The following is a 63,431-nucleotide window of genomic DNA, read 5'->3' on the forward strand; positions in this document are numbered from 1 at the left end:
TTTTCAAATAATTCTCATTTTATTCCGAAAATCACAACTCCTTAATAAAATTCCGTATGTACCTCAAAGAAATAAAAGCTTAATAAATTTTGGCACCGTTAGTGCGCGTAATCCACTTAATTTTTTTGTGAATACAAATCAAAGTTTTAGCATATAATTTTAAATTTTTTAACACAGTTAATTTCATTTTATTTAAAAAATTATAGTTTGCTAGCAAATATTTTACTGATATTCAAAAAAATATTGTCTATAAATTTGGCACCGTTAGCGCGCGTAATTTATCCAAATTTTTTTTTCTTTTTGAAACTATAGCCTCGTTTTATTTGCCCTAAAATAGATTCGGCACCGTTAGTGCGCGTAATCGACACCGTTAGTGTGCGAAATTGCAACCACTTTTTTCGTATCAACTTGAATTTGATAATTTATAATTTTAAGTTCATTTTTTTTTAGGTAATTCTTTCCTTGTTTTACAAACAGTAATATATAAATAGAAAGTGCATATTTTAAAAAATACCTGTACAATACTCTATAATTTACCGTTCACATTTAAATTTATAGTACAATTCACTTTTAATACTTTCCCTTATTTTTAAAGTTTATAATTATTAAATTGATATATGCAACAAGTAAGAAAAACACTCTGTCCCTTAATGTAATAAAATTAGACTTTTACATTACCTTGGTTTCCAGTGCTATCCTTGAATTTATTGTAATATTTATTCTGTTATTTTGTTCGCCAATAAATACCAGCTATCCGGCTCGAAGGACCAAAATGTTCCGTGCTAAAGGAACCCGCTAAGAAAAGGAAGAAACATCTGAATATGTTGCAGCTATCGAACTCTTCAATTTCTCCTTTTCACAAATTATTGGATCTGCAGTATTTATTCTTTTTGTCGAACAAATCATACATAAAACCCTTAGTTTTAATTTTATCTTAATGTAAAATTTAAATATCACTCAATAAAGAACACATTGTTCCATTTGTTCATTTCAGTTAATTTATTTACAATTAAGTCAATATTCACTATTACGAATTAATGTCTATTGTCTGTATATATTATTATAAATGTATGAAACAACACTTTTTCATTTAAATAAAATTTATATTTATAAAACAAATCATTGCCTTTTAACAAATTTCGAATTTATATTATTTTATAATTGAATACAATTTAACACAAACTAATGTTTTAGGAAATTAGAATTTAATACTTTTAATAAAATTTAATTTAAGTTAAACTTTAGTAAAATATAATATGATGATACTCGTTGGTTGAATACTTGTTTTCGAATGAATTCTGGAAAAAAAGCGTCCTTGTTTCTTATAATGTTTAAAAATAGTGGTACCTTTTTGGCTCCAAATCTTGCCATCATCGTACCTTTTCTTGTTAACTTGCCTTTTATTAAATACACCGCAATCTGCTATTGCAATACTCTTTTTACCTTAATTCATAATGCTATAATACATACATATGTACTCGTATGTACACAATCAATTGCTACATTAACAATTAGTGCGTTGACGTATTTATATACTTTACATGATCATATGTTCAATATTATTATATACCTTTCTTTTTTTAACAGCATAACTTTTTGTTATGTTATTACGCATGACCTTTTAGTTCTGCCAATCTGTTATTATTATCATAACAGAGAATTAATATATGACTATTTTTATCCAAATTCACAAATTGTGCCATTCACAATAGATTTTGATTTGTAGATGGAATCTACATGTAATAATTTTGCGTTGACATAGTGACCCAATTATTTTGACAATTATTAAACTAAATAAGCTTTCGAAGCAGATGAATAAACTTGGTAAGTATATTTTATTTTTAAATTCTAATGCCATGATTATTAATTATATCTTTCTTTTTGCAGGAAATTAAAGATGACTAATTAATTAATGTTTTAAAGCAGAGATGGTTTGCTAAGCAGCAAGTAGATACCAAATTTCATCGCAGGTAACTTGATTTCCAATTCAATTTTTGCATTGTATGTGTGCTCATGCGTATTATTTATTTTTCAGGTTAATATTGCATTAGAGTATAGGTATGAAAATATCAATACAGATCCGAGGACCAAATAGGCTTTATTGTTGTTCAGATACGTATTTCATAATTTTAATTCTATAAAGGTATATTTCTTTGTGTTTTTTTTTATCTCACTTTAGGTGCAGGTGAAGCCGAAACAATTTCATCGTAATATGTTTTGTTCTTATCTGTCCGGTCATCCTCTCTGAAATTGGTCACATGTTCCTGAAGGAGATGCTTATCCGTTATTTGTTTGTTAACCGCCTTTTCCATATTTATATCCGTTTAAATATTTTTATACTCGCTAGAAAGATTAACCCGAACCCGATTTGCTGTAAGATATTATTGAAACCGGTATAAATCTTTTTTATACTTCTTGAATAAATCTAAAAATAACAATATAATTATTATTTAATATAGCCAATCAGTCTCTCTTCGACTTTGTTATCAAAAACACTTGTTCTGTATTTCTCTTAAATACGTCTTATAAGATAACGTTACTTTCTAATTATCTAGCTTATTACTTTTAATTATCATTAATTGTAATAAGAATAAAGAAAATAAGAACAAAGGGGAAAAGAAAAAAAAATTTTTTTTTATTCTGATGTAAACCGGTTTTGATATTTTACTTAAACTAATAAAATTTAAAATAAGTAAAAATAAAAGAACTCTTTCATCTGATGATGAATTTGTGGGTTTTAAAAAAAACAAAATTAATTCAGACGAAATGACCTTCAAGGATAAATCACCAAACATAATTAATTCAAACGAAATGGCCTCGAAAGATAATTCACCACGTGGTAATACAATTGCATTGGGCATAAACAAGAATAGATTCTTGCCGTTAAGTCAACTTATTGATGATACTGAATCTATGGAAGCTGAACATAACAATATTATTAAACAAAAACGTAATCCACCTCTTAACAGTATCTGACCATTGATGCAGTGGTTATGGCACCGGTCCTTTAACCGAAGGGTCTCGGGTTCAAACCCCGGTCAGGTCACTATAAAAATTATATTCAATATTATTATAACTTAATATACTATGCTCCTTCTAGGAGTGAATAAGGAAAAAAAAAATTAAAAAAAAACCTCTTATTATAGGTGAAAGTGGTATTAAACATTAAAAAATTGCTGAATGCTTTGGAAATTGCAGAATATTCAATCAAAAATACAAGTATTGGCATTAAGGTTTTCTGTACTAAGGTAACAGATTATGAGAAATTATGCAATGAACTTGTACAGGAAAATTTTTATTAAATTTTATTAAATTTTTATTAAATTAATCATACATTAAATTTTTTGGGCACGACACTTCGGAAAAGAAGCCATTAAAGATTGTTCTTTATGGTTTACATTTGATTGATACCAAAGACTTACTGAAAGAATTTGAATTAAATAAAATTAATTGCTGTTCTGATATTAAAACAATGAACATAAGAAATTTAAGATATGATAACCAAGCAACATACTTACTATATTTTAGACGCGGTAGCATCAAACTCAATGATTTAAGGAAAACATGCAAGACACTTTTTAATACAATAGTATACTGGGATTTCTACCGCTCAAATGGAAAAGGTCCCACGAGATGTTTTAGGTGCCAAGCTTATGGACATGGTTCAAAGTGGTGCTATTTAAGTATTAAATGTATCATTTGTGCAGAACCCCATGATTTTAAACAGTGTCCTGAATTTAACATACACAAAAATAAAGATGAAACAACTAATTACAGTGCAAATTTCATGGAATGTCCAGCGAGAAAGCAATACATCGAACTTCAGAACAGCTTGAAAAGGAAATTTCATGGTAGCAACAAACCACCGGTCAAGCTAAGTCGTAATTTTTCAGTCAACTCAGAGAATTTCCCATCATTGCCAAGTAAGCGTTAAAATCTTAAAACAGGTAATACCAATGTCACCAATCATGTCAACAAAACAGATAATAATTATGTCAGATTCACTCATTCTAAATTAAATTCACTTAATTCTAGTATAAGTTATTCAGATATTTCCAAATTTAATAATGTTAATAACTCTAATTTGTTTTCTGCTAACGAACTGATTAATATCTTTAAGGATATATTAACTAGTTTAAAAAATTGTGAGTCAAAAGAAGATCAAATTTCAGTGCTTGCACAAATAACTATTAAATATATTTACAATGATTAATTTTAATAAACTTAAGGTTATTTTTTGGAATGCTCAAAGCATAGTCAATAAAAGCAAAAATATTGAATTTTTTGATTATTTGAAAGTAGAAAAAATTGATGTGGGTATGTTAACTGAAACCTGGTTACAAAAAAAAAAAAAATTTTACAATGCGAATTACGCTTGTTATCGGGTCGATAGGGAAAGTCAATCTCATTGTGGTGTAGCTTTAGTGATCAATAAACAAATTAGGCATAAAATGCTCCCATTACTCAAAACTAAATGTTTCGAATGTGTTTGTGTTAATGTGATGTTCGATGACTGTGAAATTGTCGAACTAATCGCAACATCGGTGTGGCTCCTATTCCTTACCGGCTTAAACAAATTATTCAGGACAGAAACAATGTGAGGCGGCGCTGGCAAATCTCACGCGACCCAGCTTTGAAACGGAACCTAAATTTTCTAAATAAATGTATTTCGAGTGAAATAGTGGCTTTATCTAAAAGGAAATGGTCATCTAAGTTGCAAACATTGGAAAAATCGTCGAGGCCTTTGTGGAACTTACCTAAAATCTTGAAGGGTAAACGCAAAAGTATTCCCGTAATTGGGGTCCAGGATGGATCTTTATTCACAGACCAGGAAAAGGCCAAAGGTTTTGCCGAGTTTTTTTCGACTCAACACCAGGAATCTTGCCGGTCTGGCAACCCAATCGATATTTTGGTTTCTGACTCGGTAAACCGGGTGAACGAGTGGAACGTCACATCTTTCAAGCATATTACTCCCTCTGAAGTGACAAATTTTTTAAAGAATTGCAAAAGCAAAAAATCGCCGGGTCCCAATGGCATAAATAACTGACTCTTGAAAAATTTGACGCAGAAGGCAGTGGTTTATATAACTTATATTTTTAATGCTTGTCTGAAAAACAGTTATTTCCCGAATTCATGGAAGGAAGCCAATGTTATATGTATTGCTAAGCCGGGCAAAAACAGCGCAGAACTGAGTGCATACAGACCCATCAGCCTTTTGGATTCGTTGGGCAAAATTTTTGAAAAATGTGTAAAGGATAGAATACAGGATTTCGTCTCTGACAAAAACATGATTCAACCAGAACAATGTGGCTTCATACCTGGCTATTCCACAAATCATCAACTCAAAAGAGTTACTTCTATGATTGAGACTAATTTCCGGGCGGGGGAGTCTACTGGTATGTTACTACTTGATATTAAAAACGCGTTCAAGTCGGTGTGGCACAACGGATTAATACATAAGCTGTATACACGAGAATTTCCGGTGTACTTGATTAGGTTGGTACACAGCTTAGTTAGCGTGTAGGTTTAATCTTATAGGTTATCAAGGTTTTTTTCAAATTTTCCTTGTACCTAATCCTTATCCCTTTTTGTAAAATCTAGTTTAATGTAATGTACATATTATACATTTATGTTGCAAAGGATACTTTCCTAAATCTCATAAAAAAAAAATCTGCTTTGTAATTGTTACTAAAATTTGTTTTTGGAAATAAAGAAACTTAAACTTAAACTTAAACTTAAGAAAGCCAATCAAAAAAAAACTTTATTATAGCAAAATTTATTGGTAGTCAAACCAATTGATACCGTTAGTGCGCGTTACTGCAACCAGTATAGCGTATAAAGCCGACACCGTTAGTGTGCGAAATTTCTTTAACCTTCTTTTCCTTTTTTTTTATTATAAATCACAATACAATTATTCACAGTTTCGAGTCCACAGTTTTAAATTGTTTTTATATTATTTCCTTATTTTTTTTTTTGAATTCATATTCTTAGGATCACAATTTTCAAATAATTCTCATTTTATTCCGAAAATCACAACTCCTTAATAAAATTCCGTATGTACCTCAAAGAAATAAAAGCTTAATAAATTTTGGCACCGTTAGTGCGCGTAATCCACTTAATTTTTTTGTGAATACAAATCAAAGTTTTAGCATATAATTTTAAATTTTTTAACACAGTTCGTTTTTTTTTCAATAATTTCATTTTATTTAAAAAATTATAGTTTGCTAGCAAATATTTTACTGATATTCAAAAAAAATATTGTCTATAAATTTGGCACCATTAGCACGCGTAATTTACCCAAATTTTTTTTTTGAAACCACAATGTTTGTTTGTACTTTTAAAGTAATTCACAGTTTCCGATAACCTCATTTTATTTGCCCCGAAATAGATTCGGCACCGTTAGTGCGCGTAATTCAACCACTTTTTTCGTATCAATTTGAATTTAATCATTTTTATTTTTAAGTTCATTGTTTTTAGGTAATTCTTTTTTGTTTTACAAACAGCAATTTGTAAGTAGAAAGTGCATATTCTAAAAAATACCTTTACAACGTTCGATAATTTACTGTTCACACTTAAATTTAAAGTAGAATTCACTTTCAATACTTTCCTTTATTTTTAAAGTTAATAATTATTAAATTGATTTTTTTTTTTAAAAACTCATATTGGATATATCAAACAAGTAAGAAAAACACTCTGTCCCTTAAAAACATTAATGAAATTAGACTTTTGCATTACCTTGATTTCCAGTGCTATCCTTGAATTTATTGTAAATAAGTGTTCGCCAATTTTCAAAAAAATACCAGCTTTCCGGCTCGAAGGAGCAAATGTTCCTTGTTAAAGGAACCCGCTAAGAAAAGGAAGAAACACCTGAATATATTGCAGCTATCGAACTCTTCAATTTCTCCTTTTCACAAATTATTGGATCTGCAGTATTTACTCTTTTTGTCGAACAAATCATACATAAAACCCTTAGTTTTCATTTTATCTTAATGCAAAAATTAAATATCACTCAAAAAAGAACACATTTGTTCATTTCGGTTCATTTATTCTCAATTAAGTTAATGTTCACTATTATGAATTAATGTCTATTGTCTGTACATATTTTTAATGTATGAAACAACACTTTTTTATCTTAATAAAATGTATATTTGTAAAACAAATTATTACTTTCTAATAAATTTCGAATTTATAATGTTTTATAATTGGATACAATTTAACAAACAATAATGCTTAAGAAATTAGAATTTAATGCTTAAATAAAATTAACTTTAAATTAAACTTTGGTAAAAATATTATGACAATACTCGCTGGTTGACTACACGTTTTCGAATGAATTCTGGATATTCGTTTTCGAATAATGTTAAAAATAGTGGTACCTTTTTGCCTCCAAATCTTGCCATCATCGTATCTTTTCTTGTTAATTTACCTTTTATTAAATACACCGGAATCTGCTATTACAATACTCTTTTATTATCTGGAAAAATTATCTGGAAAAAATTTGCAATTGTTCATTTGGATTGTATTTGAATTTGGTTTGTTAAAAAATTACTCGTTTATTCAAACTTGTTCCTTTAAAAATGTTTTCTAGTGAATCTCACATTGTTTCTTCCAATTTCACATAAGCATTCATTTTCTATAGTCAGCCAAAATTTGGTTGTATATATAGGTTTCCCTGTATTTTATTCTTCAAGTAATAGCTTCATTCGAAATAACCAATCTACATATTCGCCTCCTTTAAATGGTACAAACATGATATATTATGTTTGTACTGCATTTCAACCAGTTGCATTGCCATTTTGATTAAAATATTTTATTTTTCTTGCATATTTAAATATAAAAAAACATTATAGCACTTAACCTATCGAAGGCTTAACAATAAAAAGACTTTTATTTAATTTTAATTCGGAATAAAATACTTTTTTTTTATCTTATTTTTGCTTTATTTTAGCAAAAATAAAATAAAAAAAAAAAAAGTATTTTATTCCGAATAAAAGGAAGTTTTCTTTTCATACCAATAAAAAAAAAAGAATTATATTTTGGAAAAATTATCAACCATTGAAGAATTTTTTGAATTGCGACAAATTTTACATAGGACAAACGAAAAGGCCCATTACAACAGGACCTAAAGAACATTTACTTGAAGTAAAACGTTCAAGGAGAGTAGGTTTTAACTGGATTTTCGATTCTATGGTTGCAAAACATTTATGAAACGAATCTCACAATTACGGTATTAAGAGAGGTAAAGGAAAAACACAAGAGAGAAGTTCATGAAAGCATGCAGATATAAAAATCAAACAAGGATTGCCTACTGAACACGGACTAAAGTAACGCGGCTACTTGGCTCTTTAAATTAGTTATTTGACCAGTTTTAAGGTTTAAAACAGGTATAATTTTAGTTTGTAATTAATAACAAAAAAAATAAATAAATAAATAATAAAATTTTAGATTAAGTCAGGTATATAATTAGATTAAGTCAGGTATAATATTCCTTATTTTAATAGATTTTAATTTTTATTGTTTGCTGTCTTAATTAGAAGAAAATCGGCTTTGATAAAGTGCGTATGTAGCAAAATATATTAGCAAAAATAAAAAAGGATTTTATTCGGAATAAAAGGAAGTTTTCTATTCATACCAATAAAAAATTATTTATTTTTTTTCAAACCTATTTATTTATTCAAACCTATTTATTTTTCAACAAGTAAATAAAAAAGTATAAGATCTATTTAAAGATGAAATGAGTGGAAAAATTGTAACTGAATTTATAGGTTTAAGGTCGAAAATGTATTTCATTAAAACTCTACAAAATAAAAATATTAAAAAAACAAAAGTAGTTATGCGGTATATAGTTAATAATTTAAAGTTAGAAGATTACAAATCTGCTTTACTAAATAATTTAATAATATATAGAAATATGAAGGTTTTCACATAAAATAATTCTAAACCTACCTTTCAAGCTTTAAGAACTCTTTTAATCTTAAAAAAATTTTAAATTTAACGGCTTTCCTTTACCTCCCAATATAAAAGACTTAATATATTGCTTACTTTTAAATTTAAAAAAATTTAAATTTAACAGCTTTCTTTTTAATCAATACAAAAAACTTAAAATATCACATCAAGTTTTTCAAATTTTGAAAAGATTTTAAATTTAACGTCTTTTCTAAAAAACTTACAATTTTACCTGCTTTTAACCGAGGCAACAACCACTCTACAAATATTGCATACTTCATTTTAAATATTCCATACTTCATTCTAAATATTAAATACTTCAATAATATTTAAAATAAAAAATATTTCTTATCAATATTAAAAACTAATTCTACTCGTAACGTGGTGCTGTGTTATCAATATTATTATTTATGTCAGTTCCTTTTACATTAAATCATACATATAGTATGATTTAATTATAGTAATTTAGTTTTTTTTAATTTGTAATGGCTTGAAAAAATATTATTTAAGTTAATGGACAATGGACATAATAAATAATGATGATAAGATTCATATTATTGTATTAATTATCTTTTAAAATTTTAAAAAAAGGGCTGTGTTATCAATGTTTAAATTGTTATCAATGTTTAAATAATTCTAAACCTACCTTTCAAGCTTTAAGAACTTTCTAATTTTAAAAAGATTTTAAATTTAACGTCTTTTTTTAAAAAACTTACATTAACCAGACAACAACCCCTCTACATATTTTCTTACTTACAATTTTACGTACTTTTAATCGAGACAACAACCCCTCCACAAATATTGCATACCTCTTTCTAAATACTAAATACTTCATTCTAAATATTAAATACTTCAATCAATATTTAAAATAACAAAATATTTCTTACTTACAATTTTACCTACTTTTAACCGGGACAACAACTCCTCTGCAAATATTCCATACTTCATTTTAAATATTGAAAAACTAATTCACACTCGTAACGTGGTGGCGCTGTCTTATAAATAAAACTAATTCTACTCGTAACGTGGCGCTCTACTATCAATCATACTTCAAAACCCTTACTTACATTTTCATCATTGCATACTCTTAGCGTCACATTCCCGCTTACTTTTACATAGAGCAACATAAAGCTAATTCTACTCGCAACGTGGCGCTCTACTATTTTACTTACAATTTTACCCACTTTTAACCGAGACAACAACTCCTCTACAATTATTCCAGTCACACTTCCGCTTACTTTCACATAAAACAACAACCGTGTACCATCCTAAACGTATGCAGTAATCCAACATCTAAAACCACATATACTTTATACTTGCAACCTCCACATTCATTATTGCATACCTTTAAGATAACACTTTACTTAGTATTTTACCCACTTTTAACCGAGACAACAGCTTCTCTACAGATAAACAACAACCACATGCGCTATCCTGCATGCAACAATACCACATTTAAAACCCCATATACTTTATGCCTACAACCCACACATTCATTATTGCATACATTTAGGATGACACTATATCTAGAACCCCATACACATTATTGCACACCTTCAGGATGACACTATATCTAGAATCCCCATAACGTCATTACTCAACTCTTATTACCATCTAAATAAAAATGGAATATTTTAAGAATTTGGAAGCAAAATGCAAACGAAAACTAACAGAATGGAACGAGTCGAAATACTTATAAATAGATATACCTTGATGAGGAGTGCCTGGAGGAATAAAGTACCATTGAATTGACTGCTCTGATATGAAATGGCTCAATTTCTCGTTGGCTTTTAACTGGTTGTATCCTCCTAGAAAGTTGGTACCATTGTCACTGTAAATATGCAGTAAAGTCAGCACACGTGTCAGTAATACGTGGGGAAATGGCTGCAGGTAAATTACCTATAAGTTGTGTGTTTGAGCGTGCGTTATCTGCGACAAACGATACACTCTGCTATTCGTCTTTATAGAGTCTGTGGGTAATCCAAAATTTTCCCAGGATCCATAACATGGTTATGTCATGAAGTATTTTTTGGTGTACTTGGTATTTTATTAATGATGATAAATGACTGACTCTTAAGATACCTTCTTTCAGAAATAGGCTAAGCTTTAGTATCTTGCTATTAGCAGGTAGTTACTTGTTTTTATTAGGCAACCAGTTTCTGTGTTATAGTCAGTTTGTTCTAGTTTGATTATGAAATACCAGTCCAGTATTCTTCCTTTTTGGATTTTTTGCATTAGTACCAAATCTGTAACAAAAGGTTATAAGGTTTGCATTAGTACCAAATCTGTACCAAAAAGTCTGTAAAGGCGATGGTTCTTTGTAGCTCGGTAATTATGAAAATCCTTCAACGGAAAGAGTTTTTATTGGTGTTCTTGTTGACGTATGGGAACTAATTTTTAACTGCAACTGTGCTGGATAAAGTGCGTTGTCAATCACATTTATTGTATCATTATGAAACTATTTTTGACAGCAAACAGTTTGTTTTCAATAGTTTGTTTCGGGCAGATTCTTCTTGATGCCATGTCAGCCGAGTTTTTATCGGTATTAAGAGAATTCCAAATAATCTTCCTCGGTGATCGTTGAATGATTTTAACTTTTCATCGTTGAATGATTTTGACTTTTGGTTGACAACGAAAGTTTTTCACTTCTTTGGATTTTCCTGAAGCCTGGAAAGTACTGTTTGGGAATCGGACCGTGCATATAGGACTATACCTAATATTTTTAAATCATCTGCAATCTTACTAAGATGTTTCATTAGTAATTCTGCCTCTTTTAGTTCTAGTCGCAGAATTTAAAGTTTTTGTGAAGGCGATGCTAACTCTGTTTTGGACGTCGTGAGTATACTACGCCGGTATATGCTCTACATGAAGTGTCACAAATCCATGAAGCTCACTTGGTTTGTTAAAAAACCCATGAAGCTCACTTGTTGAAGTATAAAAAAGCCGCCTTTGAACTTTTACCTGATTTATAAATTTCAATTGGTTTCGAAAATTAATATATTTTTCATGTAGGTAATAGCTTATCCCAATTAACATTATTGTCCATGTGTCTTGTAGAATCATTTTGGCGCTTAGTATAACTGGTGCTACCTACCCAATCATGAAAAATTCGGAGAGCATAACCCTTTATATAAATAAACTTGGGTCAAACCAATGGTTTGTATTGTAGCACTTTTCGCTTCAACAAGTGAAAATTCTGCTTTTAAGTACAGTCTATGTATACCTATCACACTCTTAATTTATGCAGATTTTGAAATAAAGCAAAAATGAATATAAAGTGAGGTTAACACAATGCTCGATTTTAAGGCTTAATTGTGTGAGTTAAGAAAAATAATCATATTTTTTAATGTCATGGAATTTACCGTTAGCTTTTTGTGTTTATGGAAATTTGAAAAAGCTTGCGGTTTCGGAAATATAAGGTGGCAAAAATTTAAATTTCAAGAAGCTATAACTTGAGAGGGGGTGGAGATGGAAAGCAATTTTCTAACGAAATGAACTATTTATTAATGTCTAAAAGCCCCTAAAATTTCAAGCTTCTACAGGCTGGGGTCTAGAAGAAAAACGAAATCAAAAATTTGGAAAAAAAAAAGACTTTAGATAAAGGTAAATTTGAGCAACCATTTTGTTTTTCTAAAGTTTAACTATAGTATACCGCGATAGGGGAAGCAAGCCGCTGCCTTCCTGCGTTTGCAAATTTCAAAAATGCTTATGGTTGCAATGAAACAAATAGTTAAAAAATGCCATTTTTATGGTTTTTGGGGGGTATAACTTCTAGAGGGGGGAGATAGGTAAAAATATTGTTCTACGGAAATAAATTTCTAGTAAAGATCTATGGACGTATAAAATTTCAGCTTTCTATCTTCAAGGGTGTAGAAGTTTTGTAAAGAGACACTCGATCAGACGGACGGACGAACAGAGTGAACTAATAAGCACTTTTTCAAAAATTTTTTGGAAAAGTGCTAAAAATATAAAGAGTTGTGTCCTCCGAATGCCCTTTACGCATAAATGCTTTGTAGTTCTCGGCAAGCTTTTGATTTCTTGCGAACTGTCTTTCCATGTTTAACAGGTGCGCGATTCCTCTTTTTTTGCTGTCGTTATTTGAAAATGCGGCTTTACATTCTTCTTTGAATGGGATTCTAGCAACATATCTTTAATAATGAAATATTTAAAATAATCTCTTTGAGTTGCATGGTAGCCTCCGAAGCATGTTGACCAAATTGGTCTAAAGTTAATACGGCCCGTCCTTGAAACAAAAAATAAAACTTGTGAAAGTTTTATGGTATTTGTTGTATTTGTTTTTGCGTTATTGTGCGAACGGACGGACGGACGAAGGGACATGTCTTAATCAACGCAGAATTTTAAGCTGAGCATGAATATATATACATATCCATACCGCAAATGACTCCTTCAAGTTGTTACATACTCCGTACCAAAGTTAAAATTCTCTAAAATGTCTTCAAACTTTCCGTTTGAAGACATTTTTCGAGAAAAAAGAACAAAGCGAGTACAGTAGCGAAGAACGTCAAATGGGACTACAAATACTCCGATCGAAGTAAAACGACAGCTGTGATAAAAAAATTATTTTAATGTGAATTTGGCAATTCACGTGGAAGTGCGATTAGAAAATAAGATAGAAAAAATAATTTTATAACTTGCTGCTGGTGAGTAATCTTTCTGACCCTATTGTTAATTTCCAAAAACCAGACCCAAATAAATATTACAGTACGAGTACCTATATTTTATACATACTTAGATAATAAATAAATATTCATTTTAACTAATAAAATAAATACTATCATTATACCCTGCACTTCGTAAAGGGTATATTAACTTTGGCATGGAGTTTGTAACTACTTGAAGGAGTCGTCTGCGATATGGACGTATATATATATTCTTACTCAGCGTAAAATTCTGCGTTGATTTAGACATGTTCGCCCGTCCGTCCGATCGCCCGATAACTCAAAAAGGAATAATGCAATCGACACCAAACTTTCACAAGTGGTTTCTTTTGTGCCAAGGACGAACCCTATTGTAATTGGACTAATTCGGACAACGGGTTCGGGGAGCTGCCATACAACTCAAAGAGTTTATTTTAAATATTTCAAAAACTAATAAAGGTATCAATATAAAATTTTGTATACATGTGTCCGCATATGTCCAATCATATTCTACATATGCTCTAAACATTTTAATGAGATAACTGCACCGGTTCGAGTGGCTGCCATAAGACTCCAAAAGGAAATTTTTTATATTCGGCAAAATAATAAAGTCAGATTCATAAAACTTGGTGGTCGTGTGTCCAGTTATAGGTCAGATATATTTCTGAAATTTTGGTGGAATTGCGTGACAGGTTCGAGTATACACTGCTTCAAGCTTATTATTGTCTATATAAACGTTACTTGACCTGAAGCCGGCTTCACTTAGTCGCTTACTTGACTTGCTATGTTAATAATGATTTGAAATTTAATAGCTAAACATCGTTTTTGGGCTTTTAAGCTAACATATAGTAAAAACGCAGCTTGAGTTTTGAGCTGATTTCACGTCAAACCGCAATGTAGACGAGGCATAGAAATTAAGCAATTTAGAAAAAAAAAGGCCGTTACATACGCGTGTATGTATGTGTATCCATAAGAAATATTTGTTTTAAATTTTTAAAATAAAATTTAAATAAAAATAAAAAATTCATAGTTTATATTACAATAAATGTAATGACAATTCCTAGTTACAAATTTTAAGTTTTTTGTTAATATTATCTTTTTCATATTGTCTTTTTCAAATTATATACATATAATATATAAATTATAATTTTTTTTATTTTAATAGTTAAATTTTGTTTAATCGCTTCGCTTTTATAATATGGATATACCATTTCTGCCACCTTATACTGGAATAAGTAACAGAAATAAAACTCCCGCTTTTAAAATTCTTAATATTGTTCCTATACTTTATATACGAAAAAATAAATAACTCCCGCTTTTAAAAATACATTATAAAAAAACAGATACACATCTATTGCGTACTTTTTCCGTCTTCCAAAAATTCTTATGTGTATAAAAATGAAAATAAGAAGGTATACCGCTCTTTTAGTTGAGGGAATTCATAGAAAAATAAGTAATTGAAGAATATTCAAGCCGAACAAATGGAAAAAATCATATACTTTGCTCCTCTTTTTGGTGGAGTAAAATCGGTAAAACGTCTTCTCTCACAAACTATTTGCGGTACTAAACTCACATTTGAAGAATTAGGAACCCTTCTAGCAAAAATCGAAACTAATTTAAACTCTCATCCACCTACGCCATTTATAGGACACATGGTGTGGAAGCGTTAACAAAGGGGTACTTTTTGGTAGGGTCAAAACTATTCAATGTGCTTATGCATTGAATATGCAAGACAATCGGCTTCGGCCATGGAAACTTGTAGAAGAAATGAATCAGCAGTTCTGGGAAATATGATCAAATGAATACCTACTAAGATTCCATGCACGTAAAAGCGGCAACAACTAAAACATAATTTAACAAGGGGCTGACTGGTTCTAATTCTGGGCTTTAGGGAGAATTTTAGAAGAGCACAAAAATCACAATGGTCTTACAAGAGTAGTCACATTTAAAACAAAAAACAGAAATTACATCGCTTATATTTCTATCTGTGAAAACTTCAAACATTGAATCACCTAGAGCAGTATCAAAACAGGATACGGCTGAAGTTAACACAAGGCCGTTATCAAAACGCAGCCTTACTCTGTTACATAATAACAACGCAGAAAGCACAAACGCACCTCTACACCAAAACTTACATTACCTAGAAATGTACCTAACATCTGTCCATAACAGCGATGCTAACAATAATAGAACATCTAGCAAACGCCTGATCTTACATAAGTTATCACAAGTAAGTAAGCGAACAAAGTTTACTATTAACTTAACTTCGATTCCTATAAGGCCACCAATAGAAGAACAAACTAAACGTCAAAAATCTCCAGGCAGAAGAAGACTAATTCACCGATGAAAATAGTTGATTCACTTTTGCTTACATCGATAGTCCTACTTAAGATTTCATTACTACATTCTTTCACTCCGTTTAAAAATAATTCAGGAGTGTATTTTGAAGGCATAAGAGAAGTGCCTTTAATTGACGAAGAGTGGCAGTTCGTCGTCTATTAGGAGTTGATCTCTAATCACCAAAATTTCAGAGATCTCCAAAGAATATCCTTTAACTAATTGCTCATCTTTGTTTAAACCTAGTTAATGCCAGGTACTAAACGAACTTATTTCTAAGCGGGTTTCATCGTTACAACAAAAAAACGAACTTCTTCAATATAAAACTGGTGATGGATCGCTATCAGAACGAGTACGTCGATCGCCATTCGATTTTGTTGCAAAACTGTAAATATTTTTTTGATATCCTAGACCAAGATACAGTTAAGGAATAAGAAAAACAAATTAATGATGCAAAATTAAGTAGCCATACCGCACAGGGCTTGCTAAAAAATTATACTTCAATACTAGAAACCACATTCGATTTAGTGAAACTATCTGAGGAAAGATTTAGAGAATTAGTATTCAGAGTGATACAGAATTTGAACACTCTCTTGTCGCTGCCACTATTTCAGTTATCAGTTATCCCTGCACTATTTCAAGAGTAAAACTTAATCTCAGATGCTATGACCTCAATACAACAATTGCTAAGCCATCACATTATAATCTCTCCAAAAGTTTTAAGAAAACAATTTTCCATCATGAGAAGTCATATTCGGCTTGGTAGCTATATTCCCGAAATCAAAAATACACAGACAAAACGGGGTCGAATAACATCATGTCGCTTCATATTTAAATGCAAAACTGGGCTGTTACAAGCAGAATTACTTCAAATTCGTAATCCCTATACCAACACCTCATGAGAATGATTTTATAGTTATCAACGCATCACCGGAATTCATATTTTGCACGTTATCCCGATACCAACACTTCATGAGAATGATTTTATAGTTGTCAACCCATCATCGGAATACTACAAGTTAATTTAGCTCGTAACTCATATTATCCAATTAAGGAAACTGAGTTTAAAAACTGCCTATCCATTAACGTCAACAAATTTTATTGCCGGAAGTTGCGTCCTATATACAACGAAAAATCGAAGTTGCTCAATGTGAAGTTCAACTATTCCATCACGAGACATAATTAATTGAAAGTTGTACGATATCAAAAATAAATCGAAAATAAATATGCACTCATATCAAAACAAACAATAACCGGATTTACGTTATGGTCAAAAAAAGAACTTTCAATTTAATTTGTAACAAAAATACAATCAGTTTAATATTAGAGCAAGCAGGTATTAGTATTATTAAAGATACAAATAGGAAATTTTACATAAATGTATTTTAGTACTGGTTCGTATAGCTGCCATACAACTCCAAAAGCTAATTTTAAATATTCAGAAAAATAATAAAGTTAGATTCATGAGACTTGACAGTATATGGGTCCTATTATACACCAGACATATCCGCGAAGTTTTCATGGATGAAGGTTCTGTAATTGCCTGACAGGTTCGAGTAATTGCCATACAGCCATCAAAGCTAATTCTAAATATTTCAAAACAAATTTTTATACTCAATTTTAAAGTTGTAATTCAGGTATAATTCAGTCGGTTTAGACATAAAATAGCAACATAAAATCGGAGTTTCTAAGTCATTTGCTAAGATACTATTTATCTCAAAAAAAAAAAAAGATACTCGAATCCGGTCATAAAAATATATTATTGTCTTTTCCAAAACCTTTTAAATATTTTTTTACTCTGGGAATATATTAAGATTTAAAAATTTTTCTCAAATAACAATAAAGGTAAAATTTTGAAGCGTATATAAAATTTTATTGGTAAAACAATATTTAATTGTATTTTAGATATTATTTTCTAATTAACTCTTCAAATTTTTTCTTTGAAATAAAACGTTGAAGGCGAAGGTTCTGCTTGTTGTTTTTCCGCTGTTTCATATGCATTTCATGAATTTTGAAATAATTATGAATGAAAATATTAATATTTATTTATTTATTTAACTCCATAAATTGACAAATTTTCTTATAACTATATACTATATTTACAGAGATACAGAAATTTGATTCTTTACAGCTGTTAATATTATTTATTTTTTCTTTTAATTTTAGAACTTAACTTATTACTTTATTAATTAAGGAAAATGGAGTGTATAAAAACCTTTTCTGAATCTAACTAAACTAAAACTATCTTACATACTATTTTATACATTGTTATTTAAAATAAATTTTTAATCAAAGGATTATTTGACATTTGTGTCTTGGTTATAAATTTGTCGGATATAGTTGTAATTTTATTTATAATGGTATCCATGCCAGCCTCGTGTAACATTTTTGTTGAAAAATAAAAATTAAGATTGAGCATTAATTTCACTATCTTATTTTGTGACACCTGTAGTTTTTGTATGTGAGTTGATGCACAATCATTCCATACCGGTGCTCCGTACAGAATAATAGGCTGAAAAACTGTTTTTAACAAAATTAATTTATTTTTTATAGAGAGCTGTGACGCTATTTTTTATAGAGTCAGATTTCCTGTTGATAAAAGGATATAATATTCGAAATATAATATTCGAATGTATTAGTTGACTTTATTTACAGTAGTAGATATATGGTTGGCAAAAGTTAACTTCTTATCGAAGTTAATACCAAGATACCTAACTGTATCGAGCCACTTTATTTCTTCATTATTTAGTTTTAACATTGTAGCTGGTAAGTAACAGGGTTTTCTTCTTCTTGTGAAAAAGATGGAGTTAGTTTTTGAAACATTAATTTTAATTTTCCTTTAGTAAAGTATTCAGATAGACAATTTAGTGCATTTTGCAAGTTATACAAAATTTGGTTGCAATCAGTGTCTGCACAATAAATCGCAGTATCGTCGGCGAAAATTGATAATATGGTGTTTCGAGTTAATGGCATACCAGAAGTATAGACGTTATATAATATGGGCCCTAGAACTGAGCCCTGGGGCACACCAGCCTCCATTTGATGATAGTCAGAGAATATACAATTTACAGAAACCCTAAACTTCCTTTCAAGAAGAAAACTTTGAATTATTTTAATTAAATACACAGGAAATCTATACATTTTAAGCTTATGCAGTGGCCCCCTATGCCACACCGTGTCAAATGCCAAATTAATGTCAAGAGTCACCCAGCCAACCGATTTTTTGTCCTGGAAATTTGCTTTAACATAATTACGGATAAAGACAAAAATTTACGGATATCAGTACCTACTGCCTGTCATTTTACAATCGGAGTTTTTGAGTTCACTTAAAAATAATGAAATGCTTTCAGTAACATATAAAACGTTGATGGCGAAGGTTGTGCTTGTTGTTTTTCCGCTTTTTTGCATGTATTTCAAGAATTTTAAAATTATTATGAATGAAAATATTAATATATTTAATTAATTTTTTAAATATATTTTTGAAATTTTATCTGCTTTATAATAAGTGTGAACTTATTTTAATATTTCTTCTCAAAAAATAGCCACTTCAATTTAAAAAAGATAATAAAGCGATATACATATACATTTTTAAGTGAGTCTTGTTTTTTTATAAAGGATAAAAAATAATTTTGGTTGAATCTTCCTTAGGAAAAATCAACCCTTTCATTTGATCAGTTGTCTTTCATTATTTATTCCAATGAAGAGAAATATTAACACTTTCCCTATAAAACTCTATTTATTCCTAAATTCAATCAGAACAAGTAAAAACGTTTCAGTCGTTAAAACGGTATAAACCGACCAAATTATATCTTGCACCTTAGTAATCTGAGTTTAAAATTTGTTTTTGAAATATCTAGAATAAGCTCCCATTGTTTATAGAAAGTATTCGAACCTGGCAAACCACTCAATAGAAAGTGCATGGATATGTCTGACCTATAATTGGACGTACAATTGCCAAGTATCATGAATATAATTTTATTATTTTCCCAAGTAATTAAAATTTACTTTTGGATATGTACGGCAGCTACCCGAACCAATGCTATTCCATTAAAATTTTTAGAACATAATGAAGAGTGTAATTAAACAAATCTTTGCAAATTTTTATATTAATATCTTTATTAGTTTTTGAAATATTTAAAAAATCACTTTGAGTTGCATGGCAACCACCCGAACCTGTCAAGCCATTTCACCAAAACTTATGGTGCGATCGGACAGGCGAACATGGCTAAATCAACACAGAATTTTACGCTGAACAAGAATATATATATATATGTCCATACCGGAGACGACTCCTTCAAGTAGTTACAAACTCCATTTGAAAAAACACAACATCAGAAAATTCAGAATGTTCGGGGGCATTCATCTAAGTTTACATATTTACAAAAATTATTTCGACTTCTTCTACAAGTGAAATATAGCTCATGAGTTAAGAAGAAAAAATTGCAAGAATCTGTTTTTACCATATTTTGTTTTTATTATTCAGTTTTGTAAAATTAAAATATTTCTCTTTAATATTTATTGTTTCAAATTTAATTTTTTTGCATATTTTGCAAAGTACATTTAATTTAAATAAAAAGAAAAAAAACTTATTCAATAATTCGCTCCAAGAACATTTAATCAAATTTTTGTTACAAATTTTATTAACAAGAATATTCCTACTTTGAAAATAATTATGTATTTGCAGATTTTTACAAAAAATTTTATTTTAATTGTTGCAATTGATACTGTTTCCGCTGATTCTTTTGTTGTTGCTGAAACTGCATTTGATGCTTTCTATGGTGATGATGATGATGATGACGATGATGGTGATAATGAGGTCGTAAAAACTCATATTGGTGATGTTTTTTATTCTTTTTATGCTAGTTTGTTTGTTTACTTTTCTTTTTACGTTTTTTCTTTTTGTCGGATTCATGTGTTGCTTGCTTTTTAGCGATACAAACGCGACAATACCAGTCTTCATTGTCATCAGGTGGTACTTGAATTCCAACACATACCCTATAAAAGAAACAATATTTAATAAAATTATAAAAATGTTGGAAGTTTAGTTTATGATTAGCACTTAAATGATTTTCGTAAATTAAACAGTAATGTAGATGTAGATAGAAAAAACCTAATAAATTCAAAACAAAAACCGCATTGTAGCGCAAAAAATTGATGAATCAGTGTTATTATTATTGTTCTTCAATCATATAGTGACTTTGCGAGCTTTGTATTCGCCTTGCGAGCCATACATTTTACTGTTTACTCCCTTCTGCATTATGATTAGGCATCATTTAGTTCGTTAGAATATATTTGAACTAAATGATGGCGCTTAAATATTAATAGTCGCTTATTACAAACACATACCATTTTTCTATTAAATTTAATGCTTGAACTGAGCTATTTTTAATTTTACCAAAATGTTAGTATTTCCTGATTGAAAGTGAGCTTTCTTTTTCGTAATAAATTTTTCAAATGAAAATACCTACAAAATTGGTAATATTTCAAAATTTATTCAAGAAGTTATAATATCATGGAATCAATTTTGCACATTTTCAATAATGATCTGATACAAAAATGTGTAATAATCAAATGAAGCAAGTTTGAAATTTCTAATTGTTCTGCTCGACATAGTTAGATTGTAAACAGAATTTTATTGCAATATAGAAAGGTTTAAATAATTTTCTTTGTTGGGGTTACCTATGTACGATAAAAATATAATGCATAATTTTTTTCCGACTTACCAATGATACCATGCATCACATCCATCACAACCAATCATAGGAGTACCATCATCGACTCTTCCACACGCTGGACAAATCCAAACTTGATTACCATCAGCGTCCTAGATTACGTATTTGTTCCATTTTATTTGCATTTTATACAAAAACAAACAAGCAAAATTATACTGATGTTAATTATAAAATAAATATAAAATTTAATATGTTCTGGCTCCATAAAAAATAATTTATAGATTAAAGTAATATAAAAATTATTGACATTGTATAATACATTATTTATTTATCAAAATCAAGAAAATCAAAAAAGACAAAATACATTTTAAAAATAAACATTTCACCTATTCCTCTCGTAAAACGATTTAAAAATTTAAAAAAAAATCATAAAATTTTCGTGTGCATTAAAATTTTCGGTTGTGTTTAGTTTCAAAGTCTTGGGACTTCCTCATTATCTTCCGCAGTTCTTTTCTCCCATAAACTGAACCTAACCGAAATGAATCATGCCTAAAAGATATTGTAAGCACTTTCAAAAATTATTTAATTGCGTTACCAATAATTGTAAATCACTAAAACATGTAAACAAGTAAAAAAATCGAGAGTTGGTAGTTTTGATGCAAGCACGAGTTGAATGATATTTAATATAACCGTGACTTCAATAATGCCTTATAAAAATTTTAAGTACGGTATTAATACGGTTGTAGTACCGTCTCAGAGCTTTCAAATAAGAAAAGCGTGCTCGATTTTTTCGATACCCGATTTACGTTTATTTTACGTATCCACCACGCGTAGAAAGCATTTTGGAAAAGTGTACAATGTCAAGAGCTTTTACTAAACTTTTTGAAATGTGATACTTTGTAAAGTTTATGTCGTAAGCGCATTATTGAAATCACGGTAACTTTTAATTTTTTCATATAATCGCCCATTTTCCAGCATGTAAGAGAATGTGAATAGAATTAAAATTTCACATTCTTCAGAATTCAAAACTGGTGTTCCAAAATTCTCCCGTATAGGAATGATTCAGTTCCATTTTCGAAATTCAAAATTACATGTCAAAACATATAATTTTACACACTTGAAAAGTTTTACATGGTTTTTGTATTATTAATTTATAATAATAAAAATATATAATAAAAATATATAAAATGGATCCTGTGCTGTTATTATTTAACGAAGAAAATAGACAAGCGAAAAATAAAAAGGAATTTAGATCTTCCTGATTCTATGTTAATTAAATATTTTGAATAAACTAACTTCATTGCAAAAACATTTTAAAATGAAAAACAAAATTTAAACTTATTAAATGTTTAAATTTTGAATGACATTCAACATAAAAAAAATTAATACTATTCCGTTTCAATTCTCCAAAAAGAGAATAACAGAAAACTATTACTTTATTCATTTTTATGAAGAATGTGTTTCGTATTTTAGACACCAATATACTTAATTCCCGTTCTCCTGTCACATTCCCATTTTGATAAAGCTGGGCGTATGACATGGTTATTCATATATTTCATGTGTCGCAAAAAAAATTTTCGCAAAAATTATTAATGAAGTTCGCAATAATCAATAATTCTAGGGTAAAAAGATAAAGGGTTTTTGAAAAATCATGACTTTTGAATGATCACAAATTCCTTTCGTAGAGATTATGAATCACCAATGGCAGTATCATTTTTCGGAGTATCAAAATCAGTATTTTATTTAAACTGTCAACTGTTTATTTATATTTGTTGGTTGCTATTTCAGTAAACAACTTTCATACGAAAGAAATATTTTTCGTAATTTGAAATTGGGAAAAAAAAAAACAATTCATAAAGGAATATTTTTAAAATTTCTTTTGTATGAAAGTTTTGCAGTTTTTTTAGTTTTTGAATATTTTTGAAAAATGAAAATAGAAATTTTTGGATAATATGAATTCATTTCCTTTCATATTAGCGTGTTAGAGTAACTCAAACAAAAAAAATTTAATACATTTCTTTAAATTGCTGTTATATGTGATCATTTCCCTCGTGGACTTTTGAGGATAATTTATTTCAACGAGCGTAATTTACGATTACTCGATTTAGTAATTCGTAATTGATAACTTGATATTCGTAATTTTCCGAATTTCAGAGCTACGAACGAAATTCATGATAGGGCTGTTTAATATATTTTTCTATAAATTTTCAAAATTCTATAAAGATGTAAGGATAAAAAAGATTCGACGCGTTCCTTATACTATTCACAAAAGAAGATTCTCCGATGTATAACTATTGGTTTCCTATCAAACCTAGTTTTGCACGCAAACTTAACAATATTTTCTAAGCAATGTAAGTAATAGTTCAATAAAATTGTAATATATACTAATTTCAAAATACAGTCATATTTTAATTTATATAAAAATTAGATATGAACCTCGTTTATAGATACGTATATGTTTCATAATACGTTAACCAAGTTAGTCTAATACGTATATCACGCGTAAAAGTTTTAAGTTTTCAGTTGAGAAAAAACCAACTAAAAAAAGGCGAATATTCAATTTTGACAAAGAACAAAAGTAACTTTTTTAAACACAATCAAAAGGGTTTGTGAAAAAAAAAAAATGAATTCCCTTTACATAACTTTTTTATTTTAATTATTTTATTTAAAACAGTAAAATTTAATTTTTATTCAAAAATAGTAAAATATTACTGTTGTATTTATATAATTAGTTTTTATTCAAAAATTAAATTTTATAGTTTTTTTTGCAAAATTTAAATTTTTCAATAATATTTGTGGCCATTTGCCAAAATTGCCTAGATCAAAATTTCAGGTTTCGAGTAAAATTAGTGAAAATTTTAAATCATACTCATGATTTCACAGTAATCATAAATTACGTTCGCAGTAAAAATTACCCTCAAAAGTCTACGAAAGGAATAATCACTAACAAGTAATTTAGAATAATCACTAACAAGTAATTTTTAAATTTTGAATTTTTTTGTTTGAGCTACTCTAACACAGCTACCATGAAAGGAAATGAACTCATATTGCCAAATTTTTTTTCTACTTTTCAAAAATAATAAAAAACTAACAAAGCTGTAAAACTTTCATACAAAAGGATACTTTTTAAAAATATTTTTCTGTATGAAAGTTGTTTACTGAAATATCAATAATCATTTGATAATTGAAATAAAATACTAATTTTGACACTCCGAAAAATGATACTGCCCTTGTTGATTCATAATCTCTATGAAAGAAATTTGTCAATATTCAAAAGTCTACATCGTAGTTATGTTCGTAATTCGTTAGATTCTACGAGTGGAATTCATGATAGAGCTAGAGATGTTTTTCCAAAGAATTATTTAAGTCAATTATTTTTAGAGATGTGATTCTTTGACTTTAAGTTCTTTAAAAATTTTCCGAATTAAACATGTACTGTTTTATGTTGAGTTAATCTAGGCAGTTTTTACCTTGGAACGGATAGAATTTAATTTTTTGATATTGTGTACAGTAACATAATGATATTATCTATTTATCGAACTTAAATATAATAGTTAAAAGAGGAAATAAGATAAAAACAAATAACGTACGGTAGAATTGATACTGGGAAGTCTTGAAGGATTTCCTCCACTTATTGATTGTGTTGTTAGCGAGCTTAAGGTTGTTGTTGATATATAACCACCATTATTACTTCCAACTATTGATGATGTTGCTGAACCGGACCCACCCAATCCTACTACGGCGGACGACGATGGTGTTATAGACGATGCTAAAGCTGAACCAAATGATAAAACTTGCTGTTGATTACTATGCTGATTATGACTATTTGAAGTTGATAAGGTTGTCGATGAACTAGTTGTTGTTATTTCTGTCATTTGATTATTATTATTATTTTGCGTTTTGTGTCCGTGTTGTTGTAGTTGCTGCTGTTGTTGATTTTGTTGATGATGGTGGTGGTGATGATGATGACTATTACTACCAGTTCCACTTGAATTATTTTGTTTGTTACCGCTGCCCTTTGGACGACCAGGACCTCTTGGAGTTGCCATTACTTGTGCTGTATGTTGAACTTGTGATAATATTGAAGATGATGATGGTATTGCAACTGATGTTGAACCTTGCAAAGATGATGATGATACAATTGACGTTTGATGCTGTTGCTGCTGTGTTGATGCTTGTATTGATGGTATGTTTATACTATTTGGATTGCCAATAAAAGATGTTATATTTTTTTGTTGATTACTATTAATGATGGCAGCACCTGCTGCAGTTATTGACGAATTGATTAATGTTGAATTTACTGGTGATGTAGCTGTTGAAGTCAATGAAGACGCTATTGCGGATGGTGTTGATGATGATGAAGTTATATCAATATCACAAACTTTATCTTTTTCTTCTACAACAAAAATTAATTTTTCTTTACTTAATTGTCGTGTTTTTAGATCACAACAATATAATATGTATTAAAAAAGTAAAAATAAAGAAATTAAAATATTCAAAATTTTCTTATACAATATAATAAGCAAAAATCGCATTTGCGGTAATTTTAATGTTTTTCAAATTTTACTGTCACCATGCTACTCAAAATATTGGAATATTTTATACTACTCTGAACAAACTAATTTCTACTATTTTTTTGTTTCAAAAATACAATTAATATTTTAATATCAAAAATATATTTAATATTATAATACATATAAAGTAAAAAATAAAATAGTTGCATAAGAAATTTTGAATCTCCGCGGAATGAAACAAACTCTAAGTGTGTATTCTTGCCAGATTTATAACAAATATAAACGAATTTTCGTCACAACAAAAAAAAACAACAAAACGTGCAGTACAATTAAAATCAAAACAGTTTTATTTATGCTGAATAAAGGATAATTAATTCAATTTCGCTCTTTTTGTATCCTTCTTATAATGATTGAAAATTAGTTTCAATTGAAATAAAATCATATTTGAATACTGTTAAAATAATTTAATTTCCTTCAAAAATCCCCGTTTCCATTAGATAAAAGTCACCATTAATATACTTTTTAGGAAATGAAAAGCTTTTGTTCTATGTGCTCGGAACATTATTGAGAATTAAATTAACGAAATTAGGTACATAAAAAGAATTTGACTACATAATGATATGTAAAGAAATTTCAAAAAAGGATTTCCAACTTTTAATAATTTAAGATAAAATTAAGTTCTATAAGTTGAGTAAATTAGTTAAAACTTGCAGAGTAAATTATTTTGACTTTTGTTGTGACAAGTTGTAGATTTTTGGTTGCTCATATTTTTATATTTTTGAGTTGTTTTATTTAGTTTTATTAATGTAAACAAAATATTTTTTTTACTCTAGTGTCGTGTTTTTGATCGTTTTTATTTTGTTAATTTTTTAATGTTACTTAATTATATGTGATCTTTTTTTTTCTTTTTGAATTTTGATTTTATTATTTTGTTCAGCGATTTGTTAATATTTAAAATATAGTTTTTTTATGTGTCCATTTCTGTTTTATTGGATAATTTCTGGATGACTCGTTTTATCTTGTTACTCCTATTTTTTGCCTTCAAATATTTTTCATTATTTTTGTTGAATATTTCATAATTTTTTTTTCCTTTATTTTTATATTATATATATTTTTTTTTTTTTTGTTTTTTACATGTATATTTTTTTTTCGAATAATTTTTTGGCGCCATTTTTGTTTTCAATTGTTATTATTTTATATTAATTTCTCGAGCGTTTTCTCTTGAGTGTTTTTCTTATCACAGTTATTCTTCTGTTGCCTTCTCGGTCGTTCTTTCCTTAATTTTTCACTCATTTTTATATTACTCTAATTTTTGTACACTATATTTCATTGACCCTTTCCTGGTTTATTGGCGGTTTTTACTTTTTTGGTCTGCTGGCCTTATTTCTTTTTTTTTTCTTTCTGATCAATAATTTATTCTTGTCGTTCTTATACTATATTTTGTTCTTATTTACATTTTTTGTTGGCCAATAATTTATTCTTGTTGTTCTTATCTTTTTTTTATTACTGGTGGTGGATAATGTCGGTTAAGTGTATGGGTGAGGGCTGTCGGCATGTTAGGGCCGATACAAATATGGTATGCTCGGGAATTTATGGCAGGGCTTTTCATTCAAAATGTCTTAACATTGGGGGCAGTGTTGCTGATGGGCTCGTGAGACTGCAGGTGTTTGTTGGTTTTGTTGTGATTGTAGGAAGGTTTCGTTGGGGGCGCTGTCCTTGCAATTGCTGAAGTTGGGTTCTGTTTTTAAAAAGGTTTCTAGGGATTTGCATAGTTTATGTGGGGCCTTTTCCGCGATTTCGGCGGAATTTGATGGGATTAGGATGTTTTCTCCAGTTGCTGATTCGCCGGGTTCTCCGGTGCCTGATGGGGATTGTGGATTGGTTGGTTTCACTTCGCTGGGCGATGGGTTGAGGCTTGTTATGTCTCTCACGGTGTCCAGGGCGCTTGGGACTGGTGCTTCTTCGCTTTCGCCTGGGAATGATTTGATGTCCTTGTCAAGATTCGGGTGGACCTGTGCGTTCGCCCGTTGCTCGTTCGGTGCTGGCTGGCTCGACCATGGAGCCTCCCTTGGAAGAATAGGTCTGATGGTAATCCTGTCATTTTTCTAGTGTTTTTGCCCCAGTTGATGAATATTGTCGATGCGCCTGTTGATCATTTTATTCTTGATGGTGTTGTTCTGGGTCTTGATTGCGTTCTGCGGGCCATGGAGAGGTTGGGTGGTAACTGGTCTCCTGGTCCTGATGGGATTCCGGGTGTGGTGTTGTATAGATGCGCCGATAGCCTTGTTAGTCCCCTTACTTCTTTATTTAACCTATCGTTGGTGTCTTCTATTGTTCCTTTGGCTTGGAAGGAGTCGTACGTTGTTCCGGTTCATAAAAAAGGTTTACGTTCTTCGGTTGGTAATTATAAGCCTATTGTTAAGATATCGGCTATTCCGAAGCTTTTTGAAGGTATCGAAGGCCTTCGATACTATTCCGCATCAGGTTATACTGAGAAAGTTGGCTGGCGTGGGTTTTTCTCTTCGTAACTTGATGTGGTGTCTTGCAGATTTTATCGGGCTTCTTTCCGTTCTGCTCTGTCTGATGTCTACTGTGCCGGGTCGGGTGTATCGCAAGGTAGCCATTGGGATCCCATACTTTTTTTAGTTGCAACTAACGATGCTTTTGGTTCGGTTGTGGGTTCCACGCTTTCTAGTTTCTGGGACGGTTCGGACAGAGGTTGATCGTCTAGAGTTACAGAGGGATTTGTATAGTTTTTGGGACTGGTGTTGGGTCAATGGCTTGGAACTTAACATTGGTAAGTGGCGGGAGGAAGTCTTCTATTGTCCGCCTTGGTGGGGTGGTATTGGGGAGGGTGAGCACTTCTTGTGATTTTGGGGTTATGCTTGATCGCAGGCTGGATTTTGGTTCACATTTGAATATAATCCTTGATAGGGCTAACTCGAAGCTGGGTTTCGTAATGAGGTGGGCTAGAGAGTTTATGGATCCATATGTTGCGAAGCATTTGTATGTGTCCTTTGTTAGGCCAATTCTCTAGTATGCTTGTCAGGTTTTGGCGCCCTTTCGTGTTGTGGATGTTTCAGAGGAAATTTTTGCGTTTTGCTTTGAGGGGTTTGGGCTAGTCTGATCCTTTTAGGTTTTCGTCGTATGAGGCTAGGCTGATGTTGATTGATTTGCAGGGCACGTAGGGCACGTAGGGTAATTGGGGGCACGTAGGGTTGTTGCTGACATAGTGTTTATCCATCAACTCGTGTCGGGGGCCATTGTGGCTCCTTTTTTGTTGAGGCAGGTTTCTATTAGGGATAACATAAGGAATCTTAGATCTGTGGAGTTGTACAAAGTTCGCTATCGCTCTACTGGTTATAGTAGGAGTGAGCCGGTTACTAGAATGTTGCGTTCTGTTAATTCTAATTCTTTGGTATTTGATCCTGCTATAAGGAAGGGTACTCTTAAATCTGAACTTTGGTCTAATTTATTTTTGTAGTATTTTTTTTCGTTTCTTCTTGTTCTTGTCTTTCTCTCTTGTCTTTATTTATCTATATGATCCATATTATCTATACGTATTTATTATCTGGTGGTTGGTTTTTTGGTTTGTTTTGTTAATCGTTATGGTTTTTTGTTGTTATTATTATTATTAAGTTGTACTAGTCATTTATTTTACTTGCCCTTTTGCTCTTCCCTCTTTTTTCCCTTTCTCTTCTCTTCCCTTTTTTCCCTCCCTTTTCTATAAATGATGACGCTGCTCCTTGATAACTGATAGTTGCATAATTGCGACTAAATGATGTTTTTATTGGCGCCTGTTGGCGATATGCTTAATGTTTGATCTAAGCAATGGATGTATGATATATTTAAATTATATAGTCAAATTTCAATATTCTGAATTTGAATTAGAAAATTAAAAAAATAGGTCTGGAAAGACATTTTCAATCTTCTAAAAACCTTTAAATTGCCAATTTTTGTTTATTATATACATAAATAAATAACATTATATGCACGTACAACATAGAAAGGAAAAAAGCTTACTTGATTTTTGTTTTGGTGGTCTTGTTACTAATGGTGATATTCTAGCTAACTCTGGTGATAATTCTCTTTTATATATATTTTGATCAATTGAGATTGACGTTGCTAATGTTATTGACGACGATGCTGTTGTCCCCTCAGATGCTTCACCAACTTGAGCATTTGAGATACTACTATTTTCAACAGTAGCACTGTTGCTCTTATTATCGTTACTAGTTATTTTGTTACTGCTGTTGTTAATTAACTCATTTTTATAATGTTTTTCAATATTTTCATTGAACTTTACGGAACTTTTTTTAGTGTTGTTATCATTTGAATCAGTTGGTGCTGGTGATTTTTTGTTACCTAATATTAGAGTTAATTTTGGTATAGAATTATTACTATTGTTTAAATTTTCAGTATCAATATTTTTTAATGAACTGCTTTTATTGCTAGCATTCATGTTGTTACTATTAGTTTTATTATCTTTTATATTATCATTTGCATTACTTTTACTATTATTACTATTTATAATATTATTATTGACATAATCATTACTATTAGAATTAAAAATCTTATTGTTACTTTTATTATCGTTATAAATGTTATTATTATCATAGCTGATATTTTTATTAAAATTAAGCTTTTTACTATTAAAATTTTCGCTATTACTTGTATTTTCATTATTATTATTGTTATTTTTGATGTTGATATTATTATTATTGTTTTTATTTATACCATCATTATTGAGATTAATTTTATTAATATGATTGTTATTGTTATTAGAAATTATACCAGATGTTGCAGTGTTCGCTAATGTTCCAACTGCTGATGAAATAATTGTTTTCATAGTATCTTCAATACCACTGTATTTTGATTTCATCTGCGCGTTTGAATCAAAACTTGCACTGTTATCATGAACATTGACTGATGATCCACCGCTTGTTATGGAAGTCGTTGATCCAACAGACAATTGTCTTAACTTCTCCTTCTTTTTCTCCTTTTTCTGTTTTTTCAATTTCTCTTTATACCTAATACGATCTTCCTTGTCCTTCTTTTTATCAGATTTTTCTTTGTTTTTAGATTTATCTTTTTTTTCTTTTTTCTTTTTAATTTTTCCATCTTTAGTTTTTTTACTCTTTTTATGGTGCTCTTTTCTTTTTTCATGCTTTTGAACTGATAACGTATCAGGATTATTGACACCAATTATTTGATTAACCGCATTAAATAAATTATTTTCATTATTATGGTCATTATTGACATTTTCTATTTTATTTTGATTATTATTATTTTTATGAATATCTGTGTTACTGTTATTATTACTATTGTTATTATTGATATTATTTGATTCATTATTATTATATACTGATGTAGCTATTGTGGATGTGATTGTATTAGAAAATATTGTACGATCTGATTGACATCTGACCCGTAAATCGTTATTTATATTTTTTGATAATAATGAATCATTATTAGCTATTGTTGCTGTTTCGTTACGATTTTCAGATAGACATAATAAAGATTCTTCTTTTAGTATAGATGTTGTCACTAATTGTGAATTTTGATTGATACCTGCATGTGAGTCTTTGTTAAATGACTGCGACAATTTTTCTTCAGAATCCGAACGAATTTTTTCATCATCACTTATTTCAATAGGTGTATCATTGATGTTGTTACCTAATTCATTAAAGTTTATCATAGGGTTATTGCTATTACTGTTTTGTAATGTAGATGCTACTTTGTTAGAAAAATTTTTTCCAACTTGATAATTTGAATGACGTATATCTGTAAATTTTTGTAGAGTTATTGAATCTAAGTTTGAAATAGATGATACTGTTTTTAATTTATTTGGTTTATTACCCTTTGTTGTTGATAATTTAAAATTTTGTATCATAGATTCTGGTACCAATGGTGCAACAGTACAATAATTTTTTTCCAAATCTAAATTATTCAATTGTTGTGTAGCAATATTTTTGCTTGAAGACGTATTGGAACTATTATTGGAATTAAGTTTATTGATTTCATCTAATGTGGAATTAGTCGATTTCAATGAATTGAATTTTGAAAATGGCATAATGGGTAAAAGTTTATCGACTAAATTTGCAGTTGCTAACGGTGGAAAAATACCTGGACTGGGAATTAAGCCAGGACGAGAGGGAAATGTGTACGGAAATGGTGGATATGGAAAGGTTAAAGAGGCTAATGTGTTTGCAGCAGCTGACATTTGAGGTTGTTGAGTTGTTTTCTGTGGCAATTTTTGTAAATTTGGAGAATTATTTGTTGATTGGGATTGCAATATTAAATTATTATTTGTATTTGATTGTAACACCGATGGAGCTGGTTGCATTACCGTATCAATCTTCATTAATTTTTTATTAATAGCTGCCAAATTTTCTGCTGAACGTACAATAGGTTGTGATATATCTCTTGATGACGATGAATTTGATGGTGTTGCAATTCCAGATGATGCAGCACCAACTGATGACGATGCTGCCGCTGCAACGACAGCTAAGTTTTGAATGTATTGTTGATGAGCAGCAGCCAAAACTGCTGCAGCAGCAGAAGATTGTTGTTGATTTAGATTTGATTGGATGTTCCTTTTCTCTTTTAATTTCGGCTTTTTTCGCTCCTTTTTCATTAGTTTTGTAGCAATTGCATATTGTTGTTGAATACGCATCTGTTGTTCTAAATAAAATTCTTGCAAATCATTTTTATTGCTAGAATTTGTATTAGACGATCCAATATTTGCCGAATTCAATAGTCCGCAGTGAGCAATTTTATCACTAGAGAGATTTAATGGCTCATTTTGTTGTCGTTTTCTTTTTAATTTCTTTTCTATTTTAGTTAGCCCTTGATTATTAGATGAAGATGAAACCATTAACATAGGGGGATTCATACCAACAATTTGTTTAGAACTAACATTGTTTTCATTGTTTTGCTGTTGAAATTGCAATCTTGGGGAAATATTATCAGATTTTACAGATACATTTTTGTTATGACTATTATTGTTACCATCATTGGTGGCTTTATTATTACTACTGTTTATGTTATTGTCATCATCATCAATACAAATAATTTGATCTGTATCAGTAGGTAATTTCAGTGGTCTACCAATCTGAGTTATTATAGTACCAGATTTTGAAACATTTTGCACGTTCATTGAGGCCAGATTTGGTGGTGAAATACTATCTGGCGCAGGAGTTATCGTTGTTCCAGAAGGTAAATGAATAAACTGATCTAACGGTATTGTCGTTGATTCATTTATTTCATTTTTTATAGAGGGAAGCTTTTTATAAGAATTAATTTTAGTTTTATCAGATTCATTTATTATTTTTATATCATCAATATTTTGTTTGTTTGGTAAGTTAACCGCCGAGATGTTTGAATTTGTTGAGGTTTTCAACGAAGAAGTCGATCTAGAAAATGTTGAAGGTAAGATTGAACCTGTTTGATTAAATATATTTGATTGTAACTCATTTATGTTACTTCCAGCAACGGCCAATTGAGCAACTAAAGCTTGCTGTTGTGCTATAATGCTTGTTGACTTTATTAGTGGATCAATCGCATTTTGTTGTTTTTGTTTGGTTTGGTTCAGCATACCAGTTAAAGTTTGTTTATCAAGCATAACATCGTTACTTGAATTGTTATTAAATGATGTATTACTAACAGAACTAACACCATTTTTTATATTGGAATTGAGAATTGATGTTTCTTCTTTGGAATTTTTCCTACTCTGTATTATACTTAATAATAGTTCCCGTTGTTTTCTCAATGTCCCTTTATGTTTCTTTGATAACTTCAAATTCCTTCCATCAGGTAAAACAACAGAAGAGGGCATTATTAAATCGGAGTCAGATATAATAGTATCAGTTGTTTTTGATCCAGATTGCGCAGTAAATGATTCAATGGTAGTATCTCCAGGATTTGGATGATTTTGTTGTTGCTTTTTTTGCTTTTGAAGTTTCAGCAGTTGTTTCTGTTGTTGTTTAAATATTTTTTGTTGCTGTTTTTGTAAAAATAATTGCTTTGACACAGGAATACTATTGTTAATTTTTTCGAGCTTTCTATGTTCCTTTTCCAGTGCTAACAAATTTTTTCGTTTTAATTTCTTTAAATATTTGGAATCACAGTTTGAGTATTGCGATTTTTCAATGGATTTATTATTATTTGTACTAGTATTCAAATTTGGTGTGGAAACATTTGGCGATTGTATATTGTTTTTTTCTAGTTTTAATAAATTTTGATGACCAGATTTAATTAATAAACTCGTTGATGTTGTAGATGAAACTTGTGGTATTTGTTTACTTGTATTTATTACCTTAGAATTTGTCCCTCCAATGGTGGACAATAATGGAGGTGATGGTGATCGTACAACACGTGGCTCTAAAGAGAAAGTAATTTAAAAAAATCAATTTAACACTCAAAAAAAGTTTAATATTCATTAAATAACTATTAAAATTTGAAAATGTTAACTCAATTTTTTTTAAAACATTCGTTAATATGGGCGCTTAATCAATTTTATAGTAGCACTACGGTATACATTTTCGATTATACATACATGTTCAAAATGTATAAAATTTATAGAATTTTTCATTTTTAAAACTTTTCTACTATTCAAAATTTATTTATTTTTTGATTATGTAGAATTTAGCGGCTATTATTAATTCCTAAAAGCTTGCATCAACTGTTAAATTTTAAACCCGCGATCAGATGTATATTTACAGGGATATTAAAACGAACACATTGTATGTGATGTGTCTACTTGAAAATTACGACAGACTTTTACGTAATTATTTTGCTAAAGTATAAAAATTTAAAAAATAGTTCAACTCTCCGTTTACATTACACTAATGCAAAATACAAAAAATTCCCTTAGCTAAGAGTTATAGATTCTTATTTTTATACACATAGGATTTTTTGGGACTGGGAAAGTGCACCCAATAGATTTTATTATAATGTATTTTTAAATGCGGGACTTTCTTATTTTTCGTGTATAAAGTATATGGAGTAATAATATGAATTTAAAAAGCGGGACTTTCTGTTTTGCAATTCATTTCACTACAAGATGGTAAAAGTGGTACATATGTCTAAATGATGTTAAAATAAACTAAAAATAATTATAAAATATATTTAATTTTAAAAAATAATAAATATAAATTTTAAAAAGATTAAAATATTAAAAAAAATTAAATTTGTAATTAATAATACTCAATGAATGGCATAAATATAAATTATGGATTTTTTATTTTTATTTCAATCTTGGCTTTATAAATTTAAAAGACATACATATTTCCTACGAATATACATACACACGAACAGGTTCATTCATATAGTATGAATCAGTAAGCGCACATCGTTTATATTGCCGCTTGAATACTTGACTTGAAATCAACTGGACGTTCAAGCTGCGTTTTTATTTTTAGTTATTAAATTTCAAATCATTATTAACATTTCAAGTTAAATATATAAGCAAAATTAAGTTGAGTGAAGCCAACTTTAAGTCAAGTAACGTTTATATAGTCATAAAATAGGCTTCAATTATGTACGCTTAAAGCAAATATGTAAAAGGGATATAATATATCCCTACATCATACTTTGTAGATAAAATTCATATCTATTGCTTTTATACATTCTAATGTCTTTTATGAAATGAAAAATAACACATTATAAATAAAAAGATTAATTTAATACTTCATATTTAAAATAAAAATGACAAAATTTTTACCTAATTTTATCAATTTAATTTTTTTTCAGTTCGCTATTTTTTGTACACTCGTTTCGTTCCTTTCTTGCCTACATAACTTTTATTACTATCTATTTCTTAATAAAAATAAAATATTTTGAGAATTTTGGAGATGGCATGCAAATGCAAACTAACGATTTGGAAGTGGAACGAATCGATCTACTTCTTAAATACGTACACTTTGTTGTAAACAATAAAATGAACTGTAAAAAAGATCGTCATTTTTGATCGTTGATTTCCGGAGGTAAACTTAAATTAAAGAGTGGATGTACGTTTAAATTTATTTTCTTACGAAAATAAGAGTCGTTTATTTCAACTATTAAACTTCTAACGTCATGCAACATTACAACCCATTTAAATGCGACCTTTGCATCATTGCTTTATAGTCACCAAATTGTTTGTTTATTATTTGTGACTTCTGTTGCCATAATTTAAGCAATGTATGTATCCAGTAGATAGATTAAACAAGTTCTTTAAAATATTAGTAGCATGATTTTTGTTTATTGGAATAATATAACGCGTTATTTTAATTTAATATACATTCTTCAAAATATATTAATTGAATCCAAATTTCATTTTAAAATGAGATCTAATAAAATGGTTTTTGTTTGCGCTTAGTTTATTCGCGAAAGTGGCAACATTGAAAGTAGTAATAATAATCTTTTCGTAAATTTTAACTCATTTACACTTTTCTTACTAATTAAAGTTTAATTTATGCACAAAACGAGGTAATTTATGCATACCTGTAATCATTGGTATTTTGGAATCTGGTAGTTTTCCTTCGCGTGCTGGTGAAATAAAACCTGAGGACGTCATCATTACACTGCTTATTTCTCTTGTAGGTCTCCCCTCTGTTTCATGTGGTAACCTTGGTCTAATAAATTTACTTAAATTTTGTCCATTTATTGTGCCGACATTTGATGTTGTTATACTGCTAACATTTTGAGCAGCAGACAGCGTGTTTTGAGATGGTGTCATTATTTTAGAAGTTTCTGTGTTTAAAATAGCAGAATCAACCGTAGAAATTACACAAGTTGAAGTTGTAGTTACAAGGCTAGAAGAAACAGGAGATTTCACCAAATTATTTGGAGCACTTTTAGAACCAAAATCATTTTCAGTTTTTGTTGTTGCAGCACTTGCTTCAATTGCCAATGTATTTTCATTAATAGATGCTGTGTTTATTAAACTTTCTTTTGTATTTGTAGATTCTTTATCATTATCAATATTTTCACCAGTTACATTTTCGATATCAAGTTTAATATTATTATTGCTAGTATTCATATGTTGGTCATTTTCACTATGTTTAAAATTGTTTTCATTATCACTTTTATTTAACTCATCATTTTTGTTTTCAATTTTATTTGAATTGATTTCTATGATATTGTCAGTTGTTGTATCGCATATTTCTAATTGTTTTTCCAGTGTTTCTAAAAAAAGCAAAGTAAAATTTTAATGATATCGTAATTATTAATAAAAATTGAAACAAATAAAAGTTATCATTGAACCAAGATAATATTCATTATTTTAAATGTAATCAGATAATAAGACAGTGACAGAACTGTAATATTTGCCCATAGCATCAAAATTTGCTTGAATAAATTTACTCATACGTTTTGTCATTTATTTTGATACTAAATACTTTTTTTCTTATATGTTAATTTTTGACATATTATAATTTTCTCTTTGTAATATGCTATTTTTTCGGAAATTACATAACTTTTCAACTAAATGTTTTAATTTACTAATTTTAGGCAATATTAAAAATGTAATATAACGAAAATTTGCTTTATCATTGCATATTATAAATTGCATTACATTAATTTTTTATATTCTTTCTTTAATTAATAAAAAATTTTACTGTAAAATAATGATATTCTTTTTATAATAATATGATATTATTTTTTCATTAATTTTGCTGTATGGTAATACAATAACAAAGATTGTAGTCATTAATATTCACTTGTTCCAAAAGTTAATTTGATTTTGCTAATGTGTATGAAATAAGATTTTTATAATAAGATTGTTACTTTAATGCTATTGTTTAATGTATTCTTTTACTTGAAATAAATGTTTTCTTTATTTACCTTCTTCTCTTTCTGGATAAATTGGTGGCAAATGTTCAGGTATATACATTGGTCGTGTTATAACTTCTTTACTTCCGGGTTTTAAAAAATTTAAATTAGAATCCTTATGAACCGGAAATTTTGGTATATCAATATTACATGGTACAGGTTGTACATAGTTAACGTATTCTTCTATTTCATTAAGATTTATATTTAGTTCACGGAAAGCTAATCCAACATCATCTAAGTTTGGTTCAATACGATTATCTCATAGTTTTAAAAAGAAATAAAAATAAATTATTAATTAATTTAAAAGCAATACAAACAAAAAACTATACTAAAATTTTAAAAAAAAATTAAAATATTATAAAAAGTTTAATAGAATTTAGTTAAAAAAAAGCAATTGTATTCACTTACTTGAAAATTTTATACTTTGTTAACCAAACAAAAAAAAAGGAAAAATGTTAAGCTCGCTAAAAGACACATTTGGATTATAGTTCAATGTGAATTCGTCTTCAGAATCTCAATATAAGACGTAAATTCTGTTGATATATAATTTAAGGTTGAAATAAAAGCTACCAATATTTGAGTGATACCAACTTTTCTATAGATATCGAGATAAGAATGAGGGGTCGGATTCTAATAAGAGTTTGGACTTAAAACAAAAAAATATCAATAATACATAATGAAAGAACCTTTTTCGGAAATATCGTTTACTCGATCGAAAATATTATAATTTTCTTCGATATTTTCAAAATTTATAGTATTTTAATATTAAACATTTTAAATGACATTTTAAATGTTCCCCAAATCATTAAATTTATATTAAATATGGAATTATAAAAAATTAATGTAAAAAATTTGAGACAATTTAAACCTTTTAAAAAAATTAACTTTTTAAAAATAGTAGAGCTTTCATACTAGTTTTGTTTAATTTTTGCTAACCTGTGCATAAATAGAAAATTAAAATTTGAGTTTTGGAAAAAATAGTTTCATATATGTATACTATTTTTAGTTTATAGAATAATTTTATTTTTTTAAATATTTTTGTATACAAACAAAAACACAATTTTATCCGAAGAAAATCAGAAATTTGATAAAAATTTCTGATTTTCAAATGGTTTGTGGCAAATTTTAAATATGATATGTAATTAAAGGTATATGTAATTAAAGGTATATAGTAGAGAAATTGATTTTGAATAAATACCCATAAAAAACATGTATCAATATGTCGATCTATCACAATCTTAACAAAAAACAAAACAAAATATTGAAACTCTCAAGGCTACGCTTTCACATAGTAAATAGAAGCAAAATTTATGAAATTTTTTTTAACATTCTTCCAGAGCCTTTATATCTCACAAGGCTTTCAGCCGTAGTTCTTGCAATAAGTTCATACTCGTAATTTAAAAAACCTAATTCCTACATACATTATACATTGGTTAGCTTTACATATTAACAAAGGATACATTATAAATTAATTTTGCAAATAATTAAATATTCTACAAAAATTTTTAACTTAAACCTAATTTAAATCAATATCGCATTAGCAATCATCACAGCAGTTAGATCTTGTCAGGTTGGTTTTTGACAACAATGTTTATTTTGTTTTGATAAATAGAATTTTGCATGTAAGTTAGTAATTTATTTTCGTAACTTATTACTTTTTTTTATAATATGTAGATTAGGTAGGCAGGCATATAGGTATTTAATTATCATATATGTATATCAATAATAACTCAAATATTGAATGAATAATCTTAGAGATTTTGATTTTGAAATCTAATATATTTTTACATGAAGATTGAACAAGTGTAGGTAACTGCTTATTAAAACTTTATTGTATCTTTTTGCTACAAGTAGATACAAATATTTTTAATATTTTTTTTAAATAGATTGATAGGTAGGTTTACATTTGAGAACATTTTAATGGAGAATACAAAGGAAATGAAATTTATTGAAGAAGAAAGCAAAAAACAAAATTAAATTCAAAGCACAATTATGACAAAAATTACTATACAAATTGATTTTTTTTTGTTTTTACTTACATAATTCTGTATACCTTATAACATTTCTAGTTATTTCATGTAAATATTTGTGTAAAATATCAACTAAAAGTTCAAGTGGCGTTGTCTGAATTGAATGCCATCCTATTGTTTGGCATATTTGAGCCACAATTACACGAAGGACTTGCTGTATGTATGGATCAATCATTGTTTTATTATTAAATTCTTTAAAAATATCCTCTAATTAACAAGATTATCTGTTAGATTTTTTTTTCCTTTTTTATGTTCTTCAAATTTCATTTAATTTCTTTCTTCTATAAGAGGTGATTGAAAATAATTATGCACTATATTTTTTTTGTCTTTTGTTTCGCCATTTTTTCTCTCTGAAAGTTAATATTTACGTCTTTAAAATATGTATATTAAAAAAAATAAATAACAAACACAATAATATCTTTTTTTTCATTATACGAAAAACTAAAAACTTTTTCTCATAGCTACAACAATAATGAAAAAGTGGCAAGTACTTATGTGTACTTCTAGGGTATATATACATACAAATTTTTGGGGAATTTTTATACAAAAAAAAAATTCAATTATCTATAAAATTATTTACAATTTGAAGTTTAGAAAATTTTGTACACACTATATTTAAAAAAATTTTAATTTTTCATACTTAATTAGGTTTTTATTTACATAAAAATAAAATTAATATTAAAAATAAAATTTACAACAATTAACCATATTTTTTTTATTTTTCACTTCTTCACAATAATTTTTCAACATGACAGCTTCAAATTTCATTTTGTCATTTCTTCTGTTTTTAGAATTTTTTTTTTAGAAAAAAATCCCAACAAACCTAATTGACAATTCGTATTTTGACAATCAAAAATTTTTGGCAATGAAATTAATGCTTATGACGGCTGTTGGCGATTTTAACGTGCAATTAGAAAAGGTTATAAATATTAGCTTAAATTTTATTCTTCATTCTTCTTTATACCAGGTTTATAAGATAAAACATAAAGAAGTACTAATGTCTTTACATCTAACAAATCCCAATACTCAATTTTTTTTACGAAATATTACGAATTTTCGACTTCGTTCCTGTTTTTTTCTTTAAATGCTACTGATCGTGTCATATTTCTTATTACATTTTTTTCTTTTTTTTACGTAAAAAACAGTTTAATATTTTATTAAAATTTTATTTAAAATTTCAGGATATTATACACATTTTTTAAAAAGCTTCCCGTTTAAATTCTATTGCACGAAAAAGAAGGAAAGGTAGGAGGAAAGAAAAAATTATAACAAATATCAAATTCATATTTCAGTATGGTTTCAAATGTTAATGAGGAAGGATGTATGATTTTTCATGCACATTTTGTATTTCCCAATAAGCTAAGTAGAGTAGTGTCGGCTAACAAATATGTTAGTAAAAGTAATATAGGTTGACACATTTAAACAATTTGAATTATCATTTCGGTTATTTATACGTTACTTATAAAATTGTTTCAAATAATTTTAGTTAGTTTTTAAGTTATTAAAAATAAATATATATGTACCTACTTCCAATCAATTTTTTTTAAATAATTATTTTAAAACTATTTCGAACATGTTATATTGAGTGCTTCAAAAATTTTGTTGTGCTCTTCTTTCATATTTTATTACCAGGTAAACAAGAGCAATCTATTTATAAAATGGCCCTGCCTGTGTATGAATCTTAATAGTAAACGCAAACGGACAAAAATTTACATCAGTACCTACTACCTGTCATTTTACAATCGGAGTTTTTGAGTCATTGCTATTCGTAAGATACTATTTATTTCAAAAATCAAAAAGATACTCGAATCCGGTCATAAATATATTATTGTCTTTTCCAAAACCTTTCAAATATTTTTCTACTTAGGTAATATATTAAGCTTTAAATTTTTTTCTCACAAATGGAGGTAAAATTTAGAAATGTATATAAAATTTGTATTTAAAAAATAATATTTGATTGTATTTTAGATATTATTTTCTAATTCTCCACAGTTACTTCCCATATCTTGAGTTAACTTACCCTATGAAAAAAAACCTGTTCACTTAAAAATAATGAAATACTTTCAGTAACATATAAAACATTGAAGGTGAAGGTTGTGCTTGTTGTTTTTCCGCTGTTTCAAGAATTTTAAAATAATTCTGAATGAAAATATTAATATATTTTCTTGATTTTTCAATTATATTTTTAGAATTTTACCTGCTTTATAATAAGTATAAATTTATTTTAATATTTCTTCTCAAAAAATAGTTACTTCGATTTAAAAAAACCCATATAAAATAAGGTCGTGCTTTCAAGTTTCTCTCTGAGCATTGGGGCTTGTTAGATAAAGACATTAGACGATTACTAACGAGGGGCTGGAGGTGGAAAAAAACTTATATTACTGAAAGCTACAAAAGTTTCTGACTTCAACAACCTATTTTATAGAAAAAACCGATAACAAAAATTTGAAGAAAAAAAAGGGCTTTAGGTAACGGTTAATTTTAGCAGACATTTCTTTTATTTGAATATTGAATCCAGTTATGCCATGCCGCTGTAAAAAAAGGCCAGCCGCTACTTTTTTGTGTTTGAAAAATTTTAAACACTTTCCTGTTTAGTTCAATATTGATAATAATAAATTGTATTGATTATTGTAAATATATCTTAAATTTTATGGTTTTAGTATTGTTACGGAAAAATTGTAAATGGCATAAAGACAAATTAGAAAGGAATAAAAAATCCCGAAAATCTGCTAAAGAAACTATAAGTAAGTATGCGAAAAAAACAAAAGAAATTTAATCTAAATAAAAACGCAACAACATTACATAAAATTTTAAATGTGTCGCATGTGTAAATGAATGTCTTAAAAATTTAATACGTTTTTTAATTGAATTAAATTTTTTCGTTTTACATCACATTTGAGGTAGTAAATTTTATATATTTTCACTATTATTCCATTTTAAAATCCGTTCAACACGGTTAACCGCCGGGACTATTATATTTAATAAAATGAAGAAATATCATATTTATCTTTTCAGATATCATTATTATTAATAACAGTGCTAATATGAAGTTAAAATTTCAATAAATTAAATTAAGCTATTAAATCAGAAATATAAGTATATGTATAATAGAGATATGTTGTTAAAAAAATTTCAAAAATTTCGTTAAAGTTTCAAAAAGTTTTCAATATTCATTTGATGTTAAATACTTGACTAGGGAATTTTTAAACATTAGCAAACGAGTTTCATTTCTTATTATATCTGGCAAATCATTGAACATCTGCAAACCCTTGTAAAATAAATTATTTTATGTGTTATGCCTGCGTAACAGTGGTAATCTGAACAAGGATGCTGACCTTAGTGTATAATTTGTCGATTCACTCACATAATTAAGACAACGACACAAGTATTGAGGCAGCAAGTTATGTTTCATTTTAAATACAAACACAAGGACATTGAAGTTTAAACATTGGCTAACTGACATCCACTTAACATCTGTTAGCATACTTTAAATACTTGTCCTCCTTTCACGCTTTAAAATTACACGTATCGCTTTGTTTTGTAGAATTTGAAGCCGGTCTTTTTTACTTTCATTTGAAAGGAATAATACTGAAGCACAATAATCAAAATGAGGCAGAATTGTTGTGTTGTACATAGTTTTCGCACATTTCTCAGTCAATTCTTATTCTTCTTATTCTACCTAGATAACCTATTTTTCTTGCAATTTTCGAAGAAATATAATCTACATGGCTATCGAAACTTAATTTGTCGTCAATAATTACTCCTAAATATTTTATCGAGTTCACTCTTTCTATTTGACAATCACTAACAGAAATATTACCTAAGCCACCAGTTCTGTCGTTAATTATCATGCATTTTGTTTTGTCAAAATTTAATTTTAATTTATTCATACACAGCCACGAAAATAAATTATTCAAGTCATCATTAATCTTGCTACAACATGTATCCAAATTACGATTAACAACATAGAGCAACGCATCATCAGCAAACAATGTATCGATTTTTTAAACAATGTATCGATTTTTCATCTTGACAGAACACTGCTATAGTCCCATCCTTTTTTTCTGTCACTGCATTAATGTTGAAGTTTACTGGGTCAACATGACGTTTCAAGTTTGTTTTGGTTTCTGCCGATGTTTGAACTTTTTTTGGTTTTATTAATAGAACTGGGTCTTTTTTAACAATATCCGCGTAAGTAAATTTATTTTCACTCTTATTAGCGTATGTAGCTTTAAATATTCACTAAAAGTTTCACCATCATCCATAACTTTATCAATTCCTTTTTTCATATCATCACACATAATATTTTTTATACACCAGGTCCTTAAAATTCAAACATTCATCGCAGTGGAAATTAATATTTGATTTTTCCGCCAACAATTTAATATCATAATCAATCAAATTGTAGCAACTAGGATGAAAATATCTACCACAAGATCCAATGCAGTTGATTTTTGCTGAACTTGATCTCAAACTCCTATGACATTTTCCGCAATTCGTTTTTGTTATGAATATTCAACCAATTCAAAAAAAGTGTTAAACTTTCTTTAAAATAAATAAGTGCAGAATGAAGTGGTATACGGTGTATAATAATAATAAAAAGCAAAGTGAGATTTATAATAATAATAAAAAGCACAGATATTTTGTTTCAAATCCGCAATCCAGTGTATTTATATTCCATCTAAGCGATTCCGCTATTCAAAATAAATTTTAAAATCCGCTAATGTACTTTTATAGAATTGCTTTTTAATAAAATTATAACATATACAATGAAAAACGATGCCAATATGTTAAAAAATAAGTTGCTTCTTGCGTTAAATTCAATTTTCCAATAAAATTTATGTTCTTTGAGCTTATTAAGATTTAATATTATTTTTTAGTTGAAAAAAACAAAACTTTAAGCAAAAAAAATGATGCAATCGTTACTAACCGCTAACTTTTATTATGTTGGCTGGATGAAGTAGAGATCGGGTGCAGGCGCCTTATGTGATAAAATTTTTTCGATTAAACAAAAAGGCAAAATCTGCAAAACAGAGGTCAGACCAGCCCTTATGTATGGAACGGATCACTGAACAGCAAACAAAACACATGAACAAACCAACATGTCGCCGAAATGAGAATATTAAGGTGGTCCGCAGGCGTGACGAAATTAGACAAGGTACGAAACGAACACTTCAGGGATACCTTCAAGGTTGCAGACATTAAAGAAAAACTATAAGAAAAGCGACTAAGATGGTAAGGTCACGAGACGAAGAGCACGCTGTTAGAAAGGCCCTTGAAAGATAGAAATAAAAAGCAAGAAAGGCAAGAAAGAAACAAAATATTGTAAATAAACAAATATATCAAAAACATCGAAATGAAATTAAATTAAATTAAGTTAGGTAAAATTTTTTTTACTTTTATTTTTATTACAACAAAATTTATTTTTCATAATATGTTATTTTTATTTCATAAAAGTTAGGTAAAAATATTCGAATGTATGAAAGCAATAGATATAAGTTTAAAATTTCATATTTTATTATATTGTACATATGTATGTATATAATCATAAACTCCTATAATGTACAGGACATGTTAACATTTTTGCATTTATCTGTGTAGGATAAGTTTTTCCAAATAAAAAGGCTACAGAATTTCTTTAGTCCACATATAAATTTCGTACGGAAGGCTGTATCGCTGAGCGGTAAAATAATTTATTTGTTTGAAATTTAATTTAAATTTAGTGAATAATTATATTAATTATTTGTGTCATTAAATAAGGTTAATATTTATAATTTACATTAATCAAAGTTTTCTTTTGTCGTAAAATTTAGTATAAAAAAAACGTGGATTTTGAAAAAAATATGACGATTATAATATTTTTTTATTTTTTTTTTTGGAAATTTTTGAGTAATCTTTATGATTCTCATTTCATTTAGTATAGTTTCAAAAGCCATTTCATAATTATTATAATTTTTTGCTGTTTTGGTCTATTTCTTTTTAAATTCTATGTCTTTTAAATTCTATATTCAAAAATTTTACTCTGTAATTCAATACCCTTCCATTTGGAAGACAAGTTGTCTGGATAAAAATTGCATTTTTTTAAATACATTTTTCAGAGGGAATTTTTTTTATTTTTTTGAAACCGATTTTTTTTAAATTTAAATTTTAAATTTGAAAAAATGTGTAGAACCATGACAGTCGACACTCCTTTCATTTAAAATCCATATAAATTTGGAATTTATTTTTGTTTTGATCTCTAAGCTTGGTGGCCTGATAGATATATATGGCATTATTGTACATGTGCAAGGTTGATACACAATATGAATTAATAACATCAGAAACTATTATATAGGTTAAGAAATTCATGCAAAAACATGAACATTTTATTTTCTACTTTTTGAATTCTATACTTTTCAGTTTTGAAAAAAAATATGCGGAAAACTGCAAAATATATGAAAATATTCAAGTAGGTATAAAAACCAAATAGTAAAATTATAATTTCTTTCTATGAAAATATTTTTTTGAAAACCTGAAAAATATAAAAATTTTTCAAAAAAAAAAATTAATAAAACGCGTTTTTAGGTGTGCGTAAATTTATGAAAAATTACCATTGTATCACCAAACACAAACTCGTCAACACAAATGCATCACCACATACTTATAAAAAATGTATAGTAATTAAAAAGTTCTCCAAAAATTAAAAAATTTTTATATGAATTGTTTTAAAACAATTCATATGTTTTTTTTATTATTAAAAATACTGACTGTGTTAATATGTACATATTTTGTCATAGTATGTGTAGACACGCTCGCATAGACATTTGTTTTTTATGAACAAAATAAAGTATTACAAATTGGAGAGATTTCTTTCGATTCTGTAAGTAGCTTAAAAAATTAATAAATGTGGTTTAAATTTTAAATGCTTTTTAAAGTAGTAATTCCAAGTGAGAATACTGCTTTTAAAAAAACAATTGGTGTTAATATAATGCTCGAATTCTTTCATTCATAGAAATTTAAAAAAGCTCACAGTTTCGAAAATTTATACTGCCAAAAATGCGTCTTTTACAAATTTCGAAAGACGATTTAATGTCTTTATATCTAACAAGTCCCAATACTCAATTTTTTTTACGAAATATTACGAATTTTTTGCTTCGTTGCTGGTTTTTTCTTTAAATGGCACTAATCGTGTCATATTTTTTATTATTTTTTTCTTTTTTTTTACGTAAAAAGAAGTTTAATATTTTAGAAAATCTCAGGATATTATACACATTTTTTAAAAAGCTTCCCGTTTAAATTCTATTGCACGAAAAAGAAAGGAAGGTAGGAGGAAAGAAAAAATAATAAAAAATTTCAAATTCATATTTCAGTATGGCTTCAAATGTTAATGAGGAAGGATGTATGATTTTTCATGCACATTTTGTATTTCCCAATAAGGTAAGTTGAGTAGTGTCGGCTAACAAAAATGTTAGTAAAAGTAATATAGGTTGACACATTTCAACAATTTGAATTATCTTATTCGTTACTTATAAAATTGTTTCAAATAATTTTAGTTAGTTTTTAAGTTATTAAAAATAAATATGTATGTACCTACTTCCAATCAATTTTTTTTTAAATAATTATTTTAAAACTATTTCGAACATATTATATTGAGTGCTTCAAAAATTTTGTTGTGCTCTTCTTTCATATTTTATTACCAGGTAAACAAGAGCAATCTATTTATAAAATGGCCCTGCCTGTGTATGAATCTTAATAGTAAACGCAAACGGACAAAAATTTACATCAGTACCTACTACCTGTCCTTTTACTAATAAAAAAGATATTCGAATCCGGTCATAAATATATTATTGTCTTTTCCAAAACCTTTCAAATATTTTTCTACTTAGGTAATATATTAAGCTTTAAAATTTTTTCTCACAAATAGAGGTAAAATTTAGAAGTGTATATAAAATTTGTATTTAAAAAATAATATTTGATTGTATTTTAGATGTTATTTTCTAATTCTCTCTTAAAATTTTTTCTTTACTACGTATTTATATCAATATTTAATAATTATCTTTCATTAATTATATTTTCAACTTGACACCACAGTTACTTCCCATATCTTGAGTTAACTTACCCTATGAGAAAAAAAGCTGTTCACTTAAAAATAATGAAATGCTTTCAGTAACATATAAAACATTGAAGGCGAAGGTTGTGCCTGTTGTTTTCCCGCTGTTTCAAGAATTTTAAAATAATTCTGAATGAGAATATTAATATATTTTCTTGATTTTTCAAATATATTTTTAGAATTTTACCTGCTTTATAATAAGTGTAAATTTATTTTAATATTTCTTCTCAAAAAATAGCCACTTCGATTTAAAAAAACCCATATAAAATAAGGTCGTGCTTTCAAGTTCCTCTCTGAGCATTGGGACTTGTTAGATATAAAGACATTAGACGATTACTTACGAGGGGCTGGAGGTGGAAAAAAACTTATATTACTGAAAGCTACAAAAGTTTCTGACTTTAACAACCTATTTTATAGAAAAAACCGATAACAAAAATTTGAAGAAAAAAAGGGGTTTAGGTAACGGTTAATTTTAGCAGACATTTCTTTAATTTGAATATTGAATTCAATTATGCCATGCCGCTGTAAAAACTTTTTTGCGTTTGAAAAATTTTAAACACTTTCCTGTTTAGTTCAATATTGATAATAATAAATTGTATTGATTATTGTAAATATATCTTAAATTTTATGGTTTTAGTATTGTTACGGAAAAATTGTAAATGGCATAAAGACAAATTAGAAAGGAATAAAAAATCCCGAAAATCTGCTAAAGAAACTATAAGTAAATATGCGAAAAAACAAAAGAAATTTAATCTAAATAAAAACGCAACAACATTACATAAAATTTTAAATATGTCGCATGTGTAAATGAATGTCTTAAAAATTTAATACGTTTTTTAATTGAATTAAATTTTTTCGTTTTACATCACATTTAAGGTAGTAAATTTTATATATTTTCCCTATTATTACATTTTAAAATCCGTTTAACACGGTTAACCGCCGGAACTGTTATATTTAATAAAATGAAGAAATATCATATTTATCTTTTCAGATATCATTATTATTAATAACAGTGCTAATATGAAGTTAAAATTTCAATAAATTAAATTTAGCAATTAAATTTCAATAAATTAAATTTAGCAATTAAATCAGAAATATAAGTATATGTATAATAGAGATATGTTGTTAAAAAAATTTCAAAAATTTCGTTAAAGTTTCAAGAAGTTTTCAATATTCAATACAAATACAAACACAAGGACATTGAAGTTTAAACGTTGACGAATTGACATCCACTTAATATCTGTTAGCATACTTTGAATACTTGTCCTTTCACGCTTTAAAATTACACGCATCGCTTTGTTTTGTAGAATTTGAAGCCGGTCTTTTTTACTTTCATTTGAAAGGAATAATACTGAAGCACAATAATCAAAATGAGGCAGAATTGTTGTGTTGTATACAGTTTTCGCACATTTCTCAGTCAATTGGCTTCTTATTCTACCTAGATAACCTATTTTTCTTGCAATTTTCGAAGAAATATAATCTACATGGCTATCGAAACTTAATTTGCCGTCAATAATTACTCCTAAATATTTTATCGAGTTCACTCTTTCTATTTGACAATCACTAACAGAAATATTACCTAAGCCACCAGTTCTGTCGTTAATTATCATGCATTTTGTTTTGTCAAAATTTAATTTTAATTTATTCATACACAGCCACGAAAATAAATTATTCAAGTCATCATTAATCTTGCTACAACATGTATCCAAATTAATATCAACAACATAGAGCAGTGCATCATCAGCAAACAAAACAATTTTACAGAACTTAATACTTAACTTTATATCATTTATATGTAACAAAAAACTTAAAACTCTTAATATTGCACCTTGAGGAACACCATTATTTATAAATTTGGAATCCGAAAATTCATCACCAATAATTGTTTTTTGTTTTCTTCTGAACCATCTAAGTTCATTATCTCTGATTCCATACTTTTCAAACTTCATCAACAAAATTTCTCGATCCACTGTTTCAAACGCTCTCTTAAAATCTAAAAATATTGCACCAATTACTAAGTTGTTTTCTTTAGCTCTTTTTCAATCGTATAGTACTAAATTTAAAGCTGTTTCACAGGAATGATTACATCTAAAACCACTTTGCTCGTCACATAAAATGTTATTTTCTTCTAAATACTTTTCCAATTGAATACTTATTACTTTCTCTAAAATTTTTTCATAAAATGGCATCATGTTTATTGGTCTTAAATCGACCGGTTCTTTTGGGTGTTGTTTCTTTGGAATCGGTCTTACAACAGATTCTTTCCATGTCAACGGAAATGTTCCTTGCCTCATAGATAAATTAGTAATATGAACCAAAACGTCACCAAAAATACTATATGATTTCATTACGACTTTTGTATTGAAACCCAAAAAATCACGTTTTGTTAATTATATTAAAAAGTTGATCGTTATTAATACAAAACCGGCTGAATGCTATCTGCAACATCCACTATACTTTTAATAAAATACTTATTCAGTTCGCTTGCAATGTTGGATGATCCACATACTAAACTATCATTAATTTTTAACTCGTTAATTACTTCATTTTTGTTAGTTTTCGTCACATATTTTTTAATTAATTTCCACATTTCCTTAGAATTTCCATCACAGTTTACTAATTTATTTTCAATGAACTGATTTTTTGCCATTTTTACTGCTTGGCTATAATTATTCCTAATATTTTTATAAATTGACCAAAGATTATCGTCGTTTGATAATGAAGCTCGATTATACGCTATTATTTTATTTTCATTCATTTCTCTCAAGTCATTATTAAACCACTCTTGTTCTTTTCGGCTAATGAAAAATTTCTTTTTAAATAACTCAGCAGATTTATCAATACAAAGTTTAAACAAATTCCCACACAAACTAATATCATCAATTTCACAAATATTCCAAAAATTTTCATCAAATAGAAAACTCTCTAATCTATCTTTATCAATTTTTATGGAATTGATTTCAATTTTTAGCACTTTTCCAAAAAAAAGTGCTTATTAGTTTCACTCTGTCCGTCCGTCCGTCCGTCCGTCCGTCCGTCCGTCCGTCCGTGTGTCTGTTTACAAAACTTCTACACCCTTGAAGATAGAAAGCTGAAATTTTGTACGTACATAGATTTTTACTAGAAACTTATTTTCGTGGAACAAAATTTTTACCTGTCTCCCCCCCTTTAGAAGTTATACCCCCCCAAAACCCTAAAAATGCCATTCTTTAACTATTTAGTGCAATGAACCCATAAGGATTTTTCAAATTTTGCAAACGCAGAAAGGCAGTGGCTTACTTCCCCTAGCGGGGTATACTAAAGGTTAACTTTAGAAAAACAAAATGGCCGCTCAAATTTACCGTTATCTAAAGTCCGTTTTTTCCAAATTTTTGATGTCGTTTATTTTCTAGACCCCAGCCTGTAGAAGCTTGAAATTTTATGGGCTTTTAGACATTAACAAATAGTTCATTTCGTTGGAAGAAAATTTTTTTCCATCTCCTTCCCCTCTCAAGTTATGGCCTCTTGAAATTTGTAAAATTTGAATTTTTGACACCTTATATTTCCGAAACCGCAAGCTTTTTCAAATTTCTATAAACATAAAAAGCTAACGGTAAATTCCATGAAATTAAAAAATATAATTATTTTTCTTAACTCACATAATTAAACCTTAAAATCGAGCATTATGTTAACCCCTTTTTATATTAATTTTTGCTTTATTTCAAACACTGCATATATGCGTCATCCTAAATATATGCAATTCTAGAAATAGTTTTGTATATGAATGAAAATAATTTTAATAGTTTGATAGGTATACATAGACTGTATTTAAAAGCAGAATTTTCACTTGCTGAAGGGAAAAGTGCTACAATACAAACCATTGGTTTGACCCAACTTTATTTTGAATTCGAACTTATCATTTCCCGAAATTTTTATTCCAATTGCTTGATGGTCGGATAATGAGCAGTCAACCCTATTTTCAACAGCAATTTGACTAATTTCTGACAACGTGCAATTTACGTAATCAATCAATGAAGATGTATGATCGGTAATTCTGGTTGAAAAATCAACCATTTGGTGAAGGCGAAATGACTCAATCATTCTTTTAAAATACTGTTTATTTGGCTCCTCTGATAACCAATCAATATTGAAATCGCCACATATTATATTTTTATTAGTTATTACGACATTGTTTTCTAACCAATTTTCAAATATTTCCGTAAACTCCATTATATTGAAACGGGAAGGTGTCTTGTACACCACACTGAAAAACCAGAACTCACTATTCAATTTAATTTCAATTTGAAGAGTCCATAATTGGTCATTATATACGAAACTTTTATTATCCAAGACTTTAATAGATTTTTTTTGCATAAATAATTACTCCGCCAGTATGTCGAGAATGGGAATAACATCGATAAATACTATAGCCATCTAAACTTATTTCACAATCATTAATTTCAGTTGTCAAATGGGTTTCGCTTAAAAAAATCAAATCAAAGGCATTATTACTATTTATGTGCTCCAAAGAGGCTAAATGACTTGTTATACCATCAATGTTAAGATAAATACAGTTTAACGACTTTCTATTGTGCTCGAATGAAGACGAAAATTTTTGCGACTATTAATTTGCATCTTTCTCAATAAGGTTGGACAAGATTTACTATTTACACTGTGGTTGATATCCAAATTTAATTTTAATGAGTTATTAGCTCTTATACATGCTATACATTGCATTTTATCTGCGACACAATTTTTAGACAAATGATCACTACCTGCACATTTGTAGCAAATGTAATTTTGCTCTTTGCAATCTTTTATTTTGTGATTATAATCTAAGTATTTGTGACACCTTCTGGTATCAAAACCTTCATAAATTTTGCAAATGTTCCAACCCATTCTTATTTTTCCTACTTTAATTAGATTCGTAAAATCATCGATATTCAATTGAACAATAGCGCTATATTCATTGTAATTCGTTTTATATACTTTAATTACCTTAATATCTTCCTTATGGAGAATATTATTTTGTCTAATCATTTTATTTTGTAATTCAATCTGCTCATAATTATCTGTCATACCAGTGATTAAAATTTTAGGGCTTCGTTCTTTTGGCACAATAATTACGTATTCACCTTCTAATTTTTCTTCAACCTGATTTTTTAAATAATGTATCGATTTTTCATCTTGACAGAACACTGCTATAGTCCCATCCTTTTTTTCTGACACTCCATTAATGTTGAAGTTTACTGGGTCAACATGACGTTTCAAGTTTGTTTTGCTTGTTTCGTATGGAAGGCTGCATCGCTGAGCGGTAAAATAATTTATTTGTTTGAAATTTAATTTAAATTTAGTGAATAATTATATTAATTATTTGTGTCATTAATTGAGGAAGGATGTATGATTTTTCATGCACATTTTGTATTTCCCAATAAGATAAGTTGAGTAGTGTCGGCTAACAAAAAAGTTAATAAAAGTAATATAGGTTGACACATTTCAACAATTTGAATTATCTCATTTCGGTTATTTATACGTTACTTATAAAATTGTTTCAAATAATTTCAGTTAGTTTTTAAGTTATTAAAAATAAATATGTAGGTACCTACTTCCAATAAATTTTTTTTAAATAATTATTTTAAAACTATTTCAAACATGTTATATTGAGTGCTTCAAAAATTTTGCTGTGTTCTTTTTTCATATTTTATTAGCAGGTAAACAAGAGCAATCTATTTATAAAATGTCCCTGCATGTGTATGTATGACCTATCTTAATTCTAAACGGAAAGAATATTAAACGGAATTTTTGAGTCATTTGGTAAAATACCATTTATTTCAAAAATGGAAAAATATTCAAATCCGGTCATAAAAATATATGATTGTTTTTTCCAAACATTTTAAATATTTTTTTTTCTTAGGTAATTGATATAAATGATAGTAAGTTTTTAATATTTTTTTCAAATAAAAATAGAGATAAAATTTTGAAGTTTATATAAAATTTGTATTTAACAAATAATATTTGATTGTATTTTAGATATTATTTTCTAATTCCCTCTTCAAATTTTTTCTTTAATATATATTTATATCAATATTTAATAATTATCTTTCATTAATTATATTTTCAACTTGACACCACAGTTACTTCCCATATCTTGAGTTAACTTACCCTATGAGAAAAAAAGCTGTTCACTTAAAAATAATGAAATGCTTTCAGTAACATATAAAACGTTGAAGGCGAAGGTTGTGCTTGTTGTTTTTCCGCTTTTTTTAGAATTTTAAAATAATTATCAATGAAAATATTAATATATTTTTTTGACTTTTCGAATATATTTTCTAAATTTTACCGGCTTTATAATAAGTGTGAATTTATTTTAATATTTCTTCTCAAAAAATAGCCACTTCGATTTAAAAAACCCATATAAAATAAGGTCGTGCTTTCAAGTTCCTCTCTGAGCATTAGGACTTGTTAGATATAAAGACATTAGTTGAAGTTTACTGGGTCAACATGACGTTTCAAGTTTGTTTTGGTTTCTGCCGATGTTTGAACTTTTTTTGGTTTTATTAATAGAACTGGGTCTTTTTTAACAATATCCGCGTAAGTAAATTTATTTTCACTCTTATTAGCATATGTAACTTTCTTTAAATATTCACTAAAAGTTTCACCATCATCCATAACTTTATCAATTCCTTTTTTCATATCATCACACATAATATTTTTTATACACCAGGTCCTCAAAATTCAAACATTCATCGCAGTGGAAATTAATATTTGATTTTTCCGCCAACAATTTAATATCATAATCAATTAAATTGTAGCAACTAGGATGAAAATATCTACCACAAGATCCAATGCAGTTGATTTTTGCTGAACTTGATCTCAAACTCCTATGACATTTTCCGCAATTCGTTTTTGTTATGAATATTCAACCAATTCAAAAAAGTGTTAAACTTTCTTTAAAATAAATAAGTGCAGAATGAAGTGGTATACGGTGTATAATAATAATAAAAAGCAAAGTGAGATTTATAATAATAATAAAAAGCACAGATATTTTGTTTCAAATCCGCAATCCAGTGTATTTATATTCCATCTAAGCGATTCCGCTATTCAAAATAAATTTTAAAATCCGCTAATGTACTTTTATAGAATTGCTTTTTAATAAAATTATAACATATACAATGAAAAACGATGCCAATATGTTAAAAAATAAGTTGCTTCTTGCGTTAAATTCAATTTTCCAATAAAATTTATGTTCTTTGAGCTTATTAAAATTTAATATTATTTTTTAGTTGAAAAAAACAAAACTTTAAGCAAAAAAAATGATGCAATCGTTACTAACCGCTAACTTTTATTATGTTGGCTGGATGAAGTAGAGATCGGGTGCAGGCGCCTTATGTGATAAAATTTTTTCGATTAAACAAAAAGGCAAAATCTGCAAAACAGAGGTCAGACCAGCCCTTATGTATGGAACGGATCACTGAACAGCAAACAAAACACATGAACAAACCAACATGTCGCCGAAATGAGAATATTAAGGTGGTCCGCAGGCGTGACGAAATTAGACAAGCGACTAAGATGGTAAGGTCATGTCATGCGTCGAGACGATAGAAATAAAAAGCAAGAAAGGCAAGAAAGGAACAAAATATTGTAAATAAACAAATATATCAAAAACATCGAAATGAAATTAAATTAAATTAAGTTAGGTAAAATTTTTTTTACTTTTATTTTTATTACAACAAAATTTATTTTTTTAAAAGTTAGATAAAAACATTCGAATGTATGAAAGCAATAGATATAAGTTTAAAATTTCATATTTTGTTATATTGTACATATGTATGTATATAATCATAAACTCCTATAATGTACAGGACATGTTAACATTTTTGCATTTATCTGTGTAGGATAAGTTTTTCCAAATAAAAAGGCTACAGAATTTCTTTAGTCCACATATAAATTTCGTACGGAAGGCTGTATCGCTGAGCGGTAAAATAATTTATTTGTTTGAAATTTAATTTAAATTTAGTGAATAATTATATTAATTATTTGTGTCATTAAGTAAAGTTAATATTTATAATTTACATTAATCAAAGTTTTCTTTTGTCGTAAAATTTAGTATAAAACAAACGTGGATTTTGAAAAAAATATGACGATTGAAATATTTTTTTATTTTTTTTTTGGAAATTTTTGAGTAATCTTTATGATTCTCATTTCATTTAGTATAGTTTTAAAAGCCATTCCATAATTATTATAATTTTTTTGCTGTTTTGGTCTATTTCTTTTTAAATTCTATGTCTTATTCAAAAATTTTACTCTGTAATTGAATACCTTTCCATTTGGAAGACAAGTTGCCTGGGCTAAAAATTGCATTTTTTTAAATACATTTTTCAGAGGGAATTTTTTTTTATTTTTTTAAAACCGGTTTATTTTAAATTTAAATTTTTAAATTTGAAAAAATGTGTAGAATTCTGAGAGTCGACACTCCTTTCATTTAAAATCCATATAAATTTGGAATTTATTTTTGTTTTGATCTCTAAGCTTGGTGGCCTGATAGATATAATAGGGCATTATTGTACATATGCAAGGTTGATACACAATATGAATTAATAACATCAGAAACTATTATATAGGTTAAGAAATTCATGCAAAAGCATGAACATTTTATTTTCTACTTTTTAAATTCTATACTTTTCAGTTTTTTGAATAGGAAATTTTTATTTTTCAGTTTTGAAAAAAAAAATATGCGGAAAACTGCAAAATATATGCAAATATTCAAGTAGGTATAAAAACCAAATAGTAAAATTATAATTTCTTTCTATGAAAATATTTTTTTGAAAACCTAAAAATAAATATGTTTGTACCTACTTCCAATCAATTTTTTTTAAAATATTATTTTAAAACTATTTCGAACATTATATATTGATATCGGACAAAAATTTACATCAGTACCTACTACCTGTCATTTTACAATCGGAGTTTTTGAGTCATTGCTATTCGTAAGATACTATTTATTTCAAAAATAAAAAAGATATTCGAATCCGGTCATAAATATATTATTGTCTTTTCCAAAACCTTTCAAATATTTTTTTACTTAGGTAATATATTAAGCTTTAAAATTTTTTCTCACAAATAGAGGTAAAATTTAGAAGTGTATATAAAATTTGTATTTAAAAAATAATATTTGATTGTATTTTAGATATTATTTTCTAATTCTCTCTTAAAATTTTTTCTTTACTACGTATTTATATCAATATTTAATAATTATCTTTCATTAATTATATTTTCAACTTGACACCACAGTTACTTCCCATATCTTGAGTTAACTTACCCTATGAGAAAAAAAGCTGTTCACTTAAAAATAATGAAATGCTTTCAGTAGATTGTAGATTGTAGATTCTAAGGGAACCGAGTGGGACAGGAGCATCCCCCTAAGCCACCGCAGCCATTTTTGACTTATTGCAGCCACCCCACTCTCCCGTCTATAATATCCCCGTCCCAATCACAAAGCCGGAGATATCCCTAAGGGAGTTGGACAATAGTTCCCGAACACTTAGAGACCCATGTCCAAGACAATTGCGGCGCCGAACAGCCAGTGGCGGACCGTCGCAGAGAATGTGTACGGCGGTCTCATCGCCACCCCCACAAAATCTGCACAGGGGGGAGCCCGACTTCCCCAGCCTATGCAGGTGGTATTTCACCGGGCAGTGCCCCGTGAAGAAATTCGCAATAGTGCGAACCCGGCTCCTGCTCATCCCCAGCAACTCCGCAGCGAATCCGCCGGAGCACGCCGGAACAAACACCTTCGCATGACGGCACCCTTTCGTGTCCCGCCAGTGACGACCGCATTCCGCCGCGAGTAGGCAGGCAAGCCTGGCCCCCACGGCGGAAGAAGGCAGACCACAGAAAGGCAGCGGCTGCACAAAGGCAGCCCCAGATCCCCTCCGCGCCAACTCATCGGCAACTTCGTTGCCCGCATGGCCACTATGGCCCGGCACCCAAATGAGCATCACTCTGTTTTCCGATGCCAATTCCATAAGTGCAGCAAGGCAGCTCCAAAAAAAAATTTGTTTTCCCATAGTTATTTTCACTTGTTTTTTGATGGCATTCGAAATCTCGTACAAACAGTTAAATGTTCCTTTGTCGGCGGAAGTTTTGGATATCCATGAAACTAATGAAAATACTCGTTTTTTAAAATCGAACATTTTTGTAAAACCAATGTCAGTTTTCAAAATATTTTCTTTTATTATTCTATACTTGGGATTGTCAATATGCCTCACGTTTTATCAGAAATGGATATTAAAGGCTGTGAAATATCCTTTGACAATAGTGGTTATTCACCTGATATTGAAATTTTTTTTGGCTGCTTTTGTGAGGCTCGTATCGCAAAAAATTTATTCAAGAACATTACCAAACATAGATGTTCTTACCTCAGTGAGAACAATAGGACCAACAGGAATAGCTTCTGGAATGGATATTGGATTTTCTAATTGGGGTTTGGAACTTGTAACTGTTTCCCTTTATACTATGACCAAGTCTAGTGCAATTATCTTTATATTGATTTTTGCTATACTATTAAAATTAGAAAAGCTGGCTGTCTCTCTCGTTTTTATAGTATGTATGATAGCTTCTGGCCTGTTCATGTTTACATACAAATCAACCAGCTTTGATGCTTTTGGATTTGTGTTTTTATTAATTGCGTCTATGGCTAGCGGATTGCGACGGAGTTTTGCACAAATGATTATGCAAACTTCTAAATTTGGTCTTTGTAATCCAATTGATATGATGTTTTACATGCAGCCGTGGATGTTTTTTTCATTATTGCCATTTATGTTGGGATTTGAAGGCCCGAAGCTTTGGAATGCTTTTGCAACTATTGACGGACAAGATTTCTACTATGTGTTAATAAAAATTACGCTTGGCGGTGTCGTTGCTTTCATAATGGAAATTAGTGAGTATTTAGTACTCTCACACACTTCGAGTTTGACATTGTCAATCACTGGGATTTTTAAGGAAATATGTCAATTAATACTAGCGGTGCAGTTAAATGGGGATATTTTGAATGCTTTCAGTAACATATAAAACATTGAAGGCGAAGGTTGTGCTTGTTGTTTTCCCGCTGTTTCAAGAATTTAAAAATAATTCTGAATGAAAATATTAATATATTTTCTTGATTTTTCAAATATATTTTTAGAATTTTACCTGCTTTATAATAAGTGTAAACTTATTTTAATATTTCTTCCCAAAAAATAGCCACTTCGATTTAAAAAAACCCATATAAAATAAGGTCGTGCTTTCAAGTTTCTCTCTGAGCATTGGGACTTGTTAGATATAAAGACATTAGATGATTACTTACGAGGGGCTGGAGGTGGAAAAAAACTTATATTACTGAAAGCTACAAAAGTTTCTGACTTTAACAACCTATTTTATAGAAAAAACCGATAACAAAAATTTGAAGAAAAAAAGGGCTTTAGATAACGGTTAATTTTAGCAGACATTTCTTTTATTTGAATATTGAATTCAGTTATGCCATGCCGCTGTAAAAAAAGCCAGCCGCAACTTTTTTGCGTTTGAAAAATTTTAAACATTTTCCGTTTAGTTCAATATTGATAATAATAAATTGTATTGATTATTGTAAATATATCTTAAATTTTATGGTTTTAGTATTGTTACGGAAAAATTGTAAATGGCATAAAGACAAATTAGAAAGGAATAAAAAATCCCGAAAATCTGCTAAAGAAACTATAAGTAAATATGCGAAAAAAACAAAAGAAATTTAATCTAAATAAAAACGCAACAACATTATATAAAATTTTAAATGTGTCGCATGTGTAAATGAATGTCTTAAAAATTTAATACGTTTTTTAATTGAATTAAATTTTTTCGTTTTACATCACATTTAAGGTAGTAAATTTTATATATTTTCCCTATTATTCCATTTTAAAATCCGTTCAACACGGTTAACCGCCGGGACTGTTATATTTAATAAAATGAAGAAATATCATATTTATCTTTTCAGATATCATCATTATTAATAATATTACGCACAGTTTAGGTTCAGAAATAACCAGTTTTTTTAATAATGTGATATTTAATGCTAACTGAAAGAAATATTATGAAGATATTGAAATTTTTGAAATATTCGTATGTTAATTGAAAGTTCGGAAACAAATATATATAACTGCGTGCAAAATAATAGTAGTACCTGAAATTTTTTCAAACTGAATTTACAGTACATGCACACAAAAATTCATAAAAAAGTTTTTTTCTAAATTACTGACACTCCTTTAATATGTATATATATTTTATAAATAATAAACTTATGTATGTGTAGACACCTTGTTTAATGAACAAAATTATTTACAAACGTAAAAATTGCTAAAACATCATAAATATCATTTAAAATTATTTAAATATTTTTTAAAATCCTCAAAATGTAAAAATTTCAATTTTTTTTTTTGACGTTTTGTTTTTATGTTTATGTGCCCAAAAGGAAACGTCCATTTTTAATTTTCAGTTTCTGAGAAATTTGATTTCGGTGTGCGTAGGGACATCTAACCAAAAACTGTTTCAATTCAGTACCTCTTACTTATTTCTGGTAATATGTACATAAATATCCCGTTTATATGGCTGCTTCAAGCTTAATATTATGTTTATACAGGGCGTTTCACATAAGTTGGCAAATAATTTCAGGGATGATTCTTTGATGCATTTCCAGCAAAACATTCTATGTGTTGGGTGTGAGGGGGCGCAGAGATACCCGTTTTCGAGCTACAACCTGTTGAAAAAAAAGGTACCACACTTTTCCTGCATATAAATAAATGCTTATAACTTCGGAACCATACGACATAGAGTTATCACTAGGAGGCGTTTTACAGACGATTGATTGTTATTTATTTTGTAGGTCTTACGATTAATTTGGTTTGAGCCATACTGATTCATTCTTTTCGAAATATTATTATTACCGATACGTGTGTATGTATACTCATTGGAAGTAAGTGCTTTAAATTTATAAAGATGAGATTGAAATAAAAATAAAAAAATCCATAATTTTTTTAAGCCGTTCTGATAATCGTGCCTGTAGACGCGATAAAAGGGATTTATGAGGATAGTAGCATTAACAACTAACGTGATGTCACAAAAAAAAATTGAGATTGAATGAAGCGAAAAATATTTTGGTTACTTGGTATAAGCAAAAACAAAGAAAGTTCTACAAAAATACCTAGCGTTTTTTTGAATCCCTTGCAACTTTCCACAGTATTTCAAAGAAATTTTGTGAAAATTTAAATATTAAAATAAAACATGGGAAATTTTTTTTAGATTTTCAAAGTACCTCAAAATTTCGGGAAAAAAGTTTAAAACTTTTACTAAAGAGACCTGAAAATAGCTTGGTAATGCTTGTTTGAGTATCCTTAAAAACCTTCGGTTACGTTAGCATTGTCTACCATTAATTTTATTAATTTGAAACTCAAATTGCTCATATTTGTTATTCTTTTTGTTCTATAAAATACAAAAATACAATATAAAAATAAGTTGAGTAAAATTATTGTAATTACTAACTTTTCCGATTTTTCCGTTTTATTTATACATTTAACTTTGGAACTTTAACAATGATATCCATCGAGTGCAAATATTGACGTGATAAAAAATTAATATCACGTCGTATGAAAAGTTTTCCAAAAAGAGCACATGTGATGATTTTGACATTTGCAAACAGGTCAAGATTGGTACCAATTTTAATTATCATACCTACGGCTGCTAGAATAATACATAGACATGATATTATCACTTCATATAATATATGAGTGATCATAATCATAATAAAATTACCAGATTATGGGTGATTCATAGCAATATAAGATTCGATTTCTATAAAAAAATACGCAAATAATATGAGGACAGATCAAGCGAAAGGTCAGGATATGATTACGGATCAAGGCACTTGCTCTACAGCACTACATAGCTATAACTTTTGCTGGTGTTTGAGCAAATAACAAATATAAGTGAGGCCCCTTAGAAGTTTCCGTGGCCTCCTAATTTAAATTTCTTTCGGCGACTCCCCATAAAGCACGCTGTGACCCAAGTTAAAAACACTGATTAAGCATTACCAAAAGTTTGATTTTTCGAGCAATTGTTTTGATGACAAAAAGATTTTCTCTATTGTGTGATATTGTGTGATATTCTTTATCAAAATGTAGGCACTCATCTAAAATAAACTTTTATTTTATTTATCTATTAAATCTGACAGTATTGTTGCGTAAGTGAAGGTGGTGCTAAATTTACGATTTGGTAAAAGGATAAAAGATAGGTTATATTGAAATAGAAATATCCTTATTATAAAATAAAAAAAACAAGAACAAAACTCGTATTTATTTTTTTATTGTTTTTATTCTATTATTTAGTTTTTATAGATTTTTAGTAAAATATTTCTATAATTTTTTTTTAATTTTTTTTCTCAATATTTGGTTTACTTAGATTGATTTTTGTTATGCTTTGTTTTTTTTATAATTTTTGTATTTAATTCTTTTTTTTTCTTGTAACATTTAAATGACTAGAATGCGATCATCATGGTAAATTCTAAAAATTTATCAGTTAATTTTCAATTTTTTTTTATAAATTTTATTTTATTAATTAATAATATTTTTTTTTATATTTTTGTAAATTTTTTAATTAAATACTTTTTTTTCTCTTTTTTTAAATTATTCATTAATATTTTATAATTATAGTTTTAAATATTTTATAATAAACTTTATAATTTAAAGTGTTTTGTTTTTATAGTAATTTGTTTTTGCTTGAATTTTCATTAAATTTTTGTCATTTGCCATTGTTTTTTTTTATTTTGTGAAGTTGTTTTTTGTGAAAGATGGTTTTTCTTTTGTATAATTTTTATTATTTATCGCTTTATAGTTTTCCTAAATTTTAATTTTATTAATCCTTTTTTTTTTTTTATATAATAGTTATTTAAAATGCACTATGTTCATATAATATTGTTTTTTTTTTAATTTTGATCAAAATCAAGTTTTCTGTTTTATATTTCTGGTAGTTTATTTAAATTTTTTTTATTAAAAGCAATTTAATTTCTATGCAATTCGGATTATCATATAATATAGCTTTAAAAAGTATTCTTACATTTTTATTTTCCGCCATTGAAAATATAATAAACATGAAAATAATTAGTAAAATGAAAAATGTAATAAAATTGAATTGAATAATTTAATTTTGAAAATGTTTGATTGATTAATATTAATTTTTCTTTTGTTTTTTTTTTCCTCTTATTCAAAATATTTCAGTTTCCATAGGTGACCCTTTTAAAATGCATTAAGGCGAGTGTGTTGAATTCAATAACTTAGTGATTTAAATTATCTCTGAATCCAAATTGTAGTAATACTGTTTTACTATTAGTT

The 63,431-nt window shown here is 28.4% G+C and overlaps 3 protein-coding genes across 9 annotated transcripts; 2 read left to right on the forward strand and 1 right to left on the reverse strand.

Annotated features, from left to right (window-relative positions):
• Positions 1-3,472: 3,472 nt before the first annotated feature.
• On the forward strand, positions 3,473-4,213 carry LOC129607328 (uncharacterized). The gene is made up of 2 exons (XM_055518268.1): positions 3,473-3,881; positions 3,948-4,213. The coding sequence occupies exons 1-2, from the start codon at positions 3,473-3,475 to the stop codon at positions 4,211-4,213; spliced, it is 675 nt and encodes a 224-aa protein (XP_055374243.1).
• A 16,177-nt stretch (positions 4,214-20,390) lies between these two features.
• On the reverse strand, positions 20,391-40,753 carry LOC129607011 (probable serine/threonine-protein kinase DDB_G0282963). Of its 7 annotated transcripts, XM_055517739.1 has the most exons (9): positions 40,612-40,724; positions 39,981-40,321; positions 37,954-38,199; positions 36,613-37,296; positions 31,987-34,509; positions 30,151-31,911; positions 25,204-26,009; positions 21,665-21,765; positions 20,391-20,936 (listed from the first exon to the last, which is right to left on the reverse strand). In XM_055517739.1, exons 2-9 carry the CDS (start codon positions 40,144-40,146, stop codon positions 20,801-20,803), a joined length of 6,423 nt encoding a protein of 2,140 aa, XP_055373714.1. In that variant the 5' UTR covers positions 40,147-40,321; positions 40,612-40,724; the 3' UTR covers positions 20,391-20,800. The 7 variants fall into 7 exon arrangements, with proteins under 7 accessions (XP_055373714.1, XP_055373699.1, XP_055373693.1 ...); XM_055517724.1 differs by having other exon boundaries at positions 30,151-34,509; positions 40,677-40,753; XM_055517718.1 differs by having other exon boundaries at positions 30,151-34,509; positions 40,667-40,738.
• A 17,339-nt stretch (positions 40,754-58,092) lies between these two features.
• On the forward strand, positions 58,093-59,109 carry LOC129607342 (solute carrier family 35 member C2-like). Its single transcript, XM_055518294.1, has one exon. It carries the CDS (start codon positions 58,129-58,131, stop codon positions 59,107-59,109), a length of 981 nt encoding a protein of 326 aa, XP_055374269.1. The 5' UTR covers positions 58,093-58,128.
• Positions 59,110-63,431: the final 4,322 nt, after the last annotated feature.

Source organism: Condylostylus longicornis, unplaced genomic scaffold (assembly GCF_029603195.1).
Source record: "Condylostylus longicornis isolate FDR11 unplaced genomic scaffold, ASM2960319v2 ptg000003l, whole genome shotgun sequence".
NCBI lineage: Eukaryota > Metazoa > Arthropoda > Insecta > Diptera > Dolichopodidae > Condylostylus > Condylostylus longicornis.

Coding starts and splice junctions, on each gene's coding strand:
- LOC129607328 (XM_055518268.1), top strand. CDS start 3,473: ATGAACATAAGAAATTTAAGATATGATAACCAAGCAACATACTTACTA. Junction 3,882..3,947: donor ACCACCGGTCAAGCTAAGTC/GTAATTTTTCAG, acceptor ATCTTAAAACAG/GTAATACCAATGTCACCAAT.
- LOC129607011 (XM_055517724.1), bottom strand. CDS start 40,146: ATGATTGATCCATACATACAGCAAGTCCTTCGTGTAATTGTGGCTCAA. Junction 21,766..25,203: donor TTCCCAGTATCAATTCTACC/GTACGTTATTTG, acceptor TACGTAATCTAG/GACGCTGATGGTAATCAAGT. Junction 20,937..21,664: donor TGTGATGCATGGTATCATTG/GTAAGTCGGAAA, acceptor TTTCTTTTATAG/GGTATGTGTTGGAATTCAAG.
- LOC129607342 (XM_055518294.1), top strand. CDS start 58,129: ATGGCATTCGAAATCTCGTACAAACAGTTAAATGTTCCTTTGTCGGCG.